Below are 72089 nucleotides of genomic sequence, written 5' to 3'. Positions count from 1 at the left end.
TCGTATGCAGTCCTGATTGTGGCGCTCACCTGCACGGCGCCAAACACGCATACGACCATCATTGGCACCAAGGCAGAAGCGACTCTCATCGCTGAAGACGACACGTCTCCATTCGTCCCTCCATTCACGCCTGTCGCGACACCACTGGAGGCGGGCTGCACGATGTTGGGGCGTGAGCGGAAGACGGCCTAACGGTGTGCGGGACCGTAGCCCAGCTTCATGAAGACGGTTGCGAATGGTCCTCGCCGATACCCCAGGACCAACAGTGTCCCTAATTTGCTGGGAAGTGGCGGTGCGGTCCCCTACGGCACTGCGTAGGATCCTACGGTCTTGGCGTGCATCCGTGCGTCGCTGCGGTCCGGTCCCAGGTCGACGGGCACGTGCATCTTCCGCCGACCACTGGTGACAACATCGATGTACTGTGGAGACCTCACGCCCCACTTGTTGAGCAATTCGGCGGTACGTCCACCCGGCCTCCCGCATGCCCACTATACGCCCTCGCTCAAAGTCCGTCAACTGCACATACGGTTCACGTCCACGCTGTCGCGGCATGCTACCAGTGTTAAAGACTGCGATGGAGCTCCGTATGCCACGGCAAACTGGCTGACACTGACGGCGGCGGTGCACAAATGCTGCGCAGCTAGCGCCATTCGACGGCCAACACCGCGGTTCCTGGTGTGTCCGCTGTGCCGTGCGTGTGATCATTGCTTGTACAGCCCTCTCGCAGTGTCCGGAGCAAGTATGGTGGGTCTGACACACCGGTGTCAATGTGTTCTTTTTTCCACTTCCAGGAGTGTATATCCCTATGTATATATATATCAAATTGAAAACATTCATTTACTTTCTTTTTCATATCAAAAATACCATTACCATCTGCAGTTATCAACACACACACACACACACACACACAACCAAATTGGTCGATCCGTTCACAGTTGATGATCTTTCACAATTGATTTTAATTTCCGATTTTCCACAAATTTTCTTTTGTACAAACTTTGTCCTCGCTCACGTCGTTCTCAGGTGATGATATTTCGTACATTCGGCAACTGATTTTTTTTCTGTAGCTGAAGTAATTCTCAGTGAATCAAAGGTGCTACCTACGAGTCCTTCTCATAAAAGAAAGCTACCTCTCCACAATGAGGGTAGACACTTGTTACAAAACATGTTTCCTCTCCGCCACCCCTCTAGCTAGTGACACATGGTTCACCTTCATCTAGGGCGACCAATATTTGATCATGTTTTTAAGGGAGATGAACAACCCATGACCATGATTTTAAGCTAGATTTGGTCACAATAAATTACAACTTCACAGCTTCATCACATTTTACTGAACTGTGTGACAATACTGGTATAAAAAAATAAGAAAAAAACTTGCATACTTTTCTTACTTTTACATAAAGATACACTTGAACCTTGAACTTACAGCAGATAGGATTACAGGAAGAAAACTTCGCAAATCGGAACATTTCATACTGACTGTCCTCTGTTTTCGATTGCTGCAAGATTTAGCGATCTGTCAGTATCGGCTCTCTCGTAGCGCTGAGAACTGATGTGTTGTGCGAATCAAATGAGATATAAATAATGTAACAAGCGTGTTTAAAAATAAACGCCTCTATAATTCGCTCTTGCTGGTTCTTGTTACTTCCGTGTGTTATTCATACCAAAGCTGCTAATCAATACAAGCCGAGAGCATCCGTGGTTAGCCAGTACTGACCGAGAAACAAGTAACCATCTCACGACCCCTCTAGACATGTAGGCTACGTCTTTCTTTCTCCTTTCCTCGCATTCCCTTGAGCCAAACTGTTTTCCCCAGAAGCACGAACAGAAAAAAGACCGTATGTCAACAATGGTATCGATTATTATACGAAAAATTTTAGAATCTTTCTGTCAGAGAATTTTAACTATCGATAATACTACAAGGATTTAATATTTATAGCAATGATCATTGAAAAAAAAACGGAGATATGGAAAAATAAACGGGAGAAACAGGCGGACGGTAAGCAAGACGGGAGGACTACAAAAAATTGCCGCATTACGAGAGGTCGCGGAAAACACGGTAGAGTTGGTCACCATATCCTCAACCTGCAGCCCAATTTAAACTCCACAAAGTTAAAATGTGTTTACTATACTTGGTTTGTAAACCACTTCACTGGTGGACTGCTTACTTCTGAAATGGAAGACTTCAGGCTGCCAGCGCTTTGTATATAACCACTGCCACTAATAATAATAATAATAATAATAATAATGTGTAGGCCCTACAGCAGTGTAGTAGTCATTACGAAATTTCTGTAACCTGTTGCGAAGTGGATGATGGAATAATAGCTGCCTACAACTGGTGAAACCTTCCCGTGTCCTCTATACCTCTTTTGTTAATGGTAACCTTCCCTTTTACAATAAATTATGAAACCTTCCCTTAGGATTTCTATCTCTTGCTTAATAATAACAAACTAAATCCTCCCTTTGAAATTTATTCTCTTTCTCAATCTTCGCATACAAATTTAATTGCTGCTTATTAAAAGTGATTTTCTGATTATTTCGACGAAACATAGAATGTGTCGTCGTCGTGAGCCTCAGTCGTTATCTGCAATAACCCAAAACTGTTCCTTACCTTTTTTACTGTTACTGGATCGCCATCTGACTGATACATCGAACTGCGACATGAATATACTTACTCTGGTTTACTATACTCTATTAACGGCTGGTGGGCTGTCATAATCAGTGGCTGTATTTATTACCAAAGCTGACGTTATTCTTTATTAGCAAAGCTGACGTTATTCTTTAATTAATTTGACTGAAGTACGTAATTCATAGTTACACTTTGTCTTGACAACAATAAAATTTTTGCGAAGTTTTATGTTGATGTTTTTTGGGATGGATTATAAACAGTAATGCAACATTGCTGGCAAAAATTAATTATATTCTGAAAACGCTTCAAATACTTACTGTTGGTAATGAAATGATTTTACAATCGTTCAAATGGGACTTACTTTTTACAGTAATCTTACAACTAGCATTGCGCAAACATACCTTCAGTAGTCGTAAGTTTCGGAAAGAAAATAATTCAATAATATTAGTTCCTCTTACGATAATAGTTAGTTGATGTCTCTGTACATACTGCCTGACAGTGTTTAATAGGCCTCTTGTATTTCGTTGAAACAATGGTTTCCGTTAAATAATTGTACATATTTCGCTATATCTGCAGTGAGATTGACAATGCGACTTAGTTTACTATTGGGATTGCGTTAATTTCTGTAAACAATTGACATTGAACGACTTTGTTGACTGAATGATTCTTTATTCCAAGGGTATTTTTGTCTACTCAATTAAAGTTGCTCGGGAAATTGTAATAGAACAATTCGTTGCTTTGTTGTAAGTTTAAGATTTCAGAAAGCACTGTTCAGGATGCAATACAAGCACTCACGCGCAACTACTTTAAATTCTAGTCCCATTCATGAAGTATGTGATTACCAAGTATCCTAGTCCCGTATAAGTATCATGACTGAAATTAAATTAATCTTAACATTCCTTACATTGTACTCGTGATAATGAGAGTGATCTGTGTAAGTGGAATGAGGCAATCACGTTTTCTTTCAAAACTAAAACGGAGCGCCACACAATATATTAATAACCAGAGCACATCTTCACTGTTACGAATGCTATTTGCATTTCGTACCTTCAGCAGACATTTCTTCACTAAATTCCTTCTTTGGCCGTTCCTCCACGTTCATTTATATCGTTTTAACTCACATTCACATATTCAACAACTATCACAACGTACTCACCTTCATGACGTCCACGTGAAATTGCATTTGGTTTCTTTTTCTATCGCTTTTTTGTCTATCTCTCCCACACTAGTATTAATGACGTTTGTGTACTTTCTTGCTACCAGTAATAATCACAATAAAACACTTAGTTTTGGAATTTCGTTACAAACCACTACTACAAATACAAATTCACTTCCTGGGAAAAAATTGCGTCTTAAGAAAATTGTGTAAATACTCAGCATGTTGCTATATTTTCAATTTAGAAACTGTACTATAATTGTAAAACTGACTCGTTTTACATAATAAGACTAGGTCACAACTATGACCAACAAAACACGCAACAAATTAGCTAATTAACAAATTTAATTTTTGAAAAGCTGCACCACTGTATAAATGTTGTCACGAATTTCCAGCAACTCATGGCTCAGTTAAGAAAAGACAATTGGCCTCAAGGTGAGTAAAATATAAAACCTCAAGTGGATTCAGCGTGGTCTGTCTGTGTTCACGTAATTTAAAATTTTACATGCCTTAAGCTATTTGTAAATGTAAATTTTAACTGTGAATATCACATGTCCATACTCAAATACACAGACTGAATTGCTTTAAGGATCTTTCACAACGACATAAGGCATTAATATGTTGAAAAAAAATGTTTGAAGGCTGAATTTGGAGATGTTATTATCATTATAATCATTCACATCCTTCTTTATATGAACGTGAACACAAGTACTGCTCATTACTTTGTTTGCATGTAACGTGGCACCATTTATCCTGTTGGCTTAAAAGAGGCAATAGCTGATGGTATTTTCATGCTCACACTCACATACTTGTTGCCATATGATAATGACCCCCTTTCGTGGTTGCTGGGACACATGTCCCACTAATTTTGGGCCTTATTTAAAACACTGGGAAGCGAGTTGCATATTTCTGCTCAGACCTGCCATCTGTTGGCAGCTCTTCTGAACTCGGAAAAAAAATCGAGGCACTGAAATTCTCAGTCTATAGAAGGCTGTGACTGTTGCAGTGCGTGGTCGCGTGGGTTTCCGCGCCAAAACGTCAATTTCTTGTGTCTTGAGACAGTTTTCGGCGTATTCTGACTATTAAAAATGTCTAAAGTAAGTATTTTTGCTATTTTCAATTTCTTAGATATTTACAAATGACAACTACACTTTCTAAAACGTATTTTACTTCTAAAATATTTTTTTTAGCGTAGCTACAATTAGTGGGACACATGTGTCCCAGTAACCATTGTGTGACCCTATAGTTCCTTTATGTTAGGATGTTGCAGGACTTATATTTCAGAGAAAGAGCTTTTTTCGGTAACATTTTGTGCTAGTAAAAGTACGGTGTGTGGTTTAGAACTAAGACATATTATTGTTACCTTATGGAGAAGCTGCGAGACAGCGAGATCCTGGATTTTTTATTTTCACTGCCAGATAATCCAGAAGAATCGGACATTGAAGCTGATGATGATGATCTAGAGGAGGTTGTTTCATCTCATGATCATTTGTCTTCTCTGAGCACACCATTAGAAACATTGACACACAATTATATCGAACAGATTGTCAACAACGATGTGCAACTAGATTTGATAGATGAAAACATCAGTGTTGCGAGTGAAACTGGAGAATTTTGAGTAAGATGATGAAACTGATGATGACTTTACAGATCCTCACTGGGATGATGATGTAACTCACTTTGAAGAACCAAATTTACCCTCAGTGTTCGACCCAAAACCAACAGCAAACTTTGCTTTGGCAGACAATGAACTTGCGTATTTTGAAAAATTATTTGACGATCCAATGATGCAACAGATCTGCTTTCAAACAAATTTGTATTCCAAACGGAAGAATAGTGCACAATGGAGGGAACTCACAGTTCAGGAACTAAAAGCTTTTCTGGGTATGATCATAGTAATGGGTATGCATCAATTACTTGAAGCAGCCAGTTACTGGAGCTCAGACCCATATCTAAATGTAAATGCAGTATCGAATGTTATGACACTTGCTCGCTATAAGAAAATAATAGAGAACCTTCTCTGCAATGATAATTTGTTTCAGCCAGTAACAAGCGATCCTGGTTATGAAAAGTTATACAAAATCAGACCACTTATCTCAGACCTAAACAAAAACTGTTTGAAAGTATATCACCCTTCTACTTCACTTGCAGTTGATGAGTCATTGGTTGCATTCAAAGGAAGAACAAGCCTGAAACAGTACATGCCCATGAAACCTGTAAAAAGAGGTTACAAAATTTGGTGCCTTGCAGATGCAAACACAGATTTTATTTCAAATTTTGATGTCTACACAGGTAAATTTGATGCCAGTAGTGGGGAATTCAAAGATTGCCAAATGTGTGAAAGAGTAGTGCTGGAACTCTGTAAACCATTTTTTAATTCCAATAGAACTGTGGTTTTTGATAATTTTTTTTCAAAATTTAGACTAATGACGGAACTGAGAAAAAGGGGGCTTTATAGCTGTGGTACCGTCAGAGGAAACAGAAAAGGCCAACCTCCATTTTTGGCGAATAAATTACCAAGTCTAACCCATGGAGAGTTTACATTTGCTGTCAAATCTGGTGTTGCTGCTGTCTCCTTTCCACTGCACATAATCCTAAAGATTTTGTATTCATCAAAAGAAAATTGAAAGATGGATCCACAATCAGCATTTCATGTCCTGAAGTAGTACATGTTTATAATAGTACTATGGGTGGAGTAGATCGTTTTGACCAGCTACGAGAAAGGTATATGGTTGGCAGGCGATCAGTAAAATGGTGACACCGACTATTTTATTTTTTTGTTGACTTAGCCATCGTCAACTCTTATGTACTATTTCGACTGTGAAGACGAAACACAAACCATCTGTCTTTTCGAATGAGACTAGCAAGGCAGTTGATGAATGGATTTTCATCAAGAATGAAGAAGGGCCCATCACCTGCTTTCTGTTCTAGCAAAAGAGGTGTCACTGCAGTGCCACAGAAGTAAGGCTTATGAATGTCGGGTCTCATATTCCCAAGGAGCAGAAGACCAGGAGGCTGTGTAGGTTTTGCAGCACAAAAGACACTGAAAAACGAACAAAATATGTTTGTTCATCCTGAAATGTGCCACATTGTATTTCACCTTTCTTTCCAAAATTTCACGCAATGTAAGTAATATTCACTAAGTAGCAAAATGTATTTTTTGTTGGAAATAATAAAGTATACCACATGTTTGCATATTGGCAGAAATGAGTTACATTTAATTTCCAATAAATTAATGTTAAAAATTGGTGCAAATAAGCTTTGTTCATAAATTTTACACTAATTTGTGGTAACTTCATTGTGAGGAAAATGGTTCCAGAAATGATCAGTGGGACGTATGCATCCCACTTTTTTTTTATGAGAAAATGGTTCAAGTTAAAAATTATTCAAAGGCATATTTGTAATTCTAACCCAAATAAGATTCTGTAGCAGCTTAGGTACCTTAATAAATTCTAAAAAACGAGTAAAAACCACGAAAGGGTTATATGAACGTGAATACAAGTAGCGATCATTACTTTGTTTGAATGTAACATGCCATCATTCATCCTGTTGGTTTAAAAGAGGCAATAGCTGATATTATTTTCATGCTCACACTCACATACTTGTTGCCATATGATAATGACCTAATCCGTTGAAAACAGACGGTTGTGTTAGTTAAGCAAACATTGTACACATAAAATTAAAACTGTTGGTGGAAACAATGGAGTTAGTAAAGATACTATTGTTCAGAGTCCTAAAGATACTATTGTTCAGAGTCAACTTTGTGCTGTGTACGAGTGAGATTTTATATAGCTCGAATAAAGGATACGGCTTAATAATGCACCCTCTTTTCAAAACACGTTGCAGTTCACACGACCTATCTTCTTCTTCTTCTTCCTTAACTTTCCCTGCCTTTGGAGAACGTATACGGAAATATCATAGAAACTTTGATGGAATCACGTCAGTAGCAATTTTGGGCTAATTAAGGACCATGTGCCAATTTCAGTTCCTTACTCGTTGTTTTTCTATTAAGTCAGTGCACTTTCATTTGTTCATTATGTTTTTTCTTCCCGTTTTGTGATCACTTCAGTCCAGTTTTTTGCAGTCTCATACCCTGAACTCCTTCCATGTCCAATACTTTTTCCGCATCTACTTCCCTTAAAATGTGACGCCTGCTGTAATGCAAATTAATCTTTTAAAGGAAATAGCCACTATGTCCGGCTTAAGAACTTCTTCATAAAAAAAAACGGAATTTGAACAAACATTAAAATTGCTGTCAAAAAAGAGCTTTAAGCCTAATTTGGAAATTATTACAATTATCATTCTTTACTGTCGTAGATTAATTAGTTTCGTACCATTTGTATGTTTTATTTAGTGGGCAGCTTGATGCCCCACTGTTTCGAAATTTTTCTCCACCGATTTGAGCATTTAAGTCATCCAAACGCAATATGGTTTTCATCTTCGTTATTTTTAGAAAATCCCGAAGTTCTTCTGTTTTTTTCCGGATTATTCTTTTTGTAATTGTGAACTGAAGCATAGAAATTAACAAGTCCACAATTTTTATTTTCGAATTTACTTAATTGGGTGGAGAGTCGTTGCAAGGCAGATTTAAATTCAGTTACATTCCCTGTTGTACTTTTATTAACACAGAAAGCTGTTCACAGTAATGGCATGCTTTTGATAATTCTCATTGCTGGTTTACTCTTATACACTCCTGGAAATGGAAAAAAGAACACATTGACATCGGTGTGTCAGACCCACCATACTTGCTCCGGACACTGCGAGAGAGCTGTACAAGCAATGATCACACGCACGGCACAGCGGACACACCAGGAACCGCGGTGTTGGCCGTCGAATGGCGCTAGCTGCGCAGCATTTGTGCACCGCCGCCGTCAGTGTCAGCCAGTTTGCCGTGGCATACGGAGCTCCATCGCAGTCTTTAACACTGGTAGCATGCCGCGACAGCGTGGACGTGAACCGTATGTGCAGTTGACGGACTTTGAGCGAGGGCGTATAGTGGGCATGCGGGAGGCCGGGTGGACGTACCGCCGAATTGCTCAACACGTGGGGCGTGAGGTCTCTACAGTACATCGATGTTGTCGCCAGTGGTCGGCGGAAGGTGCACGTGCCCGTCGACCTGGGACCGGATCGCAGCGACGCACGGATGCACGCCAAGACTGTAGGATCCTACGCAGTGCCGTAGGGGACCGCACCGCCACTTCCCAGCAAATTAGGGACACTGTTGCTCCTGGGGTATCGGCGAGGACCATTCGCAACCGTCTCCATGAAGCTGGGCTACGGTCCCGCACACCGTTAGGCCGTCTTCCGCTCACGCCCCAACATCGTGCAGCCCGCCTCCAGTGGTGTCGCGACAGGCGTGAATGGAGGGACGAATGGAGACGTGTCGTCTTCAGCGATGAGAGTCGCTTCTGCCTTGGTACCAATGATGGTCGTTTGCGTGTTTGGCGCCTTGCAGGTGAGCGCCACAATCAGGACTGCATACGACCGAGGCACACAGGGCCAACACCCGGCCTCATGGTGTGGGGAGCGATCTCCTACACTGGCCGTTCACCACTGGTGATCGTTGAGGGGACACTGAATAGTGCACGGTACATCCAAACCGTCATCGAACCCATCGTTCTACCATTCCTAGACCGGCAAGGGAACTTGCTGTTCCAACAGGACAATGCACGTCCGCATGTATCCCGTGCCAGCCAACGTGCTCTAGAAGGTGTAAGTCAACTACCCTGGCCAGCAAGATCTCCGGATCTGTCCCCCATTGAGCATGTTTGGGACTGGATGAAGCGTCGTCTCACGCGGTCTGCACGTCCAGCACGAACGCTGGTCCAACTGAGGCGCCAGGTGGAAATGGCATGGCAAGCCGTTCCACAGGACTACATCCAGAATCTCTACGATCGTCTCCATGGGAGAATAGCAGCCTGAATTGCTGCGAAAGGTGGATATACACTGTCCTAGTGCCGACATTGTGCATGCTTTGTTGCCTGTGTCTATGTGCCTGTGGTTCTGTCAGTGTGATCATGTGATGTGTCTGACCCCAGGATTGTGTCAATAAACTTTCCCCTTCCTGGGACAATGAATTCACGGTGTTCTTATTTCAATTTCCAGGAGTGTAGATTCTATACCTGCAAGTACCTGTTAAATTTTCTTCTGGGATTGTGCTTTCTAGAACCTCTAAAATTTGAATTTGTTGTCTGTAAAAGTATTTTTATTCTAGTTCATTTTGTTCGTCGGATTTGAGAAAATAATTTAGATTTATAGAGCCTAAACATAATTTATTTTTAATTTTATTTTAAAAATATTCTGACATTCGCTTCGACTCTGACTGCAGTGTTGGGACTTCCAGGAATCTTTTGTTCCAGTGCAATGCGCGATGCCATGGCGCATTTCCTTTCGAATTACCTCCTGTTGTAGTGCTCTCATTTAAGGGGTTTCTCGTGTTGCAGCTGAAATTGTATCAAACTTTTTATATAAGGCCGGTTTGTTGGTTTGAAATTCGATGTTTTTTTCCGTTCTCTCCGCCCTTGGTAATTGGAGTGCACCTCCTTTGAGATCGTTGGCCGGGTTGCACCTGTAACGATAGCATGGAGTGAAACCATATGGAGCCAGATGAAACTAGTTTTTTTATTAGTCTGTTACTCCCATTTCACCTCCATCCCCACCACGAGCAAGATATTATTATTTTTATTATTATTGTTATTGGTTCTAAATTACTGTGGTCGACATGTTTTCGAAAGTAACTAAATAATTAAGAAATGGAGTTTAAGCGTGATAAATGGGTAATTTGCAGTTATTCAACTCTATCATTTAGCTCGCTATTGCCAATTTATCAAGGATACATGGAGTTGTTCCATGTTTCAAGCTCTCTCCACATGCATGCATGCTACTTGTCAGGGCTCCCACTAAATCGCCACTTGTTAGCACTTTCGGTGCGTGTATTTGAAAGGAATAATTTTGAAGCAATTAACTGGTCTGACAGTAATAAAGTAATCACAAAATGGCAATGACCTCTGTTTAACCAAAATTGTATGTTTTGGTCCAGTATTGCGTTACCCTGCTGCAGACTATCTTAAACGCTCTGCTGCAAACTATCTGAAATGCAAATGAAGTCAGTTTGGTGACAATCATTAATACAACTAATTAAATGCGCTTTGTAGTCTTAACCATGTATCTTTCGCACTATGCAGCACATTGAGAAAATGTACAAATATCAATTCCAGGTAAACAACCTATATTATCTGCTAGGGCAATTCGCAATAACTCTGAATGGTACCAAATTTTTTCTGAAAATTATTTATCACTTATTATCAAATTAATAATGCAGTTGCTAAGCACAAACTGATGATGACTCGGAACACACTTGTCTATATGTTCTTTATGATGGTAGTGTATCTTACCAACTATGCAGAAATCAAAATAGTAAATATTCAATCCTATAAAGCCACTTCTTAGTTCACCATATCCACTGTATGAAAATAATCAGCAACAGTTTTCAATTTTTTAAAGCAAGTGATAAATGTGTAATTTACATTCAGCAACACCGTCTCCAATTTTGAGCAAACTTGTACCCTGACAACACTTCCGTTTTGTCTGTAAATCGTCTTTCGAAATCAGCTTAGTAATTGTAAACATTTTAGCACACTACACATCTGTATCACCTTAAATAAGTACTTCACACAAAATTTAGGTCATGCTCCAGAGATTTACAACATATTCTTTTCCATTCAAAATATATGCCCTCTTTATTTAAAATGTACAAAGCAAGTTTATCACCGTCCTTAAATGAATAACTGAGGTCGGTCCACACAGACAATATTTATTATAAATGTTCTTATATAGTTGTTGAGAGGACAGAAATAAGTCGATTAATTACTCTGAATGTTATAATTACACCTAAAACGTTGCCACTGTTGCACAACTGGCACGTCTTTCACTTACTATGAAGTAGTACATCTACCCAGGTTTACAAACTCCACCATTAGTGGTTTTAAAGTGGTTCTTAGTATACAGTCACCGTAAAACGACTTTCCAACTTTATCCAAGATCGTTTCACTTATGATCTTATATAAACCAAAATATTCAACAACTGTCTCATGTAACAATTGAATTCCACAAGGTTTCTTGTAAATCAAAAAATGAACCACTACATTTGCTTTGCAATTTTGCACAATATAGTCTAAAAATTTATATATTTAATACGCAGTAATCGTTTCTGGTTGCAATTATCTAAGATTGCTGTTTATGAAGACACTGTTTATTTTACCGAGCTTTGCATTGAGATGGCATTCCCACGTGCCGTTTCCCACTTGACTAGTATTGAATTAGACTTGCGCTGTAGCAAAACTACAATTCGGTTGTCTTGGTACAGTACGTAATGACGTAGTAAATGGTAGAATTACCGGTAATATTTGTGGCATTGTTAGAGATAGAAACGCAAATGAATGTGTGAGAGAGAAACTGGGAGCCGACAACTTTTCTTTGCTTTTTGTTCGTTTGTTTGTTTTGCACATATTTAGTCCGGCACAGCATGAAGTATCCACTGTATATTTCATATCCTTACCAAATATAAATTGCATTTTATGAGTAAAAACGTTCGCTACCCTCGTAACTTCTGCGGTTTTATGTAACCAAAACAGTTACTTTTGATGCAAGTACCGTTTACACGAACAAACACAAAACAATCTATATAATTATTGTGCTATTTTGTACTCAGTAGATCTATATCATGATCAAAGGCAAGAATTCTTGTTATAATTGATAAGTACGATAGTTGTTTACCAATAACGGAAACATGTTTTACATAAGTATTGAAGCAATTTTTGACGTGTTTTTGTTTTGAATTTTCTAATGCTGTATGATATATCCGTATTTTTTTCATTTTTCAATACGACATACTTCTGTACCACGTTACAAGTCTACAATTTTCGGATATAACCTGAATTAAACAATGACAGTTTCAAATTTGCTGTACATACTGTTTATTTTTAAGTAACAGACAGAATGTTCTGTAGGTCACACAGCCCTTGATAGATCCACACGCAGTTTATAGACGGTTCATCACTTTCGATGTCTAGGGGAATCTAGTAAGACACTGATATCGTATGTAAACAAAGCGATCGAAATGAGGTAACACCGATAGAAGTGCAACACACTTAACGCACTGACAACGAGGTTAAGGAACTAACTGAGCAAAACTACTGGGAAGACTCCTGTAGTCTACACTTACTTATGACATTTACGGTCGCTTACGGTAGTTTTGCACTGAGGTGACAAAGTTAGTGGGATAGCGATTTGCACATATACACATGGCAGTAGAATCTGCGCGTACACAGTGTATAAAGGGCAATGCATTGGTGTATTCAGGTGAATCACGTGAAAAGGTTTCCGAAATGATTATGGCCGCACGGCAGGAATTACGAGGGTTGCCCAGAAAGTAATGCAACGCATTTCCTTTCTTCAACAGTTCGTTATTGGGCATAATGAGAATTACGCACACGAAAGAATGGTGTTTTATCTACACACCCTATTTTTCCACGTAATCTCCATCCCGTTCTGTGGTCTTCCTCCAGCGCGAAACGAGGGCGTGTAGGCGCTGTAGGTACTAATCCTTGTCCTGGTGGCGGAGCCAGTGCTTCACTGTAGGAACTTCCTTTGCTGACTGACAGATGCAGCTCCAACTGCCGAGTCGTAATGCATCTGTCCTCGTGAATGACATCAGATCGCTGCAACATGTCAGGTGTGACAGCCGTAGATGGTCTCCACGACCGCTGCAAATCGTGGAGCTCTGCCGAACCGCCTGCTGATGACTTCACCCTCCGTACCCAGCGACTAATTGTACCGCTGTCGACAGAAGATGCCCCATAGACTTTGCACAAGCGTTTCTGAATGTTACCCACAGTTTCTTTCTCTGTAGTCAGAAATTCAATGACGGCACGTTGCTTGTAACTTACACCACCTACAGACGACGATTTGAAAGTGTCCTGCAGCTGTGCTATCTGTCGGGGGTGACGGGAAACTTGGCGCGATCACTCAGGAGAATTCAGATAATACATACGTAACATTTCGCATTTGTAGCACTGTTTTCGTCTGAGAAAAAAAAAAAAAAAAAAGATGTGGTGCATTACTTTCTGGACAACCCTCATAACAAACTTTGAACGCCGAATCGTTGCTGGAGATAGACACATGGGTTATTTCATTTAGGAAATCGTTAGCGAATTCAGTATTCCGAGATTCACAGTGGAAAGAGTGTGCCGTGAATATTAATTTTCGGGCATTACTTCTCACCACGGACCACGGAGTGGCCGAGGGTCTTCACTTAACAACCAAGAGCAACGGCGTTTTCATAGAGTTGTCAGTCCTAGCAGACAAGCAACACTGTGCGAAATAATTGCAGAAATCAGTGTGAGACGTACGACGAACGTAACCGTTAGGCCAGTACGGCGAAATCTGGCGTTAATGTGGTATGGCGGCAGATGATCGAAGCGACTGGCTTTGTTAACAGCACGACATATTACTGTAGCGCCTCTCTTCTTTATCTTTCCGCCATTATGCTGATCGTTACGGTACTGAAGAGCACCGAACGGTCTAGTACTCGAATTAGAGTCCTCTGCATTATTCAGAATGCATTTCGGAAGCGATACCGTTCGGGTCTAAAGAACCGAAGCACTGTTGTCGGTTCGCGTCGCACAAGCCAATCAAAAGTAAGCGGGCGCAGATCCGCGAATGCCACTGCAGCGCGCACAGCGCCACGAACACAAAGCGGCTAGCTGCCGAAAATTGCGTTTACGTTGCCATAACGCATGACGCCGCATTCCATCGAGCTGACGTGCCTGCCTTCATCGCTCTTCTTGCCTCCTCCTTAACAGTATCAGGCGAATTATATCCATTTCCATGATTCTCAGCTGAAATGCATAGAAATTTTTACAGTTTCCCTGACCGCATGTTCCCATGCATGCATAATAACGATAGCGTATTTGACTGTATTCTGCAGATTGTCGTAAATGCCGCATTGTGTCATCTCATTCTCATTCACATTGACATCGTGTTTTGGATTTTACGTTTCGGATGATGAGTTAGGAATGATGTGTAGTTCCGCATTCTACTAATACATCTATAAAAACACCAGAAACATTGATTCTGAGACTATCAAAGAATAAGAAGATAAACAGAATGTGGTTATAACTTGCTCGTTGTTGTTGTTGTTGTGGTCTTCAGTCCTGAGCCTGGTTTGATGCAGCTCTCCATGCTACTCTATCCTTTGCAAGCTTCTTCATCTCCCAGTACCTACTGTAGCCTAAATCCTTCTGAATCTGCTTAGTTTATTCATCTCTTGGTCTCCCTCTACGATTTTTACTCTCCACACTGCCACCCAGTACTAAATTGGTAATCCCTTGATGCCCCATAACATGTCCTATCAACCGATCTCTTCTTCTAGTCAAGTTGTGCCACAAACTCCTCTTCTCCCCAATTCTACTCAATACCTCCTCATTAGTTATGTGATCTACCCATCTAATCTTCAGCATTCTTCTGTAGCACCACATTTCGAAAGCCTATATTCTCTTCTTGTCTAAATTATTTATCGTCCATGTTTCACTTCCATACATGGCTACACTCCACACAAATACTTTCAAAAACGACTCCCTGACACTTAAATCAATACGCGATGTTAACAAATTTCTCTTGTTCAGAAACGCTTTCCTTGGCATTGCCAGTCTACATTTTATATCCTCCCTGCTTAAACCATCATAAGTTATTTTTCTCCCCAAATAGTAAAACCCATCTACTACTTTAAGTGTCTCATTTCTTAATCTAATTGCATAAGCATCACCTGGTTTAATTCGACTACATTCCATTATCCTCGTTTTGATTTTGTTGAGATTCATCTTATACCCTCCTTTCAAGACACTGTTTCATTCCGTTCAGCTGCTCTTCCAAGTCCTTTTCTGTCTCTGACAGAATTACAATGTCATCGGTGAACCTCAAAGTTTTTATTTCTTCTCCATGGATTTTAAAGCCTACTCCGAACTTTTCTTTTGTTTCCTTTACCGCTTGCTCAATATACAGATTGAATAGCATCGGGGAGAAGCTACAACCCTGTCTCACTCCCTTCCCAACCACTGCTTCCCTTTCGTGTCCCTCGACTCTTATAACTGCCATCTGCTTTCTATACAAATTGCAAATAGCCTTTCGATCCCTGTATTTTACCCCTGCCACCTTCAGTATTTGAAAGAGAGTATTCCAGTCAACATTGTCAAAAGCTTTCTCTAAGTCTACAAATGCTAGAAACGTAGGTTTGCCTTTCCTTCATCTTCCTTCTAAGATAAGTCGTAGGGTCAGTATTGCCTCACGTGTTCCAACATTTCTGCGGAAACCAAACTGATCTTCCCCGAGGTCGGCTTCTACCAGTTTTTCCATTCGTCTGTAAAGAATTCGCGTTAGTATTTTGCAGCTGTGACTTATTAAACTGATAGTTCGCTAATTTTCACATCTGTCAACACCTGCTTTCTTTGGGATTGGAATTATTATATTCTTGTTGAAGTATGAGGGAATTTCGCCAGTCTCATACATCTTGCTCACCAGATGGAAGAGTTTTGTCAGGCATGGCTCTCCCAAGGCCGTCAGTAGTTCTGATGGAATGTTGTCTATTCCCAGGGCCTTGTTTCGACTCAGGTCTTTCAGTGCTCTGTCAAACTCTTCACGCAGTATCATATCTCCCATTTCATCTTCATCTATATCCTCTTCCATTTCCATTATATTGTCCTCACGTACATCGCCCTTGTATAGTCCCTCTATATACTCCTTCCACCTCTCTGCTTTCCCCTCTTTGCTTAGAACTGGGTTTCCATCTGAGCTCTTGATATTCATGAAAGTGGTTCTCTTTTCTCCAAAGGTCTCTTTAATATTCCTGTAGGCAGTATTTATCTTACCCCTCATGAAATCAGCCTCTACCTCCTTACATTTGTCCTCTATCCATCCCTGCTTAGTCATTTTGCACTTCCTGTCGATCTCATTTTTGAGACGTTTGTATTCCTTTTGCCTGCTTCATTTAATGGATTTTTGTATTTTCTCCTTTCATCAATTAAATTCAGTATTTCTTCTGTTACCCAAGGATTTCTACTAGCCCTCGTCTTTTTAGCTACTTGATTCTCTGCTGCCTTCGCTATTTCATCCCTCAAAGCTACCCATTCTTCTTCTACTGTATTTCTTTCCCCCGTTCCTGTCAATTATTCCCGTACGCTCTCCCTGAAACTCTCTACAACCTCTGGTTCTTTCAGTTTATCCAGGTCCCATCTCCTTAAATTCCCACCTTTTTGCAGTTTCTTCAGTTTTAATCTACAGGTCATAACCAATAGATTGTGGTCAGAGTCCACATCTGCCCCTGGAAATGTCTTACAATTTAAAACCTGGTTCCTAAATCCTGTCTTACCATTATATAATCTATCTGAAACCTTTTAGTATCTCCAGGGTTCTTCCATGTATACAACCTTCTTTCATGATTCTTGAACCAGGTGTTAGCTATGATTAATTTATCCTCTGTGCAAATTTCTGCCAGGCGGCTTCCTCTTTCATTTCATAGCCCTAATCCATATTCATCTAATGCGTTTCCTTCTCTTCCTTTTCCTACTGTTGAATTCCAGTCACCCATGACTACTAAATTTTCGTCTCCCTTCACTATCTGAATAATTTCTTTTATCTCATCATACATTTCATCAGTTTCTTCATCATCTGCAGAGCTAGTTGGCACATAAACTTGTACTACTGTAGTAGGCGTGGGTTTCGTGTCTATCTTGGCCACAATAATGCGTTCACTATGCTGTTTGTAGTAGCGTACCCGCACTCCTACTTTTTTATTCATTATTAAACCTACTCCTGCATTACCACTATTTGATTTTGTATTTATATCCCTGTATTCACCTGACCAAAATTCTTGTTCCTCCTGCCACCGAACTTCACTAATTCCCACTATATCTAACTTTAACCTATTCATTTCCCTTTATAAATTTTCTAACCTACCTGCCCGATTAAGGGCTCTGACATTCCACGCTCCGATCCGTAGAACGCCAGTTTTCTTTCTCCTGATAACGATGTCCTCTTGAGTAGTCCCCGCCTGGAGATCCGAATGGGGGACTATTTTACCTCCGGAATATTTTACCCAAGAGGTCGCCATCATCAATTAATCATACAGTAAAGCTGTACGGCCTCGGGAAAATTACGGCTGTAGTTTCCCCTTGCTTTCAGCCGTTCGCAGTACCACAACAGCAAGGCCGTTTTGGTTAGCGTTACAAGGCCAGATCAGTCAATCATCCAGACCCCCTGCAACTACTGAAAAGGTTGCTGCCCCTCTTCAGGAACCACACGTTTGTCTGGCATCTCAACAGATACCCCTCCGCTGTGGTTGCACCTACGGTACGGCTATCTGTATCGTTGAGGCACGCAAGCCTCCCCACCAATGGCAAGGTTCGTGGTTCATGGTTCCTAGAGATCCAAATCAATAAGTAGCCCACTTCCATATATGATACGTCAACTATTTGGGTCTTAAAAACAAAATTGAAAAAACGCATTTTCGAGAGCTCCTGCAGTTAGTCGAAGTTCATAACATGCACCTCACGAATGAAAATGTTTCGTATATGGTGCTACAGTCTAAAAATATTACGGCGGAAATCTTTCATCTCTGTCGACTGTTGTTGAGGAGACGATCGCAGATAAATACTTGTGACAAGCAAGATTATGAAGATGACTGCTGCGAGTTACATTCCCAGTAATTTAAATTTTGCTCTTAGATTCCTGCCTAACCGCATACTAGGAAATCGCTACATATTAGGAAAAAATGGTGAATTATTTCTGACAAGTAAAAGTATAAAGGTCACTGTCGGTTGTTTCACTCACAGCAATTTCATATTTCGTTTTTTAAACACACAGAAATCACGAAATTATTACTGAGGAAGTGCGCTCTTACATGTAAGTAATAACGAATATTGCAGAAAAATCTTAAATTACACGAATAACAATGTCTCAGAACGTGTAGCATATATGAAGAGGAAAAAAAATAATAACTTTTACCCCCATTCGTTCGCGAACCTGTGCCTTTTCGTATGGCATTACCGCGCGCTAACCACGTGGCCACGCCAAATAACAGTAACACAGCGTTCAATTCTTCTACTATTGCTGAACGTAGGCTGACGATTTGTGGGAAAAAGTATACAAAACCACTAGTAACGTCAGTTCACACTCATGTAATATATGTAAGCAGAGGCGGTGTCTTGATATTAAATGATCTTTAAACCCTTATTTGCATAAAAATAACACATATTTTGAGAGAATATTGACCGAAATTTTTTTTATGTAGTCATTCACAGTAACAACCTAATCTAACCATATTTCTAATAAAGGAATATAGTCTATTATGAACTCACTTTCCAACTGGATGCGTTCTCTGGTGTTTGTTTAGTAACACAATCACTAAATCCAAAGCTAAAACCGCTAAATATGTTTGAAACAACAAATTATAGGTGTACATTAACCATAACTCACCGATCGACAGGGCCACACCGAAATCCAAAACCTCTCGGTGGGAGGACCGTTCAGTTAACAGGTCTCAGAAGCTTACTGAATAGGATATATGGATAAAGAACCGAAAATGACGTCGCTACCGAGACTTACCTACGACACCGATCGGTATGAACGATACAGAATAGGGCCCCTGGGCCCGTGACCGTATTGGTTGGACCCTTGAAAACCGTGACCTGGTCAGATGAGTCCAGAATTCTGTTGGTAAGAACTGATGGTAGGTTTCGAGTGTGGTGCAGTCCCCACGAAGCCATGGACACAAGTTGTCATGGCATTGTGTAAGCTGGTGGTGGCTCCGTAATGGTATTGGCTGTGTTTACGTGGAATGGAGTGAGTCCTCTGGTCCAGCTGAACCGATCATTGACCGAAAATGTTTATGTTCTTCGAGATCGTTTGCAGCAAACAACGATGGAATTTTTGTGGGTGACAATGCGCCATGTCACCAGGCCATGGTTGTTCGTGACTGGTTTGAAGAACATTCTGGACAATTCGAACGAATGATTTGGCCACCCAGGTCGCCCGACACGAATCCCATTGAACATTTATGGAACATAATGGAGAGGTCATTCGTGAACAAAGCCGTGCAATGGCAACACTTTCGCTATTATGGACTACTGTATAGGCAGCGCAACTCAGTATTTCGGCAGGGGACTTGCAACGGCTTGTCGAGTACATGCCGCCTCCAGTTGCTGCACTACGCCCATCAAAAAGACTCTCAGCACGATATTAACAGGTATCCATCGACTTTTGTCATCTCACTGTACTGGTCTAATGAAAGTATAAACGGGCGCATTATGGCACGACTGCCACCCACCCAGCATTTGCCACCTCGCACACAGGCGTTGCCGTGCAAAAATACGCTTCACAACTGTCAACGAGCTGTGTAAGTAAAAAAAAAAAAAAACGCAGATACATCACACAAAAGTTCTTGAGTTGCATAAACGGGCGTGGTATGGTATGGAAACAACTTCCAAGGGACGACTAGTTGGAGAGGGCCGCAGTTATGTAAGAAGCGACTAGCATCACAACGATTAATTTGAAAATGCTTTGTTGCTCACAGTACCAAGTTTGTCGCCAGGAAAAGACTGTGATTTTTCGAGGGCTGTTATTTGTAGCAAGAAAACAGCGCCATGTCATGTGACTGCCATCATCCGAAAGTGAGAACTCGTCTGATGATTAAGTGATCAAAATACATGGTTTGATCCTCGAGAATAGTGTGCATTTTGCGAGTGCCCATGGTGCAAAAGGACAGATGAAAATGTGCAAGAGTGTAACGAAGTCGACGAGTTTTACAGGCTTCTTATCATATATGAAATATTTGCTCAGTCATGAAACAACTATTAATACTACACACATGACAATAATTTCCAAACATTTGAATGAATGGGTGCCAAGAAACGAGGATGAAATTCAGCAGTTATTTGGATTGATTTTGTGGGTGGGGTGGATGAAACTTCCCTCCACATAATTATAATGATCCCAGGATCCATTGCTGGTTCAAACATTCCCACGGAAGGTAATGAGTAGAGATAGTTTCAAAATTCTGTTGAGAAATGCTGCATTTCGCAGACAGTACAGAAGTTGATGATTTAGATCGTCCCCCAAATGAGCAATTCATCGTCTACGAAATGGACTAAACTTTTTTTAAAAATTATGATCTTGCCGAAATACTTCGTATCGGCGAGTGTCCTGGAACGAATTATATTACGGCAATATTTGAAACAAAAGAGCCAAAAATATTGCATCAAAATGTTTAAATTATGCTGTGATAATGGATGAGGCTACAGTTTTCGAATTTACTGATGTCGTCAAAACGAAAGGTGCACTTTCAGATCCAGAGGAGTGACGCACCACCACCTAAAAAGAAGGCCGTGGCGCGGTCTGTGTGACGTCATCCAGAGCGGGCTGGGCTTGGATGGGCTGACAGATTTTGAAGCGCAAGCCCTACAATCTTTCTCAAACGATTTTACAGAAATTGTTAGGCAAAAAACTTGATTTCTTTGTTACTTACAGCTTTACATGTTCAGCTTCATGGTGAAATACCCATCATTTCGATAACGATAGTAGTTATTGTAATATTTCCTATATAAATAACAAATTTGAAAAAGTTGCAATGAAAAATAGGGGTTGCTTTGATTTTACATTTAGTGCGTATTACACCACATGTTGGTGCAAATTAAATTTAGCTATGATATTGAATTTGTCTGTCTCCATTCTCCAGAAAATTGATTTTAAGTAGCGTGTTCACTTTCAGTGGCAAGAACGCGGTAATGAGATATTAATAACATCCCTCATATCTTCTAAATCACTCGAGATATCGAAACGACATTTTGGCGAATGGAAGCATACAAACAGAAGAGTGTTTCTCCGAATGGTTAACAAACAGAACTTTAAATATGGTGATATACCAGAAGCTACAGGTTTTAATTGTTTATTTTGTTTCAAACCAGTATTGTAATTTTTGAAAATTCATCAACAACTATTAAAAAAAGAGACTTTGCTAATATGAAAGACATGAAATTTCTTCTCGTAGATGGTGGAGAATGACAGGGCGCAAATGAAGAGTCCACTGTCGGTCCAACAGGGCTGGCAACGCGTTTAATGTGTTAACACTTCTTAGCGATGACCAGCGATAATACCCTAGAGAAAAGTAAGAGCTGCAATATATATAGAGATGAAGTGTGCGTACACATTGTCATATACATCTTAGATTAACAAACACCCTATCACAGATGCAATCTAAATACATTGTCTTGGCACTGGATGCCACAGACTAATAAATTCACGCTCAGGCGCAACATGGTTCATTGATACATTACAAGAGAATGTCTTGAAAATGATAACTAGCGTCTGTTTTACTGATATACTGCCTATTATCGTTGACTGCAAAATTTGCTGCAGTTGAGCTTCATTCTCATTGTTACTACGATTGCTTACGCGAGCAAGAGGGAACAGCAGTATTTATCAGAGGGTCGTCGATCTTGCCCTGATCTTCTCATATGTCTTAGAAAGGGAAGGTGAGTCTTCTGTTGCCACTTTGGGGCATTAAATGACAATTTCAAGCAGTGAGGACTCACATTTAACCTAGCACGAGTTCTTGTACTTGTTGTTACCGACACGTTACAAAAACTTTATTTGTGTCGATGTTCATCCTCTCAGCGCTTTCCATAGTTCAGTGAGTGCAGACGAGGAAAAAAATTCAGGTATGAAGTTTCGAAAGGAACGATCTCAGCATTCTCTTGAACTGATTTGCGGACGTTTAAGTAAGGATGGGCGATCAAGGATTTGAGTCCGCCTCCCCTTGAAGTGAGTCATAGCTGGAAATTGCCCCACCTTTCTTGAGCGAAGCGAGGGCCAAATTCTGATGAATTCTGGACGTCTAATTTGTGAGCAGTGCCCCGTTTTCTGCTAAAGTGTCTAGCTTTATAGAGTAATACTCAGAGATTGCGTTTCGAAAATCTGCATCTACATATGTACTCTGCAAACTATCGTTAAGTACGTGGCACAGTGTACGTTCCATTATAACACCTATCAGGGCTTTTCCCCTTCCACTCTTCTATGGAGTTCGTGAAGAATGATTGCTGAAACACCTCTGCGCATACTGTAGTTAACCTGATCTTGTCTTCGTGATCCCCGTGGAGCGATACGTAGAAGGTTGTGACTTATTTCTAGATTCAACACTTAAAGTTGGTTATAAAGCTTTCTGAACAGGTTTTCACCAGACAGGTTGTGTCTACCTTGAAGCGTCTGATATCTCAGTTCTTTCAGTATCTTCGGGACACTTTCTGGTGGGTCGAACAAACCTCGACCATTCGTGCTGCCCTCTTTTGTTTCCGTTCAATATCCTTTGTTAGCCCTGTTTGGTACTTCTACAACACAACTGAGGATAGTCTAGGCTGAGTTGTACTAATATTTGGCTGCAGTCTCCTTTGCAGACTTATTTCACTTCCCTCGTATTCCAAAGAAAGCAGGTGCTGACGTGTGTGAATGTTACAGATCTATCAGTTTAATAAGTCATAGTTGCAAAATACCAACACAAATTCTTTGCAGAAGAATGTAAAAACCTGTAGAAGCCACCGTCGGGGAAGAACAGTTTGGATTTCGTAGAAATGTAGGAACATGCGAGGCAGTACTGACCCAAGGACTTATCTTAGGAGATAGGTCAAGGAAAGGCAAACCGACATTTTTAGCATCTTAGATTTAGAGAAAACTTTTGACAATGTTGAGTGGAATATTCTCGTTGAAATTATGGAGGTAGCACGGCTTAAATTCAGGGAGCGAAAGGCTATTTACAACTTGCACAGAAACCAGACAACAATTAGAGTCAAGGGGCGTGACAGGGATGCAGCGGTTGAGAAGAAAGGGTCTTAGCCTATCCTCGATGTTATTCAATCGGTACACTGAGCAAGCAGTAAAGGAAACCAAAGGAAAATTTGAAGTGTGAAATTAAATTATGAGGGAGAAGAAATAAAAACTTCGAGGTTTGCTGATAATATTGTAATTTTGTCGCAGACAGAAAAGAGCTTGGAACAGCAGGTGGATAGAAAGGACAGTGTCTTAAAAGGAAGATGTGAGATAAACATCAAAAAAAGCAAAACAAGGATATTGGAAATAGCCGAATTAAATCAGGTGACGCTGTGGGAATTAGACTATGGAAAGAGACACTAAAAATAGTAGATGAGTTTTGTTATTTGGGCAGAAAAATAACAAATGATGGTCGAAGTAGAGCGGATATAAAATGTAGATTGGCAGTTGCGAGAAAAGTGTTTCTGAAAAGAGAAATTTGTTAACATCGAATACAGAGTTAGGTGTGAGGAAGTTTTTCCTGAAAATATTTGTGTGGAGTGTAGTGTATGGAAGTGAAACATGTACGGTAAACAGTTTAGACAAGAAGAGAATAGAAGCTTTTGACATGTGGTGCTACAGAAGATTAGAGGGGAAGATCACGTAACTAATGAGGAGGTACTGAACAGAACTGGGGAGAGAAGAAATTTATGACGAAATGTGACTAGAAGCAGGGAGCGGTTGATAAGGACACATTCTGAGACATCAAGGGATCACTAGTTTAAGATTGGAGCGAAGTGTTGGGCGTAAAATCGAGTAGGGAGACCAAGAGATGAATACACTAGGCAGATTCAGAAGGAGGTAGATTACAGTAGTTACCCGGAGATAAAGAGGCTTGCACAGGAAGAGCAGCTTGGAGAGCTGTATCGAAACAATCTTCAGAATGTAGCAATATAACAGTAGTCTATCAATGGAAGGCAATATCCCATCTGCTTTACTTCCGACTGAGCCTTGTGACAGTTCCATTCCATATCACTACAAACTGTTACATCCAGTTATTTTTATGAATTGACAGATTCCAATTGTGACTCACTAAAGACGTACAATATTACGTTTTTTTCGTTTTGTGAACTGAACTGTTTTACGTTTCTGAATACAGAAAGCCAGTTGCCAGCCTCTGCACTCCTTTTAAATATTATCAAGATCTCACGGAATATTTGTGCAGCTTCTTTCAGACAGTACTTCGATATTATCTGCAAAAGGTCTGAGCGTAATATTAACGATTTCTGCAAGGTTATGTATATACAACACACTTCTCTAGGCACACCACGAGTTACTTCTACAACTCTCTATAACTTTCTGTGTCTTTCCTACCAAAAAATCCTTAATCTAGTCACAAATTTTGCTTGTTACCCCATATGATCGTGCTTTTGATAATATATCTAAACATAGTACTGAGCCAAACGTTTTTTTGCATTTCAAGGAATACTTGCATCTGACTGAGTACCTTGATTCATGGATTTAAGTGTGTCATGTAAGAAAAGTGGGAGTTGGCTCTCACGTGGTCAATGTTTTCGGAATCCGCGGTGGTTGGCATGAAGGAGATCATTCTACTCGAAATATCTGACTGCGTTTGAGCTTAAAATATATTCTAATATTCGACAAGGAATCGATGTCAAGTACACTGGACGGTAGTTTTGTGGATCGGTTTTGTTACCCTTCATGAAGACGCATGTGACCTGAGCTTTTTTCTAACTAATGGGGGTGGTTTTCTGTTCGAGGGCTACCATAGATTATAGTTAAAAGAGGAGCTAACACATCCGTAAGTTCAGTACTGAATATGGAGGGAATCTCGTCGAGCCCTAGACCTTTCTTAAATTTAACGATTTTAGCTGTTTCTCAATGCCACTGATAGTAATATCTGTTTCACTCTTCGATTCTGTGGGACCAGAACTAATTGAGGCGATTCTCGTGAGTTTCCGGTTTTAAAGGAACATTTGAAATCAAACATTTCTGCTTTTGCTTTGCTATTCTGAATTTCAATTCCTGTCTCGTCCGTGAGCGCCTGGACACTAATTTTGCTGTAACTAACAGCCTTTATATACGATCAGTCTTTCGTGACAGAATATTCGCCAACATTCTGCTACAGAAATGACTGAAGACTGTAGTGACTGAATGCTTCACGCACTGCTCTCTTTGACAGCTAAACGCCTTTCAATTAGCATTTATCTGTCCATAGCCCTATAGATTGTTTTACACCTATTAGACGTAGTCTCGGTCTCCTTTGAAATTCTTTACAGTGACTTCATAACACGAATGGTCTCTCCCATCATGAACTGTTCTCCTCGTACATAACTATCCAGTGAATGGTAAACTATTTATTTAAGCATAAGACAAAGTTCCTCTACATGCTACAGTCCCGGGTTAAAAGTTTCAGTTACCTTACCGAGATACGACAATAATGCTTTCAACATAGTTTATTGGACACATGGTAATCATAGCAAAACTGTCTCATAGATACCGATAGCATTTTCGAAGCGGACATCCTCAGTGATATCAGGTCTGTTTGTTGCTGTTAGATTTAATATACTTCCATTATGAATAGGATTCCGTACTATTTATTCTAGTTAGTTTACAGAAGAGAAGGCGTTAATAATGTGTCATATGATTTCTTGTCAGGCACATCACAAAACTGTAACTATCACAATTGGTTGTTGGATTATTAAAATCTCCTCCGACGATTACAGTATTCCAACGTTCTTTTTCAAAAAAATAAATGCTTATAATTATGTTAAATGAAGTCTGCACATAACAAATAAACAACTTTCTTTAAATAAATTTGTGAATGAATGTCTGAACTGTGGAACTGATACAGAACTAGCATTGTCGTGTAGCGTGTTGTAGCTGCAAGAGGTGTGCTTACTCTGCGTTATTGTTAGCTAAACTTTACACGAATCGATTGGGCAATGCAACTCCCAATACCAATAAAGCAATACAGTCACTGCAAAACACATTCATCCCCTTAGGCACTGAATCATCTGGCCCTGTTCAAAACTGGTATTTTTGGTCTCTGTGCACATAACACATAAATTAAATTGTCTTACCTCTAGAGCAGCAACGGTGTAACGCGATATATTCTGGTCTCTCATAAGAAAATATGAATGCTAGCTACAGGCTCAGCAGTGTGCAATGCTGGCCATAATACCTGCAATGCACATGAAACTCTTTTGGCTGATAAACGAGAACATTTAAGAAAATTCAACTTCTTTAAAAAATATATGATCTGGACTGAGAGGCGGTACTGATTTTGGTGAAATACCAACAATCAGGTTTTTTAGCAAAATTATATTGCATGCTAAGTTTGGCTTTTCAAAAACATCCGACAACTGAAGCTAAATGACTCACAATTGATTCACAAACAATGAGATTTATATAGCACGTATTATCTAACCCCATTAATCCAACATAAAAGCAAATCATCAAATTATACATTGCTCTGTTAACAAATCTTAAAAGCATTACAAAAATGAAATATGAAGACAGTGTACGTACAGTCTGGGGTTACTCAAAAATTACAAATTATCAGCCAACTTATCTATACTAACGCGCTGGCAAAAAACAGAAATCATAATTATTTAAATCTTTACCTTATTTGCCTGAAGAGTTCTACCTCCGTGTTCAACAATATTGACATACCTACTTTAACCTAACTCTTGGCGGCTTCACACAGCACACGACAGAAACTGCCTACTCCATCGTCTTTCCCTCACAGACAGCTGACTATGACTGCTCGTCCAGTGCTGTCTTACTCTAACAAAGCTGCACGGTATCTTTGGCTCTGTGGTCACGCACAGTCAGCGATCCACATTATCGAGCCGATCAAAGACATTCATTGTTTATATCACACTAGTTTTATTTTAATTTATTAATATTCTTATTCTGGTGTCACATACGAGTGTGCCCAGGAAACTCCTTTCAGTATGATTGGAGAACGTACTTTTCGGTTACAACAGGAGTTGGGTATAGCAGTCGATAGCAGGATCAAATTGAGGTTTTATGCTCTTCCCTGATGGGCTTGCCCAAACAATCTCTCAGGCTCCTTTAATTTGTACCTTGGTGGGACTGAGTTTTTTGTCTGCCGCAACAAATACACCACCTCCTCTTCCCAGTGTCCTATTCTCATTCCAGAAGCAAAATTGTCATACTCTTCAGCGACGTTTTAATTCTTTCTACGGGTGTATAAGTAACTACAGGAGTATCATGCCCCTCTACATTCAGTTTCTACCGAATAACGAAGTTTTATTTCAGTAGGTAGCACACACAAAGCGCTCCTAATTGAGTCGGAGGAAGGAAAATTCATCCTCCAGGCGTTTGAGATGTACGCGTTATCGCATGTGTATTTGATCAAATGTTATTCTTTCTGGAAGTTTAATTATTATTACATCTACAAGCGGTTTGTTACTTCACAAGAATGCACCTATGTATTTTACTCTACACTCAGGTAAGTCAGTGTGATTTCGTTATTTTACTATACCTTCCCTTAATCACCAAAACCCCTGATCCTTTGAACCTCCACCATCGTCAGCGTAATACGTTCCTAATAGCAAGTAAGATAATAACCCTTCCTCAGCAAGGAATGAAATTGTCAACAGAGACTATTTTACTTGTCTCAGAACGAAAACTGTCAGTTGTTCGGGTGGAGGAGATCAGTAAATTTAAAGTGTCTATGCAGTGTAATGTATTCATGCTGAATTATCTAGAGTTCTCCACTAAAGCGCTTTCGCACCTGAACTTTCACTCCCATTCGGTGTCCCCTCAGGTTTAATTAAAAAAGTTCTTCTTTGCGATGCTGTGAAAGCCATTATGCAAAACGGAGATATATATTCACGTCCCTATCGTATTCTGGTGGCAATCGTTAAAAACATTTTGCGCGTATTATGTGCAGATAATAGATTCTTTTGTTCGCAAAAAACTTTTCGTCCAACTTAGTTTAAGCTTGATTATCATAAGTCATTTATGAGAATCAGTGGAATACACTTCGCCTGGTTTTTCACATTCTATCGTGTGTTATAGTGGAGCTCATTCTCTGGCTGTGACGCCGATAATGTCATCGCTGCATCGCACTGAGAGGTACTACTACGTATGTATTTTAAGGTTCCGTATTTCAGTCACCCTTGTGTAATCACTTTGTGTCCGTCTGCCTGTCAGACTGTTAAGAACGCTTTTTCTCATGAACGGGTAGACATAACAAGCACAACTTGTCACATACTAAGGTCTGTGATTCGTTAGCGATGTTAAAAAGTTCGGCATCTTCGTCAATCCAATCAAAAGATAAGGCCATTTATGCCACATAATTTGACACTCGCAAACTTATCCATTAGAACCTACGAGGTGTGGCTGGAAAAAAACCGGACTAGTACTGGTGAAACAATAAAACGAATGCAATAAGGCTGAAAGTCGCGTGGCCTGTCACGTGACTCTCGCTCCGCCTACTGCTCGAGTTTCATCTGCCTCCTGCACTCAGTCTGCCCGTGGCGTCTGTTTTAAGTAGTTGACGTTTTGTCTGTGCGTCGGAAAATGTTGAGTGTACAGAAAGAACAGCGTGTTAACATCAAATTTTGTTTCAAACTAGGAAAATCTGCAAGTGAAACGTTTGTAATTTTACAAGTGTACGGCGATGATTGTTTATCGCGAACACAAGTGTTTGAGTGGTTTAAACAATTTAAAGATGGCCGCGAAGACACCAGTGATGACACTCGCACTGGCAGACCATTGTCAGCAAAAACTGATGCAAACATTGAAAAAATCGGTAAACTTGTTCGACAAGATCGCCGTTTAACAATCAGAGCAGTGTCTGAGTTAACAGGAGTTGACAAGGAAAGTGTCGAACAAGTTTACCGATTTTTTCAATGTTTGCATCAGTTTTTGCTGACAATGGTCTGCCAGTGCGAGTGTCATCACTGGTGTCTTCGCGGCCATCTTTAAATCGTTTAAACCACTCAAACACTTGTGTTCGCGATAAACAATCATCGCCGTACACTTGTAAAATTACAAACGTTTCACTTGCAGATTTTCCTAGTTTGAAACAAAATTTGATGTTAACACGCTGTTCTTTCTGTACACTCAACATTTTCCGACGCACAGACAAAACGTCAACTACTTAAAACAGACGCCACGGGCAGACTGAGTGCAGGAGGCAGATGAAACTCGAGCAGTAGGCGGAGCGAGAGTCACGTGACAGACCATGCGACTTTCAGCCTTATTGCATTCGTTTTATTGTTTCACCAGTACTAGTCCGGTTTTTTTCTAGCCACACCTCGTATAGGTTACCTCCTGTTGATCTAGAATCATGGAATTTTGGCAGGAAGCGAGGTTCCAAAGTCCAAATAAAGGAAACAATCCGTAAAATGTTAATTTTTAACTATATGACACGAAAAATATTTCTTTTGTAATTTGTTATCCCACTATCTCTCTCATAGGAACCCTTTTTTCAGTAAATGCGAGATGCATCTAGTTGAATTATATGTCATATACTAACGTGTATGGTCCCTTGGAGGTGTAAAATATTCAAGCTAGTAAGCTAACTTAATCAAAAGATACGGCCATTTCGGTCACATAATTTAATACTCGTAAATTCACTCATCAAAACCTGTAATGACTTCTCATTGACCTAGAACCATGAAATTAGGCAAGAAGGAAGGTTCTATAGTACAAGTAAAATAAGAAATCCGAAAACAGTTAATTTCTAATTATATCACTCGAAAAAAATACTTGTTTGATCATGTTCTCTGAACGTTTGTCTGCCTCTCTGTAAAACCTTTCTCTCATGAACGGGTAGATGTATCAAAGAGAAATTTGTATCACATAACTAAACTGTGCGACCCCCTTACGATGTAAGAAATTTAAACATTCTGTGCCAATGCAATCGAAAAACAAGTGTAAGTAGGCTGTTTAGGTTTTTATATTGGTAACGCCACGTAGCGCTCTGTATGAAAATCACTGGATGTGCTGTGTGCAGTCTGTGGCTGGTTTGCATTGTTGTTCGATATTGTAGTGTTGGGCTGTTGGCTGTTAACAGCGCTTAGCGTTGCGCAGTTGCAGGTGAGCCGCCAGCAGTGGTGGATGTGGGGAAGTGAGATGGCGGATTTTTGAGTGCGGATGATCTGGACGTGTGTCCATCAGAAACAGTACATTTGTAAGACTGGATGTCATGAACTGATATACACTCCTGGAAATGGAAAAAAGAACACATTGACACCGGTGTGTCAGACCCACCACACTGCGAGAGGGCTGTACAAGCAATGATCACACGCACGGCATAGCGGACACACCAGGAACCGCGGTGTTGGCCGTCGAATGGCGCTAGCTGCGCAGCATTTGTGCACCGCCGCCGTCAGTGTCAGCCAGTTTGCCGTGGCATACGGAGCTCCATCGCAGTCTTTAACACTGGTAGCATGCCGCGACAGCGTGGACGTGAACCGTATGTGCAGTTGACGGACTTTGAGCGAGGGCGTATAGTGGGCATGCGGGAGGCCGGGTGGACGTACCGCCGAATTGCTCAACACGTGGGGCGTGAGGTCTCCACAGTACATCGATGTTGTCGCCAGTGGTCGGCGGAAGGTGCACTTGCCCGTCGACCTGGGACCGGACCGCAGCGACGCACGGATGCACGCCAAGACCGTAGGATCCTACGCAGTGCCGTAGGGGACCGCACCGCCACTTCCCAGCAAATTAGGGACACTGTTGCTCCTGGGGTATCGGCGAGGACCATTCGCAACCGTCTCCATGAAGCTGGGCTACGGTCCCGCACACCGTTAGGCCGTCTTCCGCTCACGCCCCAACATCGTGCAGCCCGCCTCCAGTGGTGTCGCGACAGGCGTGAATGGAGGGACGAATGGAGACGTGTCGTCTTCTGCGATGAGAGTCGCTTCTGCCTTGGTGCCAATGATGGTCGTATGCGTGTTTGGCGCCGTGCAGGTGAGCGCCACAATCAGGACTGCATACGACCGATGCACACAGGGCTAACACCCGGCATCATGGTGTGGGAAGCGATCTCCTACACTGGCCGTACACCACTGGTGATCGTCGAGGGGACACTGAATAGTGCACGGTACATCCAAACCGTCATCGAACCCATCGTTCTACCATTCCTAGACCGGCAAGGGAACTTGCTGTTCCAACAGGACAATGCACGTCCGCATGTATCCCGTGCCAGCCAACGTGCTCTAGAAGGTGTAAGTCAACTACCCTGGCCAGCAAGATCTCCGGATCTGTCCCCCATTGAGCATGTTTGGGACTGGATGAAGCGTCATCTCACGCGGTCTGCACGTCCAGCACGAACGCTGGTCCAACTGAGGCGCCAGGTGGAAATGGCATGGCAAGCCGTTCCACAGGACTACATCCAGCATCTCTACGATCGTCTCCATGGGAGAATAGCAGCCTGCATTGCTGCGAAAGGTGAATATACACTGTACTAGTGCCGACATTGTGCATGCTCTGTTGCCTGTGTCTATGTGCCTGTGGTTCTGTCAGTGTGATCATGTGATGTATCTGACCCCAGGAATGTGTCAATAAAGTTTCCCCTTCCTGGGACAATGAATTCACGGTGTTCTTATTTCAATTTCCAGGAGTGTATATAATATGACTTTTGAACAATATTAAGCTGGCAGTAGTGGCGCTCGCTGTATTGCAGTAGTTCGAGTAACGAAGATTTTTGTGAGGTAAGTGATTTGTGAAACGTATAGGTTAATGTTAGTCAGGGCCATTCTTTTGTAGGGATTTTTGAAAGTCAGATTGCGTTGCGCTAAAAAATATTATGTGTCAGCTTATGCACAATCATGTATAATTGTTCAATGGGGACGTTTCATACAAGGTCAGTTTGTCACATATTTTGCCAGTGTAGATATCGGTAACAGGCAAAAATCGTCCGAATTCTCGATTCCCGAGATCAATGAATTATCTGCATGCATAATTTAGTTCGTTTGCAACCTTCGGTGCACGAGTCCTATTCACACTTATTCGCAATTTTTAATTGCCAGATGCTCTGTGCAGAGTACTTCTCTGTGTCATTGTGTCTGAATGAGAGGAGAGGACGTATTCGTTGAGCACTTCAATGCAACAGAAAATGGTGGTGTCGATAAAATAAAGTGTGTTCACTATCGAATGTTATGCGAAACACAATTCGTGGAAAAAACGTGGGCAGAACTGATTCCGCAAGAGTTTAAGACTGGAAATGTTTTGCCAAAAATCTTCAGCGAAGTCTACAGTGTAAAATTAGCGGCAAAATAGTGCGGAAGTGTGACCATTTTGTGCATCTTCTGTGATGCATCAGACTTATTCACTCTTACTGTAAAAACACTCAACGGCGAATCACGAGGGATTTATCCGGATGGAACGGAATTGGTAGGCCTGACGTACACGTACAGATAAATAAATGATTACAGTTTCAGAAAATTAGATGGTTTATTCAAGAGATAGAGCTTCACAAATTTAGCAAGTCAATAACGCATTTGTTCACCTTTGGCCCTTATGCAAGCGGTTATTCTGCTAGACATTGTTTGGTACAGTTGTTAGATGTACATCTGAGGGATCGTGCTGAATTCTGTCCAACTGGCGCGTTAGATGGTCAAAATCCCGAACCCGTTTGAGGGCTCTGACCATAAAGCTCCAAGCGTTCTCAATTGGCGAAAGCTCCAGCGACCTTGCTGGCCAAAGTAATGGTTTGGCAAACACGAAAACAAACAGTTTCTCGGCGTATGTGGAGGGGGAATTATCTTACTGTAATATAAGCATGGGTTGGGTTCCCCTGAAGGGCAACAAAAGGGAGCGTAGAGTATCTCGACTGTGCTGTAAGGCTTCTGCTGTTGACAACCAAAGACGTCTTGCAATGAAATAAAATGGGACTACAGACCATCACTCCTGGTTGTTGGTTCGTTTGGCGGGCGACAGTCGGACTGGTATCCCACCGCTGTCAGGGGCATCTTCAGACAAGTCTTCGACGTGGAATATCATTGATTGGAGTAGAACTGCCTTCAGTGATGGGTCCCTCTTCGAACTGAGCTCCGATTACCAGCGAAGGTGTGTCTGGAGACGTCCATAACAGTAAAAATATTTCTGTTACTGATAAGCCAGATATATGTACAATAATTAACAATCACTTTCTGAAGATTGTTGGTGAATTAAATAAAAACTTAGTTTCTTTAGGGAATCATATAACTCAATTGGAAAATGCCTTTCCGAGACTGATGTCTGAAATAATCCTCTGTGATACTGACAAGGGAGAGACTGAGTCAATAATTAAATTGCTGAAGATTAAGGACTCTCATGGATATGATGGAGTACCTAACAGAATATTAAAGTACTAGGCTGCACATGTACTTAGCCCTATTAGTAATTTTTCCCTTAAGAATAGTAAATTTCCTGGACGATTAAATAAAGAGTAGTAAAACCGCTTTATAAAAAGGGAGAAAGGGATAATGCAGACCATTTTGGACCTATTTCCATGCCAGCAGTATGTGATAAAGTTATTGAAAAGGCTGTGTATATAAGGGTAATTCATCGTCTTATTTCACAATATTTGCTATCAAATGTACAGTTCGGTTTTAGAAGTGGTTTAACAACAGAAAATACTATATTCTCTGTTCTTTGTGAGGTAATGGGTGGATTAAACAAAAGGTTTCGAATGCTAAGTATCTTTTTTGATTTAACTAAGGCGTTTGACTGTGTTGATGACAAAATATTACTCCAGAAGTTGGATCATTGTGGAATACAGGAAGTAGCTCAAAATTGGCTCACCTCTTACTGTAACAACAGACAGCAAAAATTTATCAACAGTGTAGCGAATGATTATGATGAGGGGTCTGAGTGTGGCATGGCTAAATGGGGTATGCCCCAGAGATCAGGGCTGGGGAAGCTCCCGTTCCTTATTTATATAAATGATATGCCCTCTAGTATTACAAGTGATTCTAAAATATATCTGTTTGATGATGAAACTAGCATGGTACGAGGGTAATCGCAAAAGTAAGGTCTCCTATTTTTTTATATGTACATAGACCTGTTTATTTCTACAATGGTTTACGTAAGTTTACAGCTTGAACATTTAGCTATTTTTCGACATAATCATCATTTCTGTCGATGCATTTATGTAGACGCTGTGGCAGTTTTTATATGCCCATGTCATACCAGCTCGCCGCCATGCTGTTCAGAAAGTTATGAACCTCTTCTTTCACACCGTCGACGGAGCTGAATCGCTTTCCGGCCAAATGTTCTTTTAACCTAGGGAAAAGGTGATAGTCAAGTCAGGACTATAGGGTGGGTGGGTGATTATGTTCCACTGAAACTGTTGCAGGAGAGCAACGGTTTACCGAGCGATGTGTGGGCGAGCGATGTCACGGAGAATGTGTATGCCCTTGCTCAACATTCCTCTTCTCCGGTTCTGAATTGCCCGATAGAGTTTTTTCAGTGTCTCACAGTACCTGTCAGCGTTAATTGTGGTCCCAGTGGTCATAAAGTCGACCAACAATACCATTTTCTGTTCCCAAGAAACGGTTGTCATGACTTTACCGGCAGACTGTGTGCGTTTGAATTTCTGCGGCTTTGGCGAAGAAGGATGCCGCCACGGGCGTGATTGTTGCTTGGTCTCAGATGTAAAGTGGTATGCCCAGGTTTCGTCACCCGTGACAAATGAGTCCAGAAAGTTGTCCTGTTCGGCTGCAAGGCGGTGAAGAAATGCGCGGGAAGCATCAACTCGTTGCCGCACGTGGTCCTCAGTCAGCATGCATGGCACCCATCTTGCGCACACCTTCCGGTAGTTCATTGTTTCCGTAAAAATTCTGTGAGCGGTGCTTCGGGAAACCTCAGGAACCAACGTGCAGAGATCATCCAGGGTGATCCGCTCCTCTGTTCGTCGTGAATTTCGGTCCGACCAGCTGCAAACTCTCTACACCACTTACGGACATTTTTGACATCCATGCACGACCCACCATACGATTCCGTCAATTGGCGATGGATTTCAATCGACGCAGTGCCCTTTGCGTTCAAAAACCGAATAACTGCGCGCAATTCGCACTTGGCGGTAACATCCAACGGGAGCTCCATTCTCAACGGCTGCCAAGCCAAGACTAAGCACCTCAGCGCGGCGTGCGCATGTTTACACACAACAGCGCGTGAAGCACTCTTCATAACAGAGTGACCAACTGCCACACAAACAGAGTTCTGTACTTATAAGGAAATGGGAGACCTTACTTTTGGGATTACCGTAGTAGTACGCAGTTCTATGGAACATTGGTACTGTTCCAGATAGTGCAATTCATCTCTTAAATTCATGGCTTGTAGAAAATAAAGTAACACTAAATCACAGTAAGACCCAGTTTTTACAGTTTCTACCACACAATTCAAAAAAATCCGACGTTTGAATTTCACAGAATGGGCGTATGATTCGTGAAACTGAACAGTTCAAATTTGTAGGTGTTCAGATAGATAATAAACTGTAGTGGAACTCCAACGTTCAGAATCTTGTTCGAAGATTTAATGCTTCTATATTTACTACTCGAATGGTATCTGAAGTAAGTATAGTTTGACACGAAAAGTAGTCTACTTTGTATAAGTTCATTCGCTTGTGATTTGTGGTATTATAATTTGGGGTAACTCTTCCCATACTCAAAGGATACTTTTGTCTCAGAAACGAACGGTTCGGGCAAAAAGTGGTGTAAGTTCGCGAACCTATTGTCAGCCCCTATTCACGAGTCTGGGTATTCTGACATAACCCACGTGCTTTCAAATCGAAACTGAAGAGTTTCCTCATAGGTCACTCCTATTCTATGGAGGAGTTATTTGGAAAATTAAGCTCATTCCTGTGTTATATTGTTGATTGCGTTTGCATAAATTTAGGCTTGTCTTGTTTTGGGTTTATAAATATTTTATTTTATCTGTTATACTTTTATGTTGTAATATCATGTACTGACACGTTCCATGGCCTTGGAGATTTGCTCCTCAATTTGGTCCTACGGAACTACGTGTAAAATTAAATAAATAAAAAAACTTCATTTAACATAAATGTTACTTACATCATGTAAATATGATTTTTTCCTTGTAAATACCGAACCGAAATAGCGTATATTATCAAAAACGAAGCTTTTCGATAGTTCATTTTAGGTTTTCGGTACCAATATAGATGTAGCTGTTCTTGTTTTATCTATGAATATAATACAATATTACGCAGAATTATTTATGTATCACAGGAAACTGTTTTAAAGGACTAATCTGAAGTTTTTATTTTCTGCGATTCTGCGTGCGAAAGGCAGCGAGGAGGACAACAGCCCGAGAACAAGAGATATAATGAAAGCATCGTTAAGACTTTTGTTTCTCTTGACAATCAAGATCATTAACAACAGATGGGAATTAGAACAACGGTGGAAAACTTGATTTTCTGTGTGCTTTGACAACGTGTTCCAATCTCATAAGCTTTTTATTAAACTGAAAGACGGCAAATAAGTCTGAATTTCAGTTCTAAACTCAGATACAGGAAGTCTTGGCGCCGACTACAATTACTTTTATTTATGTGAGCAGCCCTTTTTGCTTAAAAGAAAAGGAGAATGCATGTTAGCAATGTGAACATCATGGTGTGACACAGCTGGTAGAAAGAAATACTTGAAATCCAAACAAATCTAGGAAAGAGGTGAGAAAATAACACCGTTAAATAATAGTATCTGTGATTAAAGTAGAATGGGTAGTGATGTAAGATAGTAAATCTTGAGTGTAGCATTAGCCATTACTTTAAAGAAGAAATCAGGCACGCCCCCTTCAGTGATGATTTATGTGATTATCAATATAGGATCACTGGAGACAAGCCATTGCAAATGTGAAATAGTGGCACATTAATATCCGGTATAGACTCCCGTATGTTGAATGCAAGCATGCAAACGTGCATGCATGGTCTTTTACTGACCCCGCATATCAGTTTGTGGGGGGGGTGTTCCATTACCCGTTGCACTTGGTCTGTCGATAAAGGACTGTTTGCTGTTTGTGAATGACGTGGAAACTTTCGTCCGAATATGTCCCATCTGTGCTCGATTGTAGACAAATCTCATGATCGAGCAGGCCAATGCAACACGTCGACACTCTGTCGAGCAAGTTGGGTTACAAAAGCGGTATGCGGGCGAGCGTTATCCTGTTGGAAAACACCCATGGAATGCTGTTCGTGAATTGTAGCACAGCAGGTGGAATGACAAGACTGATGCACAAATTTTCGGTCAGGGTGAGTGGACTAACCACGAAAATGCTACTGCTGCCATACGAAATCTCACCGCAGACCATATATCCAGGTGTAGGTCCAGTGTGTCTAGCACGCGAACAGTTTGGTAGCAGGTCTTCAGGTGGTCTCCTTCTAACCACCCACCATCTTTCCAAAGAAAACACGACAGACGTCCATCCTGTCTTCCAATTAGCTGTCGCTTTGCATCACTGGAGTCGCAAATGGCGGTGATTTAAGGTAAATGGGACCCACACTACACGACATCAGGGTCGGAGCTGTCCTTGAAGTAATCGATTTCTGACAGTTCGTTGTGTCGCTATAGCTCCAGCTGCACTCAAATTGGTGCAAAGTACCTCCTCACAAATGTATCACGTTTGAGATACGGATGGCTACAGACAAGTGTTAACATTCATTACCGCCTGTATTTATGGTTCAAATGGCTCTAAGCTGGGGTGACCAGACGTCCGGATTAATCCGGACATGTCCTCCTCTTTAGCTCTTTGTCCGGGGTCCCGGCGGATTTTTACAGTGTCCGGCTTTTTCGCAAAGTTGAGCGTAATACAGTTAAATTTACAATTCATCCCGTTCTATTGCTCTTTTCTTAAATACTTTAACTATTGGCACAGCCTTCGTGATAAACAAGCACGAAGGCGGTGTTATGTATGTGGCAGCAGGATCTCCGACGTTATCGTTGATCGACCTTTAAGCGAATGCAAATATCGATTATTTAAAATTTTCGTTTCGTATCTTCGCTTTGTATTGGCTTGGCTTCCTCTAATGCACGTGTGATTTGTGAGTGTAATTTTTAACCGAGTGAGTTACGTAAAATATTTGGCTATGCATAAACGAAAGTATACATTTTCTAATGTCCTTTTCTGCAAATATCCGGCTTTCAAGAAAGGGAGAAATGAATTTGAAGCGGAATTTAAGATATGTGGAGCTGGAACGTACGTCTCAGTGGCCAATAAAGGTAAGAAATAACTTGACAGATTAACTGTCATGGTTTTACTTCATTGTTTCATAGTCATTCAATTTATTTATATTCGGAAGGTTTAAGTACAGTTTACATGTCGTCAGCTGCTTCTGTTGGTAGCGGTGCGTCGAATGAAGGGAGGTGAATAGTCTTACGTTTTTCGCTTTGTCAACAATTCCGTGCCGTACGGGATTAGCCGAACGGTCTCAGGTGGTGGTGGTGGTGGTGGTTAGTGTTTAACGTCCCGTCGACAACGAGGTCATTAGAGACGGAGCGCAAGCTCGGGTTAGGGAAGGAAATCGGCCGTGCCCTTTCAAAGGAACCATCCCGGCATTTGCCTGAAACGATTTAGGGAAATCACGGAAAACCTAAATCAGGATGGCCGGAGACGGGATTGAACCGTCGTCCTCCCGAATGCGAGTCCAGTGTGCTAACGACTGCGCCACCTCGCTCGGTCGAGCGGTCTCAGGCGTTGCACTCATGGACTGTGCGGCTGGTCCCGGCGGAGGTTCGAGTCCTCCCTCGGGCATGGGTGTGTGTGTTTGTCCTAGGATAATTTCCGTTTAGTAGTGTGTAAGCTTAGGGACTGATGATCTTAGCAGGTAAGTCGTACAAGATTTCATACACATTTGAACAATTCCGTGTTGTTGACATAACAAAACAATTGACGCCACACTGTCACCACAATCAATGTTTTTAATTTTTTTTATATTGCTCAGTTAACCACCACCTAACCATCGTAACAATTAACTACTAGTTTTACCGGGAATTCCCGGCAGTCGCGTGACTTGTCCAAAGCTGGTGGGTGGTATCCTCATCTGCAATTGACCCGTTTGATGTGTCCTCTTTTTTCTTCCTTTGTCCTCCTTTTTGAAGCTGTTTGTCCTCCTTTTTAAACAACTGCATCTGGTCACCCTACTCTAAGCACTATGGGACTTAACATCTGAGGTCATCAGTCCCCTAGGCTTAGAACTACTTAAACCTAACTAACCTAAGAACATCACAAACATCCATGGCCGAGGCAGTATTCGAACGCCTGTATTTATGTTCGTGCTCCATAGCCAGTAAACGACGCCTGTGTGCCGTGAGTTTTCCGTGCTTTAATTGCAAAATTAGCGTTAATTAGTAATAAACGTGACACAACAACAATATGGACAAATTAACACACTTCGTTAAAAACAAAAGAGATTCGAATCCAAGAGTATAAAATGCTGAAACATGTGACAAGAGTGAAGTCTGGTGACGTCTTCGACAGCAGTCAATATTCTGAAATGTGACAAGCCCGTCACGACAGCAGTCAATATTCTGAAAGGTGACCACACCGTCATTTCCAGAGCACAAATAGAACAAGAGGAAAGTGCAAGGGAATTTAAAACCATAGTAGGGTGGTCGGGGGTTGGGGGGGGGGGGGTGCGGGGTTGGGGCGCTACGCCGACCATGAATCGTAATACGGCGTATGCAGGAAGACAACACAAAAACTATGTAATTACCTAGCGCCGTCACACAACTACGGATCTATAGATATGAGAGGTGTCTGTTCTGTCAGACGGGTGCGATAGAAGACACCACTCGCGATGATGCAGTTGGGACGTTAACATGAGTGATTGGCGTGGAAGATATTGAAAGGTACCCGAATAGGGGAAAAGTAGGAAGGCAATAATGACTTCCAGCCGCACAGCGCACTACGGCAATGCAACGGCGAGAATTGAAAATTTGTGCCGAATCGGGACTCGGATCCGGATGCTCTGCTTCTATAGAACTTGCTCTTTTCAGATAATTATGCGCTTCTAGGCGTAGACCAAACTACGTTACTCAGCACAGAAATAACAAGGTAACAAATAAACTCCGAACGATGCGCAAACAGTACTCTAAGACTCAGAACACTAACTGACAGATCAAAAACTGAACTGCCAAAACAGCTGCCTGCTGTGATACTGGTAGCTACCGAAACATCAAAGTTTCTACAACAGAAGAGTGAAATCCACAGCCTTCTATATCTAATGTTGCCTCAACCGCCTCGTCCACACAGAGAAGCTTCCCGTTAGACCCTAATATCCTATTTCGCGCTGGCTGCACCGCGACAACACCCGCCATTTAATTCTCTACTCGCAAATTTCTGATTCCAATAGGAGGTCGGGAGTTGCTTGTGCATTCGCACTGAAACTTGCGTTGCAGCAACCGGGATGTTGGAAATTTGGGTGTGCCAGAAAGCACGTATGGGTGGCCGCGGTGGTTTAGGCAGCCGTTCTAAAAAAAGCGGGGCATCTGTGTACCAGTCCCAGAATGGCTCAAATTTTCAACCCTCGCGGTTTCATTGCCGCACTACCCTTTGAGTCTGAAAGTCATCATTTCCTTGTTACCTCATTCCCATCCCACTCCCTTTTCGTTGATTTTAGCCCAAGTATTCATGTACTACGAAATACGTCCAACGTCAGAAATCATCGACAGTGAATAGTAGTTACTGATGGGTGAGCAAGTAGCATTAACTCTGCCGTTCTATTGTTTCACCATGGAGAGGGCAGGGTTTAAAGCAGAATTTAAGCGAACACGTCCGTCTGTATTTACATTTTCACCTCAGTGTTACAAAAGACCCAGTGAACAGCCTTATGAAGCTTCCAACATTATCCGCTATATCATTTATATATCTTGTAAGCAGTAACTGCTCTATCAGAATTCCTTTTATGTAATCATGAATGCAGCAGCTAAGATTAGTAAGTGGTAATACATTTTCGATGTGTAAAATGTACAAGTTGTGTGTGATGTTAAGTGTGTGTGACTCTCTACACAAATGGACCATTAGAAAATTGTAAGTACAAATTGTTCTCAAACTTTAGCCACTAACCTCACAGAAAATATTGATACCCAACTAAAAATCGCGTTTCTTATGTATTACAGTAAAAGTCAACTAAATGAAGCAGACTCACACACACTGACAACATCAAAAGAAATGGCTTAACACACATCATAAAAACGCACTTGAAAATGGCAATTATTTCTCGAAACGCGTCGTGCAAATAGTAAAATAAAGAAAATCGTGACTGGTAGCAGAAGATTTATTTATTTATAAACAAACCTATAGTACGTGGTAAGTTCTTCAATTTCTGAAGTTCAGTGAAAAAAAAAGAAATATCGATCAAATATTTTTTCAAATAATTTGTCTAAATGTAAGAAATAGAATAGGTTAGAGAAAAATTTGAGGTACATAATTTGCCATACATGATTTAGAGCATCATTACAACGTCCATCAAATGTTTCTCTCTTCTTTTTTGTTTCTTACATTTAGATACATCATTTTACAAAACATTTGACACATATTTTACCGTTTTTTTATTTTCAAGTTTCGCTCAGAATCCACGTTCACATTGACACCTCTTTCTACTATATTGCAGTACCTCTGTTTTTACGATGTACTCTGCAATGTCCTTCAGACAGGCGTTGCAGCATAATATTTCATGCCAAGACAAAGCATCGACATTAATCATAAGTCCCTCCCTGTGCGGGAATCATAGCAATTGTGCGAGTAGGGGACATAGACAAAAGGTGACGTATGGAGGTTTGGGTCGGTACTGGAGGCGAACGCTTGCGTGAAGCGGTAAATCAGAGTTCGATTCCCGGTGTGGCACAAATTTTCGTTGTCACCAATACGTTCTACAGCTGGAGTGATCATATTTGCAATTGCGAATAGTTTATTGTGCACTTAATTTTCTTTCTAAGCCTCTTCTGTTTCTAAATGTCCTAAATTTAGTACATGATAAGAAGGAAGCCGTTTTAAAATTGAAACGTCTCACCAATGCAAGTTTTTGTAAGTAAAATAATTATTGAAGACAGGTACTCTCTGACATGTCATTTGCGTTGCTAGCATCATTTGTTCTCGAGAGGTCTTGAATTAAGTACTTGATTCCTTTTCGAAAATTAAATGTCTGATCGATTTAACGTCTTATGCGCAAAATATTTAGGCCATGAAGAGGAGGACTTTTTGACACACCATTTACGTAGCAGCAACTGTTCATCAAATATTTCAATTTTTCCTCAAACAAATAACTATGTTTTTCTTTAGTGTCCTGTTCAATTTTAAGCAATAAAATATACTTTTGCAAAAATAAACCTCATGCTGGTCAATTTGATGCCCCATTTATCCCTTTCCCACTCTTCGTTAGTCTGTGAAAATTTAGGCAAAATTTTCTCTCGGATCGCTAAGTAATGTATTCTTAACTACCCTAATTACTTCCAACAAATAAATCATTTTTGGCAAAACTAGACCTCACGCTGATCAGTTTGATACCACAATTGTCCATTTCCCACTTCTTTCTGGCTATGAGATTTCGGACAAAAACGCATTGTGTAATTTATAGGGAGTATTATTTTCGCTCCGCTCAAACTTTCCCTCTTCTAGTGGGAAAGTAACAATATTAAAGGCACAAGAGGAAAGCATGATCGGCTTTGATATTAGAAAAACGGACTGGAATTGTTTAATTGCCTACACTGTTGGCTTTCCAATACAATCGCCTCTGGTACATGTAGACTTGCGTGGGTACCTGCTAACTGAGCTCTGTAGAACACAGGACATTTACGTCACGAAAAAAAAGATGAATAGTCAGGCTACTACCCCATGGAACCCAGAACTTACCAGGTGGAGACGAAGAGTAAGATCAAGAAAAAGAACATTAGGGGAATCGGAGTGCATTGCAAGCCCCAGTGAGTGCAGACTAGTTTAGATGAGCTACAAAACATTGGTTCAGGAAACCAAAAGAATATACTGGGAGAAGTTTCTTCGAAGGCAATTGCAATTTGAAGGGTGGAAAAGGGATTGTAAGTTGTTAACTGTTAAGAAACCTTCTGCCATGTCCACAGTTCTTAGAGAGGATGGCTCAACGACAGTTGGATGAAGACAGTCAGGAGAATACTTGCTAACCATCCTGATGATAACATGAACATAGATACTGAAATACATATAGAATTTAGAAGCGAACTTGATAACAAATTATCTCAAAAAGAAGTTGCTATCCCAATGTCCAAGGTCAAAATTGGAAAGGCATCCGACTCGGGTGGCGGCTGCCCTGAGGTAGTGTGGATAACAGTAGTTTGGGTAATAGGTCTACTGATGGTGTCTTATTTGTCGGTATTATTAAGCGAGGCGCTGCGTATACGTAGTGCAGCGGAGCGGGGTCGATTGTCTGTGTTGTTGTTAACGCTGTCCTTCAGTCCACCTGCCTCGGTAGGAGTCTCGCCGATGTCCCTTCAGTCTGTGGTAGCAGATACGTGCTAGGCAGTGTAAAGCAGCATTGATGAAACCACTACCTAATACCTACTACACAGAGGCCGCATAACTCTAGTTGAAAGTCAGTTCCTGAAAGTTCATGATTAAAAAATCAGGCGATCGGGATATTCAGTCTACTTGCAGAAAAGCAGTTAAAATTAGATTAACTTTGTTTTTTATTTATATTAAAACTCATGAAATGACTATCAAGTCCGTATTTAAGATGGCGAAACGTTACCATTGAAAGTTCACTGCCTGTATAACAAATATTCACTCGAAAAGCAGCCAGAATTTTAGCAGCAAGTCCGACCCGACTAATTTTCACATTCTAGCAGTCACAGATCCACAACTATTCGCGAGCTAAACATTCGGTCGTAAAAAGTGCTCGCCAAAATATTCCGTAAAGAGCACGAAACACGCCACCGGAGTTGCTAATACGACCAGAAAGTTCACACGCTCATATCTCTCAAACTATTTAACTTAGAAACAGCAAACTTTCATTAAAATGTTCGTAACTTCAGTCGCATCAGTATGATATATTTGAACCAAAATTAGCTCACTGTTTCCTCATCTTACAGAGTATTTTTAAGGAGCGATCTAACATCATGTTGTCCGTAGGTTGGCTAGCAAGCGACTCTCTTGAGGTACTTTCCTCTTTGCACACACCTCTATTCGCGCAGGAACTGCTTGATTCTGATTGGCTGTTGATCCAAACGACCAATCAGAACCTTCCTTCCTGATCATTCTCGCGGTAAATCTTGCTTATCCAATCACTAATTAGGTAGTAATTAATGTCAGCAAAACTTCAATTTCTTGTATTATGTTTAATCAAAATAAGCGAAAGTGCGAAATATTTTTCAAATTAATAAATAAACTTTTTCTGCCTCTAACTTCCATTCTTGCTGATATTATACAAAAGCATGCTCACACAGACATACGTCACCTGAAACGTGGTTGCAACGTACCTTTCCCACGTTTCGTTTGTACAAAGTTTTACGTAAAATGAAGTATTAAATTTTAACGTAAGTCCCACACACACTCACTCATTCATTCTCAAGCACTCACACAGCAAAATATAATCAAATAATAATTCTGAACGATTTTTGTATTACGTAATGCAAAGGGCTAAAGTTTTAAAAAGAAAATTCTAATTAATTGATTTTTACGCACTGACAACTCTGTAATGGCTTCAAATTACAATTAAAGTCAATCTGTTACTGTTCCTAACTTAGTTTTAAAAACAAGCGTAGGCTTTAGGATTTTTAGGTAATTCTCTTTATCTCTGGAACTATAATAAATAAAAATATGAAATTTTGACAACATCATTCCATCAATAACAAAAGGCTGTGTACCGAATTAGAACAAAATCGGATAATAACTAATATGGATTATTTAGATTCGTAGAGGGTATGAATCTTCTTATCGACTGAATGTTACGCAATGCAGTTCTCACGGCAGGCAGTGTCAGCTGTGCTGTGAGGAGACCGAATAGAAACATAGCCATCCTGCAGCCACCGTACTAGATGGCTGCGTAACTTACGGCAACGAAAGTTATCTTGAAATAACTTGCTGGGTTGCAGTAGGATCCCAGCAGTTTGGAAAACAGCTAGGGCAAAAGTGATGAAAACGGGAAAGTGTAAAGGCCCATCAACATCGGATGACTATTGACCTGTCTGCTTGCCAACCTTCGTTTTTCGCGCGATTAATCCTGACACGGTTACTCGCGCGCATGACAGGTGTCTTCCACAACATAAACGATATATCTGGACACTTTGAACGGAGTATGTGAATGATTTTAGAAGTGTTATATTTACATGTAAATGGTATGCATTTAATACACAAATACAGTAACGTACACACTAGGTGATGAATATTTTTGGCAATAGCTCCGGTTCCGCTAGAGAGCAGCCAACTTGTCATTCTCTCTGACAACACAATAAGGATACTATCAAGCCTGAGACATCTCAAGTGCAACCTAAATCGGTTTTCACTCATGCGTAACTAGCATGATACAAGTCCACTGCCATTTGAGTTATCCATAACTTTGATAAAACTCCATCTAGAACGTCACGGAGATTCAAACAGATATTTCATGCGTATGAAAGCTGTGATCTCTACATGTTTTTTTAGTATCCCTTTCCCTAGAAAGTTACCACAAACTTCACTGATATAAATATTAGTCATGTTGCAATAATGGGTATTATATTTTCATCCAAGAATAACTTCCTAATACACAATTCTGTCTTTTTTATAAGAGCTTCATTTTTGGATCCAGGTAAATGATTAATAATATAACTAAGTCTTGTCCTAACATTGGTTGGATGTTTACTTTAGGGAAAGTAAATTTAGCTATTCCTTTGTTTCCTAAAAGAAATATGTCCTCTTGAACTACTTATTCCTGTGATTAATATTCATCATTTTCTGGCACCTCTTGTACTGTTCCTGAATCACGACCGCTTTCATACTGACAACCCTCGGAGTCAATAGTATTACTGTCAGGCTCTTCATCACTAATCTCATGCAATCGTTTCAGCCATACATCAGAATCTGGGATAAACTGTCCTAGCCTTTGACACTTATTCTACAAACTAAAAGTACAGAATATTTTTACTTTTCGGAGGTAAACATTCTAGGTAAAAAGCAAATTAACTGTAATTAATTTCGATACGCCTGAAACTGTGCACATGGAAGTTGGATTGAATCTGCGAAAGCAGTAAGGTAACATGCACTTAATTTGTTTCAGATTGTAGCAGTAGTGTTCATGCGGATGACCAGTGCCCTCCATGCTGTAAGAATATTTCATAAACCATACAAGTTGCGTAACTGAAAGCCAATGGAAAATGACGGGAACAAAGTCCAGCCCCCTCAGACAAAACAGAGCGGGAAAATCATCTGGACGACGAGTGTTATCCACGCGAGCAACGGAGGGTTAAACGTCTTGGCTATTTCCAGGAGCGTCGGCTTTTCGAAAGGATGCAGGCTCACTGGGAGCTCTTGAGTCTGAAGCAGTACCAACATGGTTTTAGAAAAGGAAGTCTGTAGATGACCCGTCTAATAGAGTTCTTCATAGTGCAGAAAATACTACTGCGAAACATTCGATACTGCACTCATGATTGACGTCGTAGGCACATTCGATCGTCTTTGATGACCTGCGATTTTCCTATGTCTGCAAGATCTCGGCGTCCCCAAATGTCTGTAGAAGAGGTTTGTCCATTACTGTAGTGCCATTACTGTAGTGGACGTAGTGTCCAATGGGTTGCGGGGCAGAACAAAACTGCCCACAAGGCTCCATAAGTGGTCAGTTGTTCTGGGATCCTAGAATTATCTCCTGCTACAGCTGTTGAACGGGGATATACTGTTCAAGATGTTCTTTCATACGCCACATCCTAGTAGTTGCGTCGACGGTCTCTAGAGGCTGTAGGAAAAGACGAATGGTGGTCTTGTTCCGATGCACCTGTGCTACACAGATAACAAAGTAGCTATAGCCGTCGATAAAGAAATGTAAATACTTCTGGAAGGAAGACTTTTCTTGCCTGAAATCCTTCTCTGAAGCTTGACGAAATTGATACAAAACGTAGTACCATTTGCAGCTATGAAGGCAGTCTTCTAGATGAGAAAATGAACTTCCTAGAAAATGTAAAATCCGTTAGGAAGCGTTTAAAATTATACATAAGCTTGCTTCTGTTGGCACTGCCGACTATAAATTGTGCTGTCATATCATGAAGCTAATTTAAGTACTATTGTGGATGTAGCTCTAGTGTGTGAATGTATCGCCTTCGACTGTAGACCTCACAGGACAACACTACGACGAATACAGCGGAGCGTAATCCCGAGATTTAGCGGTACCTTTCTCACTACGCAGGGTTTACTGATGATTGGCGGGATATATCAAGTGGATACCGTGGTACGTTACAAGATAGAGTTTTAGTGGTTGGGGTGCGAACAATATGATCGAGTGTAAACAATCACAGGGGCTCATATTCCTAATAAAAGACAGTTACGGGGTTACGTGCTAGACGAATGAGAGGTATTTAGCATTATAGCATTTCTCAAACATAAGGAACAAGTCAGTACGCTCAGTATTCAGCCTGCTCGCAGTATGGTACACTTGTTAATACGTCATGGTCCATATCCCAAACATGTACATCGAGTGGGATATAGGAACCCACAAATCTGTGAATGCGAAGAGGATCATGTCGTCTCTACTTTCCTCCGTTTACAGATATAGTGGAAGTGCAGATAGACGTTCGGGAAACAAATGTAAATTACCAAAACTCATAAACTACGGTTATTATGATTGCACATCGAATATCTAAACAGGAGCTGATCAACTTTCACTCTTAAGATTAAGTGGACGCTCTGAATATTAAAATAACACCACTTTAGAAGAACAAAGTACAAGACTAACAAGAAGTATTTCCTCCGTAACAGAGAAGATAAGACGGAAGACTAAAATCTAAGGAAGAGGAACCATAAAAATAAAACATGACTACAAATAAAAATGCAATAGCCCTGTACATTGATAAGAAAACTCAAGGATTACCCAGGCAGGCATATACCAATGGGGACAATGAATCATAGCCCTTAATATCTCTAGAGGATCCTCTAGTTACCACAGAGAGTAATTTTTGTTGATACTGTTGCAACACTAAACCAACTGATTCTTGGTTTTTATACGTGTTCTGCATCCATCTACGATGTCTTCATTGGAAATATAAAAGAATACTAAATTACATATTTTGACCATTTTTTCACAATTTGAACGGTGTCAATTTACGAAATGGCCTCAGGTGACAACGTTCATCGGATACCAGATGAATGTGATCTCAGTGACCCGGAAGATGCCTCGAGTGAAAGTGTTTAGGCCTTCTCTCCAGAACGAGATGCCTCAGAATCGGAAGAAGACCATAAAGTGTTTTCATAAGGAAGTGAGATTGTCAGCGAAAATTCTGATGGAGATTCCGTTGAAGGAGATCAGTTTATTGTAATGTCAGCAAGAAAAGGCAGAAGTTCTGTGCCTGAGATGACTGGCTGATGTCAGCATAACGATGTCAAAGTAGTTCTACGCTAAAGCATGCATGTGGTCTTACGCCCACAATGTCCGACGTTTTCAGCATGTTCTTTGACAACCAAACTGCAAATGCTATCTGCACCTTCACAAATTTCCAAGCCAATGGCAGTATTTCTGCTGCAGAAGAACATCACTGTGACATTCGTGGAATGACGGAAACTTCAAAAGGTAGAGCGCTTCACCGAAATCCGTATTGTCAGACGGTCTAGCAGTGGTCACCTGCGTCTCAAAGAAAAACAGAACAATCCACGTGCTTTCAACTCAAGCTGTCGACACAAGAAGCCCAGCATGATACTCGAATATAACCGTATCGAACGTGGAGTGGATGATGCAGACAAGTTGGTAAGAGAGTATTCTTGTGCCAGACGTACCACAAGATGGCATTTGATACTGTTCATGAACACACTTGACACTGGAGCCGTGGATGCTTTCTTAATTTGTATATGCAAAAACAAAGATTGGAGTCGCGACCAGAAAAATGGGAGATATCGATTACTGTTGGAGTTGGGCAAGGAATAGACTAAACCCAAAATTCGTCCGGGGGCAAACAGTTCCAATGATCTCCATCTTCCGTCATAGCTACTGAGTCTGCAGCAGTTTTTGTTGCGCTCAAAACCATGAACACCAAGGCAGCAACAGATGCACAAGAGAGGACGATGCACACACATACTGTCCCAGATGCACAGACGGGAACCACAATACAGTATGTTATGAAAGCAAACTTTTTGTTTGCGAGACACATTCGAGGAAGACTAGCACAGTTGTGCCACGTGATGAATACTGTACCGATGACAAGAAATGAATCTGCACGATTTGTTTTTGCGAAATGGTGTGGTTATACTTGTATTGTATACTGAGGTACACTGTTTTACAGTATTATATGTACATTTACCGTGTAGTATACTGTCCTACGTAATCTTGAAGAGTAGAAGTATTATACTGTACATAAACAAATAGAAAATGTACACAACACAATATCATCATCTCTGAAAACATAAAAATGTCGTAGTTAAATTTAAGTCTTCAAATTTAGAAACACAAAAGTGTAAAATTAAATGAAGAATAAACATAAAACTTGAAGTCAACAATGAATATTTAATTTAAATGTACTTTTAGGCTGCCAAAGAACCTAATTTGAGTAACCCTCTACACTACAGTGCTGGGAAAGAAAATGACACGGGTTCTCCAGAGGACCCCCAACCTCGTAAACTGATGTGATCTTCGCAATCGTCTAATATGAGGTGCCTAGGAAAGCTGCTTTCTCGGATCGCTAGACAAGCAAGGGGCGACAGACAAACATAAACAAGCTCTTCAGTATATGCAATTCTTAATACAAGTGAACCAATTCAGTTTCTAAGTCAGTGCTGTAGCGTTCGTAGGTCGGCTCGACTTCAACTCGGGCCGCGGCAAGGCGGCACGGCGCTCATATTCTCTTTGTGTAGAGGCCGCTCCTGTCTCGGTGTCGTCCTAGGGAGGGGTCTGTCAGCGTACTATTGGCTGACGTCGTCTCACACCCCTCTTTGCTCTTCCGTCCTTGATCGTCGTATCAGCGCTTGACGTTACGTCGGAACATAAACACGTTTACGACTTAGGCTTGGTATGTTACGGGATAGAGTAGCACAAGTATGTATTAGATGTACGTATAATTGTAGCTTCTTCCGAGGCTACCAGTGGTAGATATAGCAGCGTAAACTGGGAGCTGTTCACTTAGAACCTTAATCAAATTCCTATAATTTTAAGCTGTTTCTATTTGAGTATGTTTGCAACATCCTGTCTGCCCCAATAGCTGAATGGCCAGCGCATTTGAATGCCACGCACGGGGCCCGGGTTCGATTCCCGGCTGGGATGGGAGATTTTCTCACCTCAGGGACTGGGTGTAGTGGCTGTCATCATCATTTCATCCCCATTGTCGACGCGCAAGTCGCCCAATGTGGCATCGCACTCCGTAAGACTTGCGCTTGGCGGCCGAACTTCCCGCCTGGGAACTCGCGACCACTGACGCCATCCGCTCATTTAAATTTCATTTTGCAACATCCTGTTTTATTTCAACTTTAATATTAACAATAGTTGGTGTCAACATGTTTCATGACCATACTACACTACAGGCCATTAAAACTGCTACACCACGAAGATGACGTGCTACAGACGCGAAATTTAACCGACAGGAAGAAGATGCTGTGATATGCAAATGATTAGCTTTTCAGAGCATTCACACAAGGTTGGCGCCCGTGGAGACACCTACAACGTGCTGACATGAGGAAAGTTTCCAACCGATTTCTCATACACAAACAGCAGTTGACCGGCGTTGCCAGGTGAAACGCTGTTCTGATGCCTCCTGTAAGGAGGAGAAATGCGTACCATCACGTTTCCGACTTTGATAAAGGTCGGATTGTAGCCAATCGCGATTGCGGTTTATCGTATCGCGACATTGCTGCTCGCGTTGGTCGATGGTTCAATGTCTGTTAGCAGAATATGGAATCGGTGGGTTCAGGAGGGTAATACGGAACGCCGTGCTGGATCCCAACGGCCTCGTATCACTAGCAGTCGGGGTGACAGGCATGTAACGGATCATGCAGCCACGTCTCGATCCCTGAGTCAACAGATGGGGACGTTTGCAAGACAACAACCATTTACACGAACAGTTGGACGACGTTTGCAGCAGAATGGACTATCAGCTCGGAGACCATGGCTGCGGTTACCCTTGACGCTGTATCACAGACAGGAGCGCCTGCGATGGTGTACTCATCGACGAACCTGGGTGCACGAATGGCAAAACGTAATTTTTTCGGATGAATCCAGCTTCTGTTTACAGCATCATGATGGTTGCATCCGCGTTTGGCGACGTCGCGGTGAACGCACATTGGAAGCAGGTATTCGTCATCGCCATACTGGCGTATCACCCGGCGTGACGGTATGGGCCGCCATTGATTACACGTCTCTGTCACCTCTTGTTTGCATTGACGACACTTTGAACAGTGGACTTTACATTTCAGATGTGTCACGACCCATGGCTCTACCCTTCATTCGATCCCTGTGAAACCCCACATTTCAGCAGGATAATGCACGACCGCAAGTTGCAAGTCCTGTACGGGCCTCTCTGGATACAGAAAATGTTCGACTGCTGCTCTGGCCAGCACATTCTCCAAATCTCTCAACAATTGAAAACGTCTGGTCTATGGTGGCCGAGCAACTGGCTCGTCACAATACGCCAGTCACTACTCTTGATGAACTGTGGTATCGTGTTGAAGCTGCATGGGCAGCTGTACCTGTACACGCCATCCAAGCTCTGTTTGACTCAATGCCCAGGCATATCAAGGCCGTTATTACGGCCAGAGGTGGTTGTTCTGGATACTGATTTCTCAGGATCTATGCACCCAAATTGCTTGAAAATGTAATCACATGTCAGTTCTAATATAATATATTTGTCCAATGAATACCCGTTTATCATCTGCAATTCTTCTTGGTGTAGCAATTTTAATGGCCAGTAGTGTATATGTAATATAAAGCATTGTATGCTATCGTGGGTACTGAATGTGTCGACCTGTTTGGAGTTTTGAGATTCAGATCTAAAATATATGACAAAAACTGAATTGAATTGAACTGTACTGAAATCACCTGAACGTCCTGTAGCTTTTGTTCCGCCAAGAACGGTGTCTTGAGTTCCATATGCAAGAAAGATCTGAATCCGATCACAAATTTGGCATGTTGCTGCGTAAGTTCATACTTTATTCAGTGCTACACCATAGCCAGAGACGAACTGCAGGAAGACGATCAGGATGGTGGCAAGACTTGCTGTGTATTCCACTCACTATATAGCAAAGCAGTCGAGGTGGTCCTCACATATATTCCCCAGTCGCTTCTTTTTCCTTGGTCTTACTCTACCTTGAACAGGTGGCAACATCACTTGCATCTACAGTAGGAGAACGATGACGTCCTTAGGCCCACTTTACAGTTGGGAAGACGAGGAACGCTTCCTACCCTTTGCCTCCATGAAATGTTTGCTTTTACGGCGTCCATCGACTGACCGACCTTGTGGCCTCTGCAAGTCCTGCGAAATTCATGCGTGTCAGAACGCCCCGTCATGTCGTCCGCATATTTCAAAACCTAGGGACTGAATAAACATGAAGCGGAAGCTATGAATTCGGAAGTGGAATATGTCAACCGATACACGTGTGTTGATCATGCATAAACAACAGGCAAGTTTTGATGCTTTTAGTGTTAAAGAATTGACTACTGACGACAAAATGCAGGGGCCACTTCCATGATCTGGTGTACATCAGTGTTTGGTGTAATATATGAACAAAAAAGGGAAGTTAGTTTAATTCTTTTCTTCCAGATAGTATTAGCAATAACGATGCTTCGAGTAAACATTCAGTTCTGTATCATCCGAAATCGATATAACTGTCGATCAACCATGGAGAGAAAAGGATTACATCCAGAAAAGAACAAAATGTCAAGGTGATTTCTGTGGTACTTTCGCACTCGTAAGTCAACCTGTGTTCGCTATTCTGAAGATAATGAAGTGTTGGTTCAAAAAAACGTAGCACAGACTGCTTGTAGAAGTGTTGAAAATTTATTGCTTATTTCCTCTCGATATTTTCCATCATGACTGATATATTCCATAAAAACATGACTGAAAACTTTTAGACCAAATCAAAAAGAATATAACTTCGTGGCATTTTATTCGTGTAGTACTATTTACTGTATCAAATGAGAATGACTGTACAAAAAAAGTTGGCGATAAGTTTTGAATTGTTAGTAACAAACCCGAGTTATCTATTCGAGATAATACGAACGTCACTGCCTTCTTTTTAACGTGTCTGTAATTCTTGAAACAAAGGTCTCTTCCGCAGGTTGCGTTTTACCTTGTAGGCATCGTCGTGCAGGAAAGAATCGTGACCTTTAGGAGATATACAGGATACAAAAATAAAGGCCATCGCAAGTTGGAAGACAGGTGGTGGTGGTTAGTGTTTAACGTCCCGTCGACAACGAGGTCATTAGAGACGGAGCGCAAGCTCGGTTTAGGAAAGGATTGGGAAGGAAATCGGCCGTGCCCTTTCAAAGGAACCATCCCGGCATTTGCCTGAAACGATTTAGGGAAATCACGGAAAACCTAAATCAGGATGGCTGGAGACGGGATTGAACCGTCGTCCTCCCGAATGCGAGTCCAGTTTGGAAGACAGGAAAATGATGACACTTAAGATACTGAAAATATGTTAAAATAGCAGCCATATAATCTGCGCGAAAGTAAAAGCGCATATTGGTCATTTGACGGATGCTCTGAGGTAACATTCAGTGGTAGACTCTCTATTACTTACGAGATATGGCAAGTAACTTGCGTCGAAATGTGCTCACCGTAACGATACAGTAACAACGTACACCACTATTAAAACATAAAGTTTATTTTATTCACTCTGGATCGTAGAGATCCCACAATAATATAGCCTGCATATAATTTGAACGCAGATCGGTACTGATACCAGAAGTTATGGAAGACGGTAACAATTCCCACGAACATATCGTATTGCATTAATTTTGAGAGTTGTTATAATCAAGAATTACAAATGATTTCTCAGTTACAGAGGAACAAATCAATTAAATGACTGAATAATGAACTTCAAAGAGTTTCGCATCCGCGTTCAATTTCTTGTATCGCTACTTGACAGCGTAGAATATGGTTGACAGACGATACGGGCTAGAGACGGGATAATATTTTCCCGATACTTCCCGGTTGCTCAAAAAATTAATTACATTTGACTCGCGCCTAACTATACACGCGAAACCATATACTAAGCGCAACGGCAATCTACAGCTCCACTTACAATTTGACAGTTTTATGAAATACGTGATGAAACAAGATTAAATCCTGCCACCGTACAAACTGTTGCGTACTTGAACAAATTTGCAATTAGAAGTCTCATATAGTCTATCTGTATAAATAATAGTGAACTCGCCCAATGCTTCGAAATTGCTAAATACCTATCGAAATTAGATATAAGTTTTTATTTTTGTATAACCTGTATCGGATAACAGTCATCTCATCCCCTTCTGTCCTATCATGAGTCTTGTTTCTCGTTTCGAAGAGACAGGTGCTTCCGGTCCTATTACCAGTACCCTCACTGGTAATCAGACAGTCGTTTTTCCCTCATGCAATCCGCGAGTGGAACAGAGGGGGGGGGGGGGAGGGGGGGAGGGGGGATATGACTTTGGCGCGAATTGTGCCCTCCGCCACACACCGCTTGGTGGCTAGAGGAGTATATATGTAGATGTAGATATTGTTAATGCAAACGAAACCTAGTCTGGGAATTCAAGTCGCTTCAAATCAGCGGGTAAATCGGTTAGAAAACTTGGCATACGCGGTATGAGCGATAATCCCTGCGGCTGGAGCTGTGAAGATAGTAGCTTCAAAGCCAATATTTTGCGTAGTTTTAATCAGCGAAGGGATAAGATTATAATATTTCGGACGATTCATATTCCACAGTAGCAGTCTAATCATAAGCTGATTATCCATAAATACAACTTTCCTATTATCTGTTATAATCGACTACGGGGAAGAGAACAGATAGCACATTTTTGTGTATACTTTTTTTAATAATTACGTATAAAGAAAAAGAAGTGAGAAACAAGTTGTCTAACGCTTTTAATGCCCTGCTATACTAGATAACCTGACTGCGAGAAAGAAAACTAAACCGTACGTTTTCACAATACAACACGGCATTTTCTTACTTGCAGTCGGTTTTCACAGACAATCTGTAATTTTTGTTAAAAAAAAAAAAGATATATATATATATATATATATACAGCCTGTGTCCGAATGAACCATAATGGGGAATAACTCGGAATGGATACGAAATACAGACAAATGTTTCAGGTAAAAGTTTAGATTGCAAAGAAGGTCGTGCATTGCTAGTAATGGTCGTGACGTTGCACGTGATTTTCAACCTCATTTGGAGGTTCAAGTGATTTTTTTAAAACTGGAACCTTAATATTTGATTTAAGATTTGAAAGAGTGGCAAATTTTGTGTATAAAAATGACGGTTTTCAAGGTCTTGGCAAGGTTCAGTAAAGGTCAAATACGAAAATATGTTTTTAGTTGTTGTAGGTATTAACTCGGAATAGAGTAAGAATACAGAAAAATGCAATGGAAGGGGCATAAGGGGTCACATATCATTACCATCTTAAACTTAATTATCGAAGGTCTTTGGAAGGTTGTGTTTTGTTTCATGGAAACCCCTATTAGTAACGTCAGGTTTGAGAACAGCGAAGAGAGATTGTAACTTTAGGTTTTAATTAACGTGTGTATTGGTAAAAATAAATAAGTCATGTACAAATATTGTTTTCACACCTGCAAGTCAGAAGAAAAAAATAAGTAAATGCAGATCGTTAATTATCAGTCGTTCATGAGTCCTCTCGCCTCTTCTTTCCTCTGGATGTCCCTTTCATTTTGTACCCAACATTTTATTTTGCTGTGTCGTTCCTCGTGAAAAGATATTTACTTTTCTGACCTACATTGAACCTTGGCATGACCTTGAATGATATGTATTTTGCCGCGCTTTTCAAATCTTAAATCAAATACTACAGTTCCCATAAAAAAATCACTTCCCATAAAAAATCATTTTAGGCTCCAAATTACCTTGAAAATAACGCTCATGATCATAGCCGTTAGTAACTATGCGTGACCCTCATTGCTAAATACAACTTTTATCTAAAAGATCTTGCAGCATCTCATCACTATCTCTATCCCGAGTTATTCCCCAATTCCCCATTATGGGTTAAAATGGTCCACCAATAATTTAAATAATTTTAAGACACCAGTCAGAAAATATATATATATATATATATATATATATATATATATATATATATATATATATATATATCGGGTGTTACAAAAAGGTACGGCCAAACTTTCAGGAAACATTCCTCACACACAAAGAAAGAAAATATGTTATGTGGACATGTGTCCGGAAGCGCTTACTTTCCATGTTAGAGCTCATTTTATTACTTCTCTTCAAATCACATTAATTATGGAATGGAAACACACAGCAACAGAACGTACCAGCTTGACTTCAAACACTTTGTTACAGGAAATGTTCAAAATGTCCTCCGTTAGCGAGGATACATGCATCCACCCTCCGTCGCATGGAATCCTTGATGCGCTGATGCAGCCCTGGATAATGGCGTATTGTATCACAGCCGTCCACAATACGAGCACGAAGAGTCTCTACATTTGGTACCGGGGTTGCGTAGACAAGAGCTTTCAAATGCCCCCATAAATGAAATTCAAGAGGGTTGAGGTCAGGAGAGCGTGGAGGCCATGGAATTGGTCCGCCTCTACCAATCCATCGGTCACCGAATCTGTTGTTGAGAAGCGTACGAACACTTCGACTGAAATGTGCAGGAGCTCCATCGTGCATGAACCACATGTTGTGTCGTACTTGTAAAGGCACATGTTCTAGCAGCACAGGTAGAGTATCCCGTATGAAATCATGATAACGTGCTCCATTGAGCGTAGGTGGAAGAACACGGGGCCCAATCAAGACATCACCAACTATGCCTGCCCAGACGTTCACAGAAAATCTATGTTGATGACGTGATTGCACAATTGCGTGTGGATTCTCGTCATCCCACACATGTTGATTCTGAAAATTTACAATTTGATCACGTTGGAATGAAGCCTCATCGGTAAAGAGAACATTTGCACTGAAATGAGGATTGACATATTGTTGGATGAACTATTCGCAGAAGTGTACCCGTGGAGGCCAGTCAGCTGCTGATAATGCCTGCACACGCTGTACATGGTACGGAAACAACTCGTTCTCCCGTAGCACTCTCCATACAGTGACGTGGTCAACGTTACCTTGTACAGCAGCAACTTCTCTGACGCTGACATTAGGGTTATCTTCAACTGCACGAAGAATTGCCTCGTCCATTGCAGGTGTCCTCGTCGTTCTAGGTCTTCCCCAGTCGCGAGTCATAGGCTGGAATGTTCCGTGCTCCCTAAGACGCCGATCAATTGCTTCGAACGTCTTCCTGTCGGGACACCTTCGTTCTGGAAATCTGTCTCGATACAAACATACCGTGCCACGGCTATTGCCCCGTGCTAATCCATACATCAAATGGGCATCTGCCAACTCCGCATTGTAAACATTGCACTGACTGCAAAACAACGTTTGTGATGAACACTGACCTGTTGATGCTACGTACTGATGTGCTTCATGCTAGTACTGTAGAGCAATGAGTCGCATGTCAACACAAGCACCGAAGTCAACATTACCTTCCTTCAATTGGGCGAACTGGCGGTGAATCGAGGAAGTACAGTACAGAATGACGAAACTAAAATGGGCTCTAACATGGAAATTAAGCGTTTCCGGACACATGTCCACATAACATCTTTTCTTTATTTGTGTGTGAGGAATGTTTCCTGAAAGTTTGGCCGTACCTTTCTGTAACACCCTACATATACACTGCTGGAAATGGAAAAAAGAACACATTGACACCGGTGTGTCAGATCCACCATACTTGCTCCGGACACTGCGAGAGGGCTGTACAAGCAATGATCACACGCACGGCACAGCGGACACACCAGGAACCGCGGTGTTGGCCGTCGAATGGCGCTAGCTGCGCAGCATTTGTGCACCGCCGCCGTCAGTGTCAGCCAGTTTTCCGTGGCATACGGAGCTCCATCGCAGTCTTTAACACTGGTAGCATGCCGCGACAGCGTGGACGTGAACCGTATGTGCAGTTGACGGACTTTGAGCGAGGGCGTATAGTGGGCATGCGGGAGGCCGGGTGGACGTACCGCCGAATTTCTCAACACGTGGGGCGTGAGGTCTCCACAGTACATCGATGTTGTCGCCAGTGGTCGGCGGAAGGTGCACGTGCCCGTCGACCTGGGACCGGACCGCAGCGACGCACGGATGCACGCCAAGACCGTAGGATCCTACGCAGTGCCGTAGGGGACCGCACCGCCACTTCCCAGCAAATCAGGGACACTGTTGCTCCTGGGGTATCGGCGAGGACCATTCGCAACCGTCTCCATGAAGCTGGGCTACGGTCCCGCACACCGTTAGGCCGTCTTCCGCTCACGCCCCAACATCGTGCAGCCCGCCTCCAGTGGTGTCGCGACAGGCGGAATGGAGGGCCGAATGGAGACGTGTCGTCTTCAGCGATGAGAGTCGCTTCTGCCTTGGTGCCAATGATGGTCGTATGCGTGTTTGGCGCCGTGCAGGTGAGCGCCACAATCAGGACTGCATACGACCGAGGCACACAGGGCCAACACCCGGCATCATGGTGTGGGGAGCGATCTCCTACACTGGCCGTACACCACTGGTGATCGTCGAGGGGACACTGAATAGTGCACGGTACATCCAAACCGTCATCGAACCCATCGTTCTACCATTCCTAGACCGGCAAGGGAACTTGCTGTTCCAACAGGACAATGCACGTCCGCATGTATCCCGTGCCACCCAACGTGCTCTAGAAGGTGTAAGTCAACTACCCTGGCCAGCAAGATCTCCGGATCTGTCCCCCATTGAGCATGTTTGGGACTGGATGAAGCGTCGTCTCACGCGGTCTGCACGTCCAGCACGAACGCTGGTCCAACTGAGGCGCCAGGTGGAAATGGCATGGCAAGCCGTTCCACAGGACTACATCCAGCATCTCTACGATCGTCTCCATGGGAGAATAGCAGCCTGCATTGCTGCGAAAGGTGGATATACACTGTACTAGTGCCGACATTGTGCATGCTCTGTTGCCTGTGTCAATGTGCCTGTGGTTCTGTCAGTGTGATCATGTGATGTATCTGACCCCAGGAATGTGTCAATAAAGTTTCCCCTTCCTGGGACAATGAAATCACCTATGTCTGTCCGAATGTTCATTAGAGCATCACGTAAAATTTTTAACTAAAACGATCAAGATCTTTTAGAGATGTTCAGAAACAACGCTAACGTTAAACAACGTCATATCTTTATATGGAAGTACAGGTGCATTCCGATTGTTGGGTAAGGCAACAAGTGAAAGGGGAAAATGTTGTCCTTCAAGAAATTTTACATGAAACCATACCCACCACGAAAAGAAATAATATTTCGTTTGGTTGTTAAAGCCTACAGTGATTATCAAGTGGGTTGCAAAATAGCGATTTGATCCCTGTTCAAATATTACAATAATGGGTTAAAATTTCCAACTTTTAATCGGCATGGAAACGAGGTGATTCAAATGAAACAAGGACGAAAGTTAGACAAGAAGTAAATGCCCATTAGACGAAATAAATCATACTGAACTGAATATAAATGCGATATTGAGAGTAAACTGCAGCGGCAGATCCTTTGTGAAGATTATACCACCAGATGTCAGCAGATTGCGGGAAGAGCAATACTTCCAGAATAGGACTAAATCGTGAGTGCGTTTTTTTTAAATTTATTTGTCAGTTGTTGTTGTTACCTATGACTTGCGCTGCAAAAGATATTGTAGTCTGAATTGCACAGTTATTTTTATTATCTCACCTCATAGTACATTCATAACGCTAAGATATATCGTGAAGACAGTACCAAAAAAAGTAGTGAGATAAAGGGTGCCTGCACACGGAAACAACTGGTTCTCCCGTAGCACTCTCCATACAGTGACGTGGTCAACGTCAAAATATCGGGCAGAAACCGAGATTTCTCCAGCTATGTCGTAAACTGTTCTAGCCGTTCGAATTGTTCGCGAGCACACCACTAAAGAGGACGAGCCAACCAGAAATCGACTCGCGGCGAGTTTCGACGTAAGGCCCGCCACAGTCGCCTAGCTCCAGCAGTGGCCTCCGGCTTCGCCAGCCAGGAGTGTGGTGAGAATTGTGTCTGGGCCTTTACGACCCTGCGCTTTACGACTCGTGACCTCTACGTGGGTTTTCTGACCACAAATATTTTAGCTGAGGATTTTCCGAAAATCGAAAGAAGTCGGAACAGTGGGCGAGGCTCTGCCGACCGTTTTATAATAAGATCGCCCCTCCACATTTTATGCAATTTTAGGACAGGGTATGGATAAAGCACATTTGTTATTATTACTTTGTTATTATTACTTTTAATTTTTTTGTTTTCATATGTTTTAGGTTTGAATGTTTCTTTCTGGATTACTGCGGCAAATGATTGTTGTCTTATTTTATGAGTTTTAATTACTCACTCAATTTTTTGTAATAAAGCCAGATAATTTAAATATCCTCTTAAAACTCCGAGTCGTTATATAAGAGGCATTCAAATGAAATCGAGACAGATGGAAAGAAAGTAAGTAAACTTCTCATTATTTCAAAAGTAATCGCCATAACTTTTAAAATATATATTCCAATATGAAAGAAGACAGTCAATGCTGATGATGGAAAACGCCGAAAGGCTTAATATTAGACTAATAAAGAAATTCAGTCAATGACTTTTCCCTCACCAACCTATTCAGCATTTCGCAGATTGCACGTACTTTTCAATATGGTTGTACACCTCCTTCTTGACTTATGTCACGGCTATGTTGAATTGATTGACATAATAATAAAATAATACTTTCCATTCGATCAAATCCTTGTCTTCTAGCTTCTTGTTTTTACACCGTTTCCCAAGTCTGCTAAAATCTCATAGACACCAATTCCTACTTTAGACTTTTGTTCGGCGCCTGTCACTGTTCCTACACTTCCACACGACAAACTGAGTAAAACACTGTACTCATGTGTCCATAAACTTGAAGTCCAGTTTGACGGTTATTTATTGATCGATGTTGATGAGTCTCTCTCCGTTGTTTCCACCTGAGTTAATGTAATATTTATCCATCCCTTGAAATTTTGAGTACTATAGCGTTGTTCTTTTCATCAACTTTCTTCCTACAACATGCATACGATTTATATTTTTCTGTTCCAGACAGAGCCCACAAGTCGTAATCTCCCTTCCGTGTGGTGTTGGCTTCAACAATCGAAGCACCAACAACATTCACTAAATTTGGCATTTATAAACAATACGTCCATTTGCGTGATCATTACAAAGTTAGTACAATAAACTGTGCTAAACTATTAAGTCGAATAATGTCAGCTATTCAACTTTGTGTCCGTTGACGCAAAAATTTTTGATTGGTTGTACTTCTAGATCAATGATTTCGCTTGCTTGTATGTATGAACTGCGAAGTATTACTATGAACCAGCATACTGTCTTCGTGTCGACTTTTTAATGAACGTTAATTCTTTCACTTCACAAGAGGCAAAATACTTGTTCACAATTCAATAAAATCACTTACAGGCCGTATTTTCAGTCGAGTACGTCATACTTAAATGTTAATTCGTAACTGTACAACTAACGACAGTACAACTGCCAGAGTCCAGATACTTCCTTACAGTCCCAACGATATACCAAAAGTTTACATTCAAAGTTATGCATACAGTATCAATATAATCGAAGTTTCTTCCAAAGACCTATACATACATTTAACATTTTATTAACAAAAGCATCTTTGTTATCAGTTTTATCTTTTTGAATGCTTATAGAAACAATAACTGTTGTATTATTGACGTACCGTGAAAGTAATTACTTCAGTATTAGTTGTAAGTAATCTACCATACTTTGGGAAAAACAAGGTGTATTGAGAAGTGCCGTTACAGAGGACAACCGAATTATTTTTTCGTGAAGGCACTGACGTTCTTGTCTCACAGTGGGATACATGTATGAATAAATGTATTAATGGTTATGACGATTACTCTTAAAATAATAAACAATATACTTACCCTTTCCATGTGTGCCGTTGCCATTTGACTGACCCTTACATATTCATGTAATATCTTTTAACCTTTCGTCGAGATCTACGTATCCTTCTCTTCTTTTTGAAATGACAGACCAATGTAAATTTTTTAAAATTTCAACTATAGTATTTACTGCTTCCTACTTTAGTTTATTTATCAGGAAATATATGTTGCACTGGTTTTGGATTAATTGAGAAGTTGAATTTTCTATAAGTTTGACAGCAATGGTGGACCGATGCCACTGGTTAAAAAGACTGCACATTTCAATTTGTATACTAGGATTTTCTAGCCATTGATTGACCATTTACTCTGAGAATTTCATGATTTTATCTCCTCAGGGAATTTTCTCCATTATTAATTATTACCATCTACGCTTCATCAACACTGTTTGGCGGAACGTATGGCACTGTAGCACACATGCGGCAAAACAGTGAGACTTCTTCTCTATTCAAAAATGGTTCAAATGGCTGTGAGCACTATGGGAGTTAACATCTAAGGTCATCAGTCCCCTAGAACTTAGAACTACTTAAACCTGACTAACCTAAGGATATCACACACATCCATGCCCGAGGCAGGATTCGAACCTGCGACCTTAGCGTCTTCTCTATTCCTGTGTTCCTCCGTTAGTGCTTGTTCTTATATTTTCTTCTACAGACATTGGCTGAAGAGAAAATTGCCACCGGAAAACGATCTTTCGGGCAACACTGTTTTCATAGCTTAAATTAAACCCGTCTCAAAGTCTAGCACTACAGTTTTCGGCGATTACTCAGACATCTTAATTTTTAATCCAGAAAAGTCTTTCATATGTATTGTCTCTTTTGTCCGAGAGCGAAGCAGACAGAGTGGGAATTACTTCTGTCTCTTCTTCTGTCAATATATATGGTGTACGGTTAACTGAGTTTGTTTCGAACAACTGACAGATGTCCCGTCATTAAGAACAGTTTCATTATCACCGAGGATATTTTTCTCTTCTTCATCATCGAACTCCATGATTCTTTGGTCAAGAACAGACCCATCGACAGTTTTCGAAAGCTATTACCTATAGTTAATTTCAAATGTCTTTGCTCAGCTAAATCTCTGAATTAAATGTAGAGATGTGGCCAGTACCAGAGTTTCCATTCTTGTTTTACACAATCAAATTATGGCATATTTGTGACGGAATCTAAATCTTTATCTTTCAAATCTTAAAACTGATCTCTAAAAATTGGAAAACAGGTACTATCTTTTCTTCTTAGACTCTTTTCCTCGAGTTATGTATACGTTTTTAAATCTGCACGTGTAGCGATGACCATCCTTGAGGGGACATGGCTAACCTTTCGTTGTCATTATTTCCATTACTCGTAGTTTAACGAAGGTTAGGCGTACGAAACTACACACAGGGAAAAAAATTCGCAGGACCAAGAAAGAGTTATGCGTCATAAAAGAAAGTTGGTAGACGTGCTTCTACATCTGAAAAATGATGTCTATTCAGTCGCATAAGAGTAGAGCTAGTAGTGCCACTATGAGGATGCAAATCAGGTTTGTTTTAATTCATGCCCTAACAGGAATGAGCGTTTGAGGTTGGACTTGGTGAGTTAATGTCTGTCAAAAATAGCTTTAAGGCGGCAAAGACGCCATTATCACCACCTGACTGAGTGTGAACGAGGTTGTGCAATTAAGCTACGAGAAGCTGGGTGTTTCTTCTGCGATATTGTAGAAATACTTGGCAGGAAGGTAGCCACTGCTCGTGATTGCTGGCAGCGGTGATCACGAGAACGTACAGTCGCAATAAGACCGGCTTCCGGTCGGCCACGTGGCACTACAGAGAGGGAAGACCATTGTCTTCGGCGTATGGCTCTGGCGCATCGCACTGCATACGCAACAACAATTTGAGCATTAGTTAAAGCTTGCGGGCTGAGAGGCCGGTGGTCGATCTGCAAAACTTCTTCCTGACGTTTCGTTGCAAAGTGCGTGCAACATCTTCCGAGGTGAGTCAGCGACTGGCTGCCTGGCCGTGGGGGGACCCTTTATATAGAGTGCATAGAGGGCACCATCATACGTCACGTGAGGCCGATCGTAAATCTATCTCTAACGTCATTATTCTAGATTGAAGGTAATCGATTGTCACACCGTTGGTGCAAAGTCGGCCGCCATGTATTATCTAACGTTAAGCCTTCTTCTTTTCTATTAAAATTATTGTGGTGTTTTTGAATCTCTAAGCTTCTCTACAACGCATGCATAATAATGCGATTTCCTGGCCAGCACGCTCGTCTAACTAAATTTTATTTCATGATCACCGTCTTTAAAAAACATGTTCCAATACAGCTGACTTATCTATATGTCCCAGTCGACAGTTCCTTTTGTGTTCTGTTAAACGGGTATTGACACTCCTTTTCGTTGTTCCAGGCTAAACCTCGCCATAGCTACACGGAATTTTATACACCCCAGGAGTTGATACGGGGTGTCGAGCGTCTTTCGCTGATCTTAAACACTCACTAATCTTCTTGGCGAATCTAAAGATTGTTTCAATTTGAAACTTGGCCTGAGCTTTCCCAGTAAGCTCCTTAATATTGCGAACAAATGGAAGAAAAACTTTTCCGGCTGACAGTTTTTGGTGCTGAATGTTGTCAGACGCTTTTCTTCTGGGACGGGGTGCTCGCTCTATCTCATTATCAGCGTATCTATTTTTCTTAAAAGCCGTTCGCAAACGATTTAGTTCATCTTGCAAATAAACTGGCTCACAGATCTTATTTGCTGTGTTCATCAATGTTTTGATGACACCTCTCTTCTGCCTCGGTTGGTGGTTCGAATCCTTATGGAGGTAACGGTCGGTGTGTGTATCTTTTCTATACATATTATGCCCTAGACTCCCATCTGCTCGTTTAATTACTGATACATCCGAAAAATTAAGTTGTCTATTACTCTCTTCCTCCATAGTAAATTGTATCGTTGGATTAATACTATTTAGGTGCACCAAGAAACGATACAATTCCTCTTCACCGTGATTCCATACCACAAAAGTGTAATCCTCATACCGATACCACTTCAAAGGGCTTTTACTTGCAGTCTGCTGTTCAAAAAATTCCATGAATATATTAGCAACAGCTTGACTCAGAGAGCTGTCCATGGCCACTCCTTCGGTTTGTTCGTAAAACTCATTATCATACTGGAAATAAATCGTGGACAGGTAATATCGAAACAGAGCGACTATAGCAGTGGGAAACATATCAGCTATGAATGAAAGAGCTTCGTCAACAGGAACCATGGTAAACAGGGCTACCACGTCAAAACTGACCACAATGACGCAACGAACTTGTACAAACCGCCATTTGCGATTTCAATGGTGTCAAGCGAGAGCTCATTGGAGGGCAGAGTTGAGGTCTGTTGTGTCTTATGATGAAAGCTGGTTCTGCCTCGGTGCCAGTGATGACGAGTGGTGGCTGGGCAGAGGCTAATTGTGGGCCTATAACCAACCTGCCTGAGTGTTTATGGTCTGCCGTGCGATTTAGTATGACAGCAGGAGCTCTTTCGTGCCTATCCCACGCACCCTGACTGCAAATTTGTGCGTCAGTGTGGTGGTTCACCTGTTGTGCTGCCATTCATGAACAGGTTGTTTTTCAACAGGATAACACTCGCTCACATACAGCCGCTGTAAACAGCTATGCTCTACAGAGTGTCGACGTGTTATCTTGACCTGCTCGACCGCCACATTTGTATCCAGTGGAGCACATTTGGGACATCATCGGACGACAACTCCAGCGCCATCCACGAACAGCATTAACCTACCTGTAGTGACCGAGCAGTGAAACAGACATTGAACTCGATCTCAAAAAACTGACATCTGGTACCCGTACAACACAATGCATGCACGTTTGCCTGCTTGCATTCAACATGGCGGAGGTTACATCGGTCCCTAATGTTCCAGGATTTCGCATTTGCAATGTATTGTCTCACGCTTGCATTAATCTGTGATCTTGCAATGTTAATCACTTAAATATGTCACCAATTTCATTACTCTAGATTAATTACTTTTTATTTTGCGATTTTTTCTGTTAGTGTATCCAAGTGTTAATGGGATCAAGCACGCATAAGTCAAAAATGGAGCGAGCTCCTACACGCATGTCGATTCTTGTGTGTGAAGCACTCACAAAATGGCTCTGAGCACTATGGGACTTAATATCTGAGGTCATCAGTCCCCTAGAACTTAGAACTACTTAAACCTAACTCACCTAAGGACATCACACACATCCATGCCCGAGGCAGGATTCGAACCTGCGACCGCAGCGGTCGCGCGGTTCCAGACTGAAGCGCCTAGAGCCGTTCGGCCACTCCGGCCGGCAAAGCACTCACAGGCGCTTTGCGATTAGGCGATAGGCATACAGATGTGAACACACCTTCAGCCTATAGTCGCTCTTCCTTTGTGTGTTTTTTTAGATATTGGTTGTAAGGAATTATTTAAGTAAAATTGAGAAATTTCGATCATAATTTTGATGGGAGCAATGAAAATCGGAGAAGCCTTTATTGGCCGTCCATATTCAACGCGATGTTGCGTGACCGTAAAAAGATAATGAAATGCAATCAGATTCGTGCTGTCTTTGAGATTGGACAACTATGGGGATGATAATTAAAATGTGTTATTATAACCAGTCGCCAGCCACTGTATTTTGGAGCGAGGGCTGCCTAGCTGTAGGCGCCGCCGCGTGCTTAATTACTGAGTCTGCGATGCGCGAAGCTGTACCTTATCGACGATTATGGACCCACGGCGTCGGATGTTATCCTCTGACGTGCTTCCCGTGCAACACTGCTTCTCTGTTTACAGAACTACCACGCACGCACGTCTACATCCGTTAACAAAACGAGGTAAGTGAAGGAACCTCATCACTTTGTTCGAGAAGAGAGAACAGGGAGCAGTTGCAAAATGTAACTCTGATAAGTCAGTGCTTGACGTTACGCGGTTTCGATTTTACACACCTAACTCCTAACATTACGACAAACGGTCATTTGGAACAATTTTGTGTTGAAGGTAATGTGCTATACAGACAGATCGATGACATTTAGAGCTCAGGAAAAGTGTAAATGTACAGACGCTTTAATTTTATGCAAGTCATGTTAGGGATTAAGAATTCTGAAAATCAAATCAAAGCTGTTGGAACATACTTAGAACGAAAACTGCAGACTCTCACAAGGAACAAGACGATCTAGTAATTACAGATAATGACAAAATCAAAATGACCGTAGCCATTGTGGCAAAGCAGTTCGATTATGTCTATCCGCTACGTGTCCCCCCCCCCCCCCCCCACGCCGACCTGAAAAGAAAGAATAATTTTTATTATTATCTTAGTTACACAAATTTTGAGATATTGAGATATCATATATATTGTCATTTATAAAACATGTACACAGTACCTTAAAATTTCTAATATTCTCTCTGGCCTAACTCAGATTAACTTTATTATTTATTATCTTATTTAGTTTAGGTTAAAAAGTGTGCTAATTTCAAGTTTCGTTATCATTGTCCATTTCTAAACATATACCCAATTACAGACTTCCTTATAAGGTAGTAGATAAAAATCAATACAAGCAAGTAAAGAATTCATACATTCAGCGATGAAAATTAATTTCAAAGTAATTAACGACTCTTACTGAGATAGAACCGCGTATTGGCACTAACCAGCGTAATCCGACAGAAATTATTACCCTACCTGGCACTTCTTCAAAATAACCTCCATCCACTATTTAGTTAATCAGAAATCTAAATCTTTAAATGTAATTTGAAAAAAAAATCAAGCAATTGACAACAAACAACTTCAGTTTTCATTACTGTAAATTTAAAGCGGCATGTTGGAAACCAGTTTAGTTCGGCTCAAGTTCAGCCTATGGTTTGAGTAATGAAATAAGCAAGATCTGTGTCTGAAGATACAGGGTAATATATCGCAGACGATTTAGTACAGATTACAGGTCGGGAAATGTGCCTTGTGGTACTTAAATTTCATGACTATTTGTCATATAATCGAAAGAGTTAAATTTCAATAACGGTTAGTGCAAATCTGTGTGCACGTAGTGTTCGTACTGATATGATGTTAGGTCTGAAGACAGTGACTTAAGTCTTTTATTCAGTGACTGTGTTAATTTTGTATTTGCTGTAGGTGAATAATTATGAATGATTATGTTGGTGTTAGGTTACTGCACTCGAACAAAGTTGGAGGGTATCAGTAACTGCAGTATGTTGCTACTCGTTACATTATTGGTAGTAAATTGCTCCCACCACTAACTTTTCAATCAGGTTCGACGGAGGTATTAACACCGAGACTAACTGTGCATGTAAAAATGGGTAAACTACAACACCAAACATATGGCAAGCTTCTTTAATAATCACTTTCAAAATAAATCTGAAAAATTCACTGCAATCAACTCGAAAAGAATGACATTATAGAACCACGAACATTTTACCATGTGTGGTTACTCTAAATTCTTTCAGAGAGAGCAGGAAAATAATTCAGCCTCTTAGAAGGAAAAACCTTATCGGGTATGGTAACTCTGCAAGCAAAATAATGAAATTATGTGGCTGCTTTATTTAGTGAGATATTTAATCCGATACTTTGCCAAGATATTTTCATGATAGACTAAAGTATGTCATTTTCATACCTAGTTTGAGAAAAGTATTAGAGCAGATATTAGTAAAAATCGACCCATTTCGCTAGGAACTTCATTGTCAAGCGTTTTGGGAATTTTTTTTAAGAATGACTGATGATGTCTGGAAAAATAAGCTCCTGTGTAAATGACAATAACATTCAAGAAAGACTTCCCATTGGATATGTCAACTGTTTCACTGGGTATGTAATGAAACATCTCGATTATAAGACTTAACCTACCAGGACTTTTTATGATGTGTGATGTGATGAACGCATTTGATTGTGCAAGTCACAACATTCCTTCCAAGAAGTTTAAAGTTTATGGCTTTTGAGGTATAATGGGAATGTAGTTCACTTTGCGTTTCACCAGTACGAAGCCTATGGTCTTTATAGATATCTTCTGCAGCTTGCAAGTTGAATCTTTCTCTGAGTGACACAAATTACTACTAGCGTTCCAAGGAGCTTAGTTTTGAGACAACTCCTGTTCTTGCTGTATGTAAATCACTTTCCATGTTACAATGATAAAGGAGAAATACTACGTGATTCAAAGTATCCTGGCACCTAGTAGCGAACTTTAATACGGTGTGTGTCCACCCTTCGCTTTTAAGACGATTTTTAACTCTGCTGGGGACACTTGAAATGAGGTGTCTGAATATCTGCGGAGGAATAGCAGCCCATTCTTCCTCAAGAGCAGAAAATAGAGCAGATAGTGATAAAGTATGCTGGAGTATGATGTGAAGAGGACGTTCTGTTCATCCCAAAGTTGTTCTATTGGTTTCAGGTCCATTTCAGAAACCATTGCCTCACAGATGCTGCTTCAGGACATGGTCCACTGTCATGCCGATACAAACAGTCGTGTTTCCGAACTGTTCTTCTGCTACACGCAGTGTACAATTGTGTAATTTGTTTTTTATTCTTCCGTCCGCATTTAGCGTTTTCTCATGCGTAGTAAGGGGACAGCACCATAACTCACGAAAAACAAGTCCATATCATAACTTTATCTCATCCGTTCTTCACTGTTGGCACTACAAACCAAGACGTGTAAGGTTATCCAGGCATTAGCAAAACCCTAATCCATCCATCGAATTGTACAGGTTGTAGAGTGATTTATCACTCCAAATCATTTGTTTCTAGTTCGTCCTCTGTCCACTGGCGTCGCTCTTTACAGCACCTCAAGGGTCTTGACTACACAAATGTGTGGCTTATGACAGGATGCTCGACCATAAACAACATTATTTTTAACACGCTACGCACAGACACTGGGCTAGATGGATTGCTGGCAGAGCTTCTGAACTCACAAGTGTTTCCTTCCACTAATCTAATGTGATTTTTTATAACTACCCCTCGCAACGCTCGATGGCCTCTGCCCGTCAATACATGAGATCTGCCTAGTCGTGGATTAGCTGTGGTTGTTTCTTCACATTTCGATTTCACAATCCCATCACCAGCGCTCGACTGGGGCAGCTTCAGAATCCTTGGAATGCGTCTGATGGATTTGTTATTCAGTGACATCCAATGACCAGTTCACGTTCCAAGTCAGTTAGCTCTTCTGACCAACTCATTTTGCTGTTATGACGTATCGGCTGACGACACAATACTCCTTTCGTGCTACCGACTCCGCCTCTAGTGACATCTAGTGGTCAGTTACGCATTACATTTTATTCGTTAGTGGAATGCACTTTGCTGATGACGTCAGCATCCTACTCAACCCAAACAAAGTTTTTTCATTAAATTTCTTGCATATTTAGAGACCTTTTGCCTAGAATTTTTCAACAGGTCGTACGTATTACAATTTTACATGTGACAATACAAAATTGCATGAAGCAAAATTGTTCCAAGCAAATACTGTATTCAGAAATAATATTCGAAGTAATAATAAGGAATAACAAAGAAAAAAATTAAATTAATTAATGGAAACTGAGGCTATTAAGTATAAGTGTTAGTAAGTTGCTGAAATTGAAGGAAGTTTGAAGATTATGTGAGAGATTAGAGATGAGTTGTGGATTCCCTCTAACACAGTTCAGCGCGGATGAGGGGGGGGGGGGGAATGGGGATAGCTAGGAAAGACAGAATCATTCGCCCACCCCTGGTGTGACTATGCTACGTGACTAATTCTGCCGTACGGGTTTTATGTGAATCTACGTATAATAACCTGTCACAACTTTTATACTTTGTGATTGGATCATGGAAGTTGTTATCATGATCGTCTGTTTCTTAGGTCAGTTTTGCCATGTTCCTCGGAGATGTCTATCACGTTCTTTGTTTGCTGTGTCCTGGGTCTCATGTCAGGTCTAGTCAGTCATTTGTTTACTTACTGAAGATCAATGCCTTCGAGATCGAGTCTGCCGTGTTGTTGATACATTTCCATGCTGTTTCGTTCCTAATCGTGTTCTACAAGTCATCGGCCTGTGTGAGAAGTGCGTAGTGTATCACTGTGTGCTCTGTGGAACGTCTCTCCCCACAAATACATTCTTCCCTTTCCGTGAGATGCATGCAGTGTAAATGCATTGGGTAAGGGCCATGTCCAACCATGAAGTAGACCA

The sequence above is a fragment of the Schistocerca nitens genome, chromosome 9 (assembly GCF_023898315.1).
Source record: "Schistocerca nitens isolate TAMUIC-IGC-003100 chromosome 9, iqSchNite1.1, whole genome shotgun sequence".
In the NCBI taxonomy this organism is placed as follows: Eukaryota; Metazoa; Arthropoda; class Insecta; order Orthoptera; family Acrididae; genus Schistocerca; species Schistocerca nitens.
Note: the sequence above shows the minus strand (reverse complement) of the source record.